At 36.9% G+C, this 72,089-nt stretch overlaps 2 protein-coding genes across 3 annotated transcripts; both read left to right on the top strand.

The window, feature by feature from the left end:
• Positions 1–12,347: 12,347 nt before the first annotated feature.
• On the top strand, positions 12,348–43,423 carry LOC126820434 (galactoside alpha-(1,2)-fucosyltransferase 2). 2 transcript variants are annotated; one of them, XM_056103142.1, is made up of 3 exons: positions 12,348–12,439; positions 24,049–25,083; positions 40,746–43,423. In XM_056103142.1, exons 2-3 carry the CDS (start codon positions 25,029–25,031, stop codon positions 42,128–42,130), a joined length of 1,440 nt encoding a protein of 479 aa, XP_055959117.1. In that variant the 5' UTR covers positions 12,348–12,439; positions 24,049–25,028; the 3' UTR covers positions 42,131–43,423. The 2 variants fall into 2 exon arrangements, with proteins under 2 accessions (XP_055959117.1, XP_050404402.2); XM_050548445.2 differs by lacking the exons at positions 12,348–12,439; positions 24,049–25,083 and adding exons at positions 31,759–31,840; positions 35,127–35,321.
• Positions 43,424–46,275: 2,852 nt separating this feature from the next.
• LOC130010328 (galactoside alpha-(1,2)-fucosyltransferase 2-like) lies at positions 46,276–55,998 on the top strand. The gene is made up of 3 exons (XM_050548460.2): positions 46,276–46,371; positions 52,432–52,606; positions 53,776–55,998. Exons 2-3 carry the CDS (start codon positions 52,549–52,551, stop codon positions 55,044–55,046), a joined length of 1,329 nt encoding a protein of 442 aa, XP_050404417.2. The 5' UTR covers positions 46,276–46,371; positions 52,432–52,548; the 3' UTR covers positions 55,047–55,998.
• The last annotated feature ends 16,091 nt before the right edge of the window (positions 55,999–72,089 follow it).

Below are 72,089 nucleotides of genomic sequence, written 5' to 3'. Positions count from 1 at the left end.
TTATTTTTATTTACCAAACGACAGTATCTAAGCGATGTCCATCTCTAAAGATATTATAGCTCTAGTCTAGTCTTGTCATGCCGTTCAGTGTATATTAGACTTCCAGAAAATGCCAATTAATGAGTGCTGGGGCAAACTAGGGTATTAAAGGACAGTGTATCCACCAATATTACATATGTGATAGAACTGGTTAAACACATTCCAGTATAATTCTAACAATGATTTGAAGAATCGGGAAGTGACGCTAAAAAGGGAAAACACTAGTTACATTTACTAGCTGAAGAAGAGGGCGAAAACAGACACACAGTCGATTTACTGTAACCTAAATTAAAGAAATCCTTTTTCTTTAAAAGCAAAATTTTAGTATCATGATTAGTAGACAATTGATAATAAATACGTGATATATAATATAACCGAATATCAATTACCAAGTTTTACAAACAAATATACAAATACTTGTATTTTACCCCTAGTAACGAATCAGCGTAATTGTACAAATTGTATTCAATATTCAATATGTTTTAGTTATAGGATAAAAGATAAACATGGGCATCTCAAATATCTTTAGAATGTTAAAGGGGTGCATTATCGTGGTAGAGTGGTTTCACCTCGAGTTCAGCTTCATGCGTAATATTCACATGGTGCAACATGGGGAGTGGTTTTGTAATTTGACCAGATAGTAAACAACCATATGATTTGTATTCACTACAAAAATTTGATATTCTGTATTATTGTGTAATTTTTTTCGCATGACTACGCGCGTATTAGTTTACAACCTATATAATCTTAAACACATAATTTCCTCGCATTTCGCACGTAGGCATATGGAAAATATAACCACCTAAATCAAAATATGATAAAATATTGGAGAATTATCAAGTATAATTAATTTTAATCGCTGGTTAGATGTGGAAAGGCACTCTACCCAAAAGCTCCACACATCCAACGTGTGACGCATACTCTCTTCTCTGCTACATATTTTAACAGCCTTGTGATCGTCTGATATTGTCTCTGGTTTTTTTTGTAATTCTTTACTCTCTAGGACTCCACTTTAAACATTGTGTATATATCTTTATCTCGGCCGTTAAAACGTTTCTCTAAATGTCACTCTGACAGTTCACGTTATGAATTTGCATCTTGCTGCGATTATTCGGTTTATGGTTACGCTCCGGAATAAAAATACCACAATTCGTTTCTACAGTTTATGCCAAGCACTGGATGCATAGGTTGCAAACATAGATTACAAATAAAGTTATTCTCTCTATCCCACTCCTTTGCAAGCTCAGCATTTCCCCTCTTAGTATCTAGTATCTGCCTGGTGGTTTAAATGATGCCCGAATGATGTCTAAAGAACCTTAATTGCGCTCGTTCTTATAAAGAGGATACGTGTTTGAGTCACGAACTGACCCCCGGGAAATGTACCAGGTACTTCCTTTATCTGATTGGTCAGCTGCACAGAAGCTAGTCTGAATTTCAACACGGTGTACTTATATGGGCACCAGGGAGGATGGGTTTCTAACGCATGGGGTTGCCATATTTGGATTTCCAGACTATGATGTCATTGTCCGATTTTAATCTACATATCCTTGTTAGCCTAAACCCCATTTTCACTGGTACTAGCTAACGACTTCAATACATTAACCAGAGCATCTTTTAGAGAACTTAAGCAACCTCTACAGTATATATGCCCTATAGTATTACAGTAGAGTAACGTGTGTTCCAACTTCCAAATATACGTTTGTTAATCTCCATGAAAAGTATTAATAGCACGTCCGAGCTTTCGATCGACCAAGTAACGAGCATGACTTCATCGCCATGCCCGCCAAATCAATGAACAACTGTCCAAAGAACAAGTATACTAAATTGACGTCGATCGTACTTGAATTGGCCGAGCCCCCAAGAAGTAGAAACACAATATGGGTAGCGTTCAAAAACCATGCAATTATTCCAACTCCCATAAAGTGTTGCGCGTTTTGCACGGAACTATGGCCGTCATGATTTTAAAATCTGCCAGTTTATCTTTTCAAGTATGGTTCACCATAACTATAATCCTTTGTGTTGAGCTGAAACTAGTCTAAAGTAGTTCAACTGATTATTGCAGTGATCGCTATCAAACGTAAATGAATATTGTGTCTTGTTAAAATTTCTATATTTTCTTGGTTAGTAACAGATCAACATCAATTACAGAAAAAAATATAAAGCAATGATGCGTTAACAATATTGGTATAAATGCTTAAAATGTAAGATTTAGATAAAGAGCTGACAGTTCTAGATAAAATAGCGCAAATAAGTTAAACAGACAGTCGACATTTTGTCACTTACTGAGACAGGTGGTCATAAATTTTGTTATTCTTTTATTGCTATTCTTAAATACTTAAAGCGACATACTACTCGGGAAATATGATATTTTAATATACCATATTAAATTAGCTGTATTCGATATCAGCAAGTGATAGGTGGCCATAAAATATATCATTTTTTTTTATTGCGAGTCTATATGCTACTCGTTCAATTGGGACGGGCGTTAAGCTGGTATGCGAATCGGCGTAAAAGGCGCCATTTGTAGTAGGGGTTTGGGTGGCCGAATGCGTAAAGCGTGCGCGTTGGTTCAGAAGGTCTGTCATTGAGCCAAGTGCCGTGGTTTCGATTCCCAGCTTGTACGTGACAAGGGGTAGAATCGCCTGTCCAAACTCATGTTTTTTTTCCAAGTCCTCCAGTTTCCTCCCACTGCTAAAGACACCTACGCGCAAGCGAATTATAGAAATAAAATTAAACCATATGTTAATCCCGAAATGACCTAGTATTGTGCTGACAAGCCATTAAACCCACTGATTTAAATAAAACCGTTTCCGTTATTTATGGTGTTGGCTAATAGCTTGGAATAACGATTAATGGAAATTGTGAAATGCTGGGCTCTTTGTTGTTATAATGAGTAAGATCATCGGAATATCCATAATCATGTTATAGGCCGCTAAATGTTGTGGATTTAACTTAGGCATCAATGGCGGGGAGGGGGGGGGGGGGTAATTACTAGTCGGAGATCATTATGATTAAAGACTGAAAAAAGGGGGCTTGAATAATTGCTGCAGTCTGTCCATAGTCCGGTCCCCTGCCAAGACTCGAAGAAAAGTGCAGTCGTCCTTTAACTGTGACATGACTTGGCTGAAGTAACATTTTTATGACTGGATGATGGACGAAAGAGACTTGGCCTAGAACATGTTCATGGTTGTAAAATCTTTTTTAAGATTTAATGCTAACTATTAATTATTACCTTGTCATGTTACGTCCATCATATTAAAGCGTGGTTTGCCAGTAACGAGTTCATCCCCAAGTCACACAAGAGACATTTCGTCAAGGTCGCGAGGTGTAAATAGAGTTAGGGCAGTGATTGTTGACGATATTATGGATTAGGGTTAGCGCTTGCCATCATTGATCTTAAAAACACAATATATCAGACACAAGGTTAAGTATAGAGTTTAATGTAATATACACAAAAAAAGGCAATTTATTACAAATTACATTAAAGTCCAAAATGTATTTACATCGGTCTTTTCTAACTTGGGTTATGGTCATTTAAAGTGTACATTGGTTTCTATTAATTTCACACAGCCATTTTTGTGTCTTAGACAAATAAAGTGATAATAATTCCGTTTTAGGGAAAACTCCTGCTCTTTGGTAAACGCTTTTGATAGTCGGACAATATCATGGCAAGGGTCTTGATATAATTTAGAGACATAGCTGAACTAATCTGATTACAATTTGGTGTAATTTACGTTTCGTTTCATGTTTTCTATACACTACATTAAAGATATGTTATGGGAGATTAGACGAAGAGCTAACAGTTCCCACTATAATAGTTAAAAACTTGATAATGTAAAGGGAATTTGCTGAAAATTTCAGTCATATTGATCCACTCTGAACCGATCATCATTACTAAAGTCGGTACGATAAAAAAAACATAGTCTCGATTATCCATTTTATGATTAAATCATGAATAAAATTGAGCAGAAAATCGGAACCGATTCCATCGAGAGTTGATTATGGTCTGGATAAGTTAATTAATGTCTAATTAATAATTTAGATAACATTTCAGGCCTAAAGAAAGACCTGCAATAGGCAGATTTAGCTTTTGCATAATGTATGTTTTTAACATCTGACATATTTTCTTTTGAAAATGATATTCAGATCACGTGGACTTATTGACCTATCAAATTTTCTGTAGAACCAATGTTGGGCCAATATTGTAGCTTGTAGGATGGCTTTCAGTTTTCTGGACTATATTACCTACGGTTATATAAATAATTGATCGGGGGTCTGGGTTTTGAAATACACCATGAATCGATCAACGTTGAATGTAATGAAATATCTCCTAATGATATATTTCTGTGTTACGTTTTCTAAACTTAAATTGTCGTAGTCAGTCTGGTCATAATATATCCCCATAATGCACTATTTACACCTCGCGACCTTGACGAAATATTCAGCTGGCCTTAATATTTAGATCTGACCCGAAACTGGTTAATGAAGATGAGAGCAGTGTTTCCGCCTACACGTCATATATTCCACCTGTATATATTTAATACTATACGACTAATGTCAATATAACTTATTTGAAAGTAATTAAATATTTGTTTAGTAATAAAATTGTCAACATTACATCCATCGAAGGCCCGGAGGCCTCTTGGCATTCAATATATACAAAGCATATAAAACTAGTGTTAAAATGAGGAGCCGTGGTGTTCCGCTTCGCTCCTGGCGTCTGCCTCGGTAGTCCGAAAAATGAAAATCACGAGTTTGTACCTTTAATGGAACACAAACTGACTGACGAAGCAACTTTCGGGGTATTTTATGTCTATATTTATATATTTACAGCTTTTATTAATGTTACAAATAAGAGTCCGGCGTACATCGACCTTTTTGGAGTTTAGTTTTATTCTTAAAAGCTTTTGTTATTTATTAATTTAACGCCAAAACATGTGTGACAAGTGTGTTTATACAGTGCTCTAATCGTTCGATCATTTCAATATTTATATAGGGATTATTTTTTGTAAGGCACACAATTATATTTACTTTTATTTATTTCAGTTCATTGAATTTGAATTTGTATATTTAATAAATGAATTTGACCCATGCATTTTAAGGTTGAACTTGACCCTTTTTAAAAAAAGTAGAATTTTAAGCGGTGAATCTTTAATATTCAATTGTTAGTTTTGTAAGGTACTTACTAATTTTTATATACTCTTCAAAAAAAGTAGGGGAAATTGAAATGCAAATACCTATGCAGGTTGTGATATGATAAATAGTCATGGACACCTGACATGCTTTGCGAGTATGTTCAGAGGTGAAGAACTTATCGCCCCAACAGAACCTCTGAGCTGTACGTACGACACGCAATAGCACCATACACGTGGGAGGGGTTCATTGTCAAATTTGACACTTCAAAGAAGGATTAATGAAAATTGCCGCGTGCTGGTTTATCATATCCATGTTTGCTTTCCTATCGGTTTTTGCATACGATTTACTGTTTAGCGTATCTTTGCTTTAGTGTGTTACGTTTAATTTGCAATGAGCCCTCTTTAACATGATGAACGTTTACGTGTTATTGTCATGTTTAGCGTATCTTTGCTTTAGTGTGTTACGTTTAATTTGCAATGAGCCCTCTTTAACATGATGAACGTTTACGTGTTATTGTCATGTTTCAGATGGGTTCTACACAGCGAGCAGTAGCCAACACGTTTAATGTGTCACAGTCTGTGATCACCAAAATGTGTATGGAAATGGATATATTTTGATACCAAACTCGAACATATACTATTCAAAAAAAGTAGGGGATATTTGATTTTTAAGTGTTATTAAAGTCACCTAATGAAACTGACGAAGAAACAAATGACAAAATGAAATGAAGTTCACATTCATCGATTTATTCCAAATGATCGTTAGACTAAGTAAGGCACAGACTGACCATTATAAGGGTAAAATGATACCCGGGGTCAAACAGCAAAGTTACCACAGCATCACAACCAAGTCAGTAACGGGTAAATCCTCCTCTGTTTGCCAAACAAGCATTGATCCGACGTGGCATACTCCTAATGAGACGTCTAAGGTCATTTTGGTCCAGATTGTCCCATTCCTGTTGCAACACAGCAGCAAGTTCTTGGACATTGGCAGGACGTTGTTGACGTTGACGTAACCTCTGTCCAAGCATGTCCCAGACATGCTCGATGGGGGAGAGGTCGGGACTCAGTGCTGGCCAAGGTAATGTGGTGATGTTCTGTTGTTGGAGGTAACCTGTAACGATCCTGGCCCTGTGACATCTTGCGTTGCCATCCTGGAAGATGAAACGGCGGCCATGACGTCGTGCGAACGGCACAACATGGACTGCCAAGATGTTGTCCCGGTAGTACTGGCCTGTAACATGCCCTGCAACAACATGTAAAGCCGTTCTTCCAGCAACAGTGATGCCTCCCCACACCATAACAGAACCACCCCCAAATCGATCATGTCTGATGACGTTAACGTCTTGGAAGCGCTCGTTTCGACGACGCCACACCCTCCTACGTCTGTCCAAAAAATCAACAGTGAACCTTGACTCATCTGAAAACATCACATTGCTCCAGCGTCGATTATCCTAGTGTTGACGATCCCTACACCAACGACGTCTTGCCTGAATGTGATGATCTCTCAAACAAGGGATCACGCGAGGACGTCGGGCGCGAAGGTGACCCCTATGCAGTCGATTCCGAATCGTCTGGTCACTCACTCTCACACCAGTGTCTGTTTGAAGACGAGCGCTGATCTGATTTGCTGTGATGACACGATTTCTCAAGGCCAAGGTACGGATAAATCGATCCTGGGCTTGAGTTGTCGCCCTTGGTCGACCTGAGCGTGGTCTGTCCTGTACAGATTGTGTATCACGGTATCTGGACCATAGCCTGCTTATGACAGACTGAGAAACATTCATCGTCCGCGCCACAACCGCCTGTGTTGTGCCGATCTGTAGCATGCCAAGGGCACGTAACCTTTCATTTTGGGTAAGCCGACGCATATCAAAATTTGTTTTCTGGTCACTAAAACAATTAAACTGATGTTTCCACCCTGGAATTCAATGCCACAATGACTGTAACATTCAAAGTCAGAGTCGTGCAAATCTTGGGTTGGACCCCCATGATGATCCCAAGCATCACCTGCATTCCATGCGGTAGCTATTGGTGCGTTTGGGCGTCACATGTAACTGGAAATGTTTCTTCTGTTAGGTTCTATAGTGACTTTTTTCGTAGTCATTTGCATATTTTAGTATTATGCCCCCAAAATCAAATATCCCCTACTTTTTTTGAATAGTATATTATGATAAGTAAATAAAAAAATGCATTTTCCGATCAAAACTGGGGGCTATTTTGGATTTTTGTTAATCTGACCCATTTAGGTACGGATTTCGAACTGGGACTTTTTTGGTGATAAAATATGTCTAGACCAACCATAAACCGTGATCGGCATTTCTATTGCAGCAACTGTCCGGAATGGTGCGAAATTAAGTTAAAATGCCTGGACTATAAAGGCTGATTTACAAACGACAAAATAATAATAAAAAGCGTGTAAAATAGATTAAAAAGGTAAACGACTGTCGTTCAATTTGAACGGTTCACGTATTTCACCGAATATAATTGATTAGAAATATTGCAATATAGTTTTTAAAGATTGAATACAAATCACTTTAACATTCATATTATATTGATATGAGCTCTAGAACTATTTTCTTCTAATTCTATCCTATCGGTTATTAATCCTGTGGAACTCGAATTCAGAAAAACAAATTGTTAACGGTACACATTACATGTGTTAATTGTATAACACATTTACAAATCTCCATAAGTTTGTGTTAATGTAATGCACAACAACACAAGCTTGTGTAGAATAGTGTTAGCATAAGTCCTTGTGTTGAGATCCAACAAAAGATCTTTTTCAGTGTGATTAAATTTACAATAGTACAAAATTATTGAGTATTTTACTTGTTTTTACTCGTGAGTCTCAACTGAGGACATACTAAACTTACACTGCCTGTTTACAATTAGATCCGCCTAAGAACAGACACAGATCTAGTTGACCGATATTTTAATTCCTAAATCGACCATTTAGCCGAAAACTCTACATGTAAGTATCCTTTGATAATTTTGAGAAATATTTATCCCGATTCAATTTAATATCAATGAAAAGGTTTTTTTTATAACCTTTTTGTGTATGGCAGATATGAAACGGAGTAAGACCACATTACTAATTTTTGTATATGTGTGCAGAATGAACTGAGGAGGGACATGTGGAGACATGTGGATGAGGGACATGTTGATCATGTTGATCAGGAACATGTGCACGGGACATGTTGATCAGAAACAGTGCATGAACTAAACGTCGATGAAAATGTTGAGCTGGAACACGTGGGTCAGTTAAAGGACAATATTGGTATAAGTCATTATCACATATGTTCCAAAAATTATTTTAACACAGAGGTCATTGCTACGATAGATGCGTAATGAACATTTCAAGAAAAGGAAGTGACGAAAACAAAAGGAAAACAAGAGTTATCCTTCTATATAACTGACTGATGTGACGAGTGATAACAGATACACGGGCGAATTTCTGCTCAATGTGAGAGGATATCGGACAATTCGCGTAATGTCGGAATGATTCCTCTTTGACAGTGGTGCAGGACGGGGGCTTGGCAAAGGATAACGCATAGTCGTTCGAATGGGACGGAAAACCGAGGCTCTATTTACAGATTGGCGTGCACCTAAAAATACCCCCTGACGGTTGGAATTCAATATAAGATTAGGCCGTAGCGCCGCTATCCGGTCAAAGTTTCCCTCACAGTACACTGTATAGCGAATGAAATGGAGTTTACCGTCCTACTGTTCTGCTCCGATTGGGCTAATAAAGACGGGCTTAAGCCTGGCGCACACTACGCGACGACATTGGCGATTTCGGTCGCCGACGATACAAATTCAAAAACTCGCCTAGTGTGCGCACTCGGTCGCTAGCGATATTTCGTCGCCGGCGATGATCGCTAATATCAGTCATGTTTGATATAGTCGCCCAAGTCGTCGCTTCGTCGGCAACAAATCGTGTAAAGTACTCACCTCGGCGACAAGTTAAGCGACAATCAAGGAAATAAATTCACCTATATAAACCAACCATGTTTGGTTATTCCTCTCATGTGACATAACCACACACGAGGTTTCTCGGAATCTTTTTCTGTTGCATGTATATATAAGCGGCTCGGGTAATCTAATTTAGGCCTAACTAACTAATTAAAATTAAGTTTTCGATTCTGGCACTTATTAAATGTGTGAGCTGTCGTATACATGGTAGGCCCAGTGAATTGTTCCGTTTGTATAGCAATATACTCAATAATATAGTCCTAGGATTCATAGATGGTAATTAGAATGGGCGGTTGTTGATTTTTTTCCAGCAACTGTAGCGAGAAAACGAAGGGTGATAGTCAATCACTCTCCCGGGCTTATTGATTGTCCCATGTTGGTTGTTTGTTTGGTAATAAGAGGATTAATCATATGTAGGATACTCTGGAATATTTCTAGGCTCATCCTCACGTAGCCTGTTTTCTATACATACCAGGGTCGCCCAATTTGAGATCGTTACTTGGAATACTATATAAGCACAACACTCGACCGGTGTTGTCCTAAGAGTTGGCCATTCTTGCTATAATAATTCAAAAATAGATGATAAAAAAAGAAAATGTTGAAAATTTCAGTCAAATTACTTTGTTCTGAACGGAATTGTCACTATTGGAAGGCTGGACTATAAATATGCATCAATTGTGTCTGCAGTGCACCGTCTATGAGAATTGGCGATCGTTTGATTGACAGACGATAACTCCACCTACATATTCTCAATTATCAAGTAACATCACCGACTAACGGTAAACGTTAGCTTGGTCCGCCATTTCTTGATTTAATTTTAAATGGACGACTGTTTAAATCCAAACTATATCCAAGCCATCCGTGGGTCTACAGAGTTGAATTTGAGCTTGTCGTGTGAATAAAAAGGTATAATTAATCATTTCTATAACATCTGAAGCCTAAATAAAGACTTGAAATAGGCAGATTTAGCTCTTGCATAATGTACGTTTAAGTTGTCGCACAGTGTGTGCCAGGCTTTACGCCATACAATGTTGTATTGTCGGGTTAAAATGTCGTGATGTCGTGCTGTCGTGGTAAGAGGTTAAAATGTCGTGATGTCGACATGATATCAATCAACCAACATACCTTTTGGGATATTATTAGATTTTAAAATCTTGCAGATTGTACATTATGCTATGAACATTTCCTGTGTACATTAAAATTTATTGAATATATATTTACTTATACAAAAATTGTTATACCGAAAACGACGAAGATAGCGCTGATGTTTGTAGTTGGTGACATTCTGGATCAAGTGGCTTTGATCCCGTGTCATTCGAACATCTAACACTATTGACAAATAATATACTAATAGGGGGTGTGGGGTGATAAGAACATTCCTCACGTTTGTCACGCGTGTCTTAAAAAGTAATTAAAGGGATATTTGCAATGTGGCAACGTGTTTGACATAGATACATTTGAGTTTGTCTCCCATTTTTGGCGGAATAACTCGAAGGGAAGATAACTTAGCTGCCCTTTTTGTCACATTTTTAAAATTTAAGCAAAAAATGGAAATGACCAAAATTGTCAACTGTCTGTCGGAAAATTTGACTAAAATTGGATTATTTTCATATTTGGAAAATCAGCATTGTTCCGGTGGTTCAGCGAATAAGGCGCCGGGCAAAATTTATCTCATAGTACACTGCATTGGACATATTCGTCTTCATTACTCCAACTGGTACATAAAAGTAGGAGGTTAACTACCATTTCATTTCATTTCGATATATATAGACGGTTGACAATGTTTTACAAGTGAATCAGCCATCAAACACATTTTTGCCAACCTCATGAACTTTGTTTCATTTTGATCACAGATTTTTTGTTCAATATATATATATATATATATAAAATAAACAAAGTCGAATTTAAAAAAATTAAAAACAGTCATTGTAGTTGCATAATAATATATAAAGCAATTTCTCCTTTTTATCTGTTAATTCTGTAACATAAATATTGTTTTAAGCCAATTTCGAATAAAAAAGTAGCATTTAATGCATATTAATTTATACTATAGTTAATTATAATAAAATTACAACAAATATACGTGTCTCTTCAAAGAGATTATAAACAGGTTTATATACACAGTTTAATGTTCAACAAGTAAATCAGCTTTGATGTGGGTAAAAATAAAGAGACGAATTGCATTGATTTAATGTGTTTGGATGAGAAATGAAGCGAATACTAAACCAACTGAGTGTTAAGATTTTATTTCTGTTGTATTTGGCGTATTTACTAATTTTTACTGCCTTTTGATTTTTTTTTAAAATAGGACACAATCAATTACCCATTAATCCATTAATATCACCTTAGGTGGAAGCAGCCGTGAACGAACCAATCGGTTCAGTGTTTACCTATAAAAATGTATTTTTAGAAAGGGTTAAAACCTGGTCATCTGTATTAAATGGCTTGAGCATGTATAGACCTCGGTGTCAAATATATAATTAAGCGTGTGGGGACATTATTTTCCCACATGTTTTATCTGTGAAAGAGGAGAGCCTGTAATAATTTAGTTTATAGTTATGATTCTTTAACCACCTACGGTAAAAGACATTAATGACCATGACTCAGCACCAGATCGAAGAGCGTAAATTTTAAAATATAGACAGGTCAGGTATCAATTTCTCAAATAAATTAAAACATAAAATTTATTTAAATAGATATCATTTTTCATACTCAAAGCGGCCAGGCCCGTTTAGATAAAACGTTGATAACACACTTATGCCAAGATATGAACAATGTAGTAAACATTCTTATCGCAATCAATGTGCTACTTTATTGTATTTCAGTATTTGTTTACTGGCGAGTCGCGATGGTTCAGTGAGTAAAGCACGGGTACTAACGGCGGGTGGCGGGGGGAGAGATTCGATCCCGGTGTTGCGAGAATTGTTCCCGGAATTGTCCAGCGTTTTTTCTGCTTGCCAGTCACTAATTGTACAATTGGGATAAGAAAACTCGAGATCCCGTGTACAAACTGGCGTGCAGGTAAAATAATCCTGGACAGTTGGGACTCGATATAATAGTAGGCTTTGGCGTCGCTGTTCGCGTAAAATTTTCCAAAAGGAGGCCTTTGCACTCACGCAGATCTCACTCGCGTCCGCCCGTGGCGTCTCTCCCCGTTAGCATTGTATAAATATTAAATAGTGGGCCATGTGTTTGGTAGTTGATTGTAGGGAAGTGTTGTAACTTGATATATCGTAATATACACCGCCATAAATAGTCTTGGTGAAACAGGTGAACGGAACAAATGACAGGTAAGTTGTGATATTTATAAATACTATGATTAAATTATTTTGAGCTAATTATCACACCGAATCTTTCGCAAAGTGGACCCTGACGCCACTTTTATCATGTCGTCACTGGGATTGGATAAAACAGTAGTTATATAGTCACAGGGCAACCAGAACTATCTTTCTAATATAAATGCAATACCACGACTCGATATAAACCCCGTGAAGCCGTACCATAAAGGACAATACATCCGTGTGTTTGATAAAAATGTAACTATGGCGATAACAGGAATCGAGTTGGTGTGGGGTTTTATTTTAGGTCAAATCTATTCTTAAGGTAAAGTAAAATACCATCTTCAGCTAAAACAATGCTATTCTTCAATTAAAATAAAATTCTGTCTTCAGCTAAAAATAATGCTATTCTTCAATTAAAATAAAATACAATCTTCAGCTAAAACAAAATTCTATTCTTCAATTAAAATAAAATAACACCTTCAGCTAAAACAAAATGCTTTTATTCTTCAACTAAAACAAATGTTATTCTTCAGCCAAAACAAATGTTATTCTTCAGCTAAAACAGATGTTATTCTTCAGCTAAAGAAAATGCTATTTTTCGAGTAAAATAAAATTACCATCTTCAGCGAAAACGAATGAAAATGTGCTTGATAATTATTCTTAAGTATGTTGATAAAAGGAACATGAAGTTGAGTTGTGGGAGTAGTTGAAGGCGGTGAGGAGGGGTGTATTTATGAAATTACATCACAGGAAAATCGACCTACACCTTTTTTTAAACACTATTCCTGTATATCTTATTTTCGTACTGTATAATTGTCCTGTATGATCGATTACAGTAAAAGTGTAATTAAGCTTTGAAAAGCATAACCTCGAACTTGAACAAGTAGGCTAGACATTAGGATCTACGTTCCCGTGGAGATTTCTATACCTGACATACTTAAGCATTATGAAGCTGATTCAACGTTTAGCATCATTCACCTAATTCCCGCGTCTGTGACGCTCACTCTGTAAGGTGAAGCTCATGTAGTTGAATAGATTCAGGATAATAAAGGTCTCAGTAAGTCTTACCAGAGTACTAGTTTGGAAGTTATTAGGTTTTTAGTGAGTTTTAACAGAAAACCATGTACTGCTATTTTGGAGATAATTGGGAAGATTTATTAAGATTATTACTGGTACAGATATTACAGGGATGGGGTTATTGTTTCACTATACCCCAGCCCACCCCGCTATGCTTTAGGTCTTTGTTTATATATACTGGAGACTATGATTAAGCGGCTTAATAAATAAACTTAATACGGTTTTAGGGAATTTAACCATATATTATCCGACTGCCACTCTTTAATATCAACTTAAGAAAGTTTATTAACACTTTCCTGCTCTTCGGCAATTCTGTATACACCAAAAAGTAAAGCTCTATTCATCATGGAGACAATAGGTATTATGGCCTCGGGGTTATAGGTTGGTCACCTTGTCAAATAATAATAATCAATCTGAAAATACTGTCACATACCTCATGATGATTGACAATGTGTCTATTGTTTATCTTCCTTTTATATTTGAGCTAATCTATCTACATGTATTTAGTTCTCGTTTTTGATAAATATATACGACCTCCACATACGATTAAAGACTAATAAAGATGGCGGCATGAAATTAGCAGAAATTAGGTGGAACTATTTTTTTTAGGAATAGACGAATTAATAACACTACTTGTTATTGTGTTTGGTCTGAAAGTCTATATCCGTAGTTAATTGGAAACAAATTAAAGGGAAAAATAATTGAATCTTATTAAAAGTTTCAGCGGAGAAGGAACGCTCACCAGTGCAGATGGTTACTGTGATAGATAAGTAAAGAAAATTCAAATTACTTTCACAATCTGCGGGATTCATTAATTTGAGCGAAACAAGAGATATTTTGGAAGAAGTTTTCATTGAATCTTAAGCCATGCATTTACATTCAGGAATTGTTAATTATTCCAAAGAACCTTGTCTTCAATTTGGTATAATCATACTGATATAAATGTATAATCCTCTTTAAAATATTTATACCACTAAGTCAATATAATACTATCTTTTAGTCTTATTGTATCTGGCGGGAAAATGTTAGGATCGCATTCACCTATCCACCTTTGATTAGGTCGACGATGGTCTTCTTCAAGTATGCAAATATTTGCCTCTTTACATAATACAAAAATAAATTTTCTTTTGTCATTTATGATACAAGTGTAATTATATAGGGGTAATTTTAGTTAGGTCATAATAAACTGTAATGTCACACAAGTATACATGTATATACATATTTTGTTAGCTCGAAGTTCAGGCGAGTCCACTATAGTCTTATTGAACTCTACCTTTGAGCGTGATACAGTATGAGGGCTGACGGAACAGTTCTAAGCCCCTCTGTAAAAGACCTGTACAAAGTCGATGGATTCCATTTATTTTTCTATGCCTTTGAGCGTGATATCGTATGAGGGCTGTATATACATATTTTGTTAGCTCGAAGTTCAGGTGAGTCCACTATAGTCTTATTGAACTCTACCTTTGAGCGTGATACAGTATGAGGGCTGACGGAACAGTTCTAAGCCCCTCTGTAAAAGACCTGTACAAAGTCGATGGATTCCATTTATTTTTCTATGCCTTTGAGCGTGATATCGTATGAGGGCTGGCTGAAAAGTGCTAAACCTATCTGTGAAAAACCTGTATAAAGTCGATGGATTTCATTTATTTTTCTACATAGTTCCCTTCGAGGTGTACATACTATTTGCCAACGCTGTTGCAAGGCCTGGATGCCGGTCAAGGATAACTTTTCTTCATTTTTGGAAACAGGTCTCACCCCTTGTTACAAATCCGGTCAAACAATAAAATCAGGATCTGCTTTAAAACGACGCAGATTGTCACGGGACGTCGGGAATATGACACGTTTCTAATCCGCAGTCAAGAACTTTGGCGCCCATCTTGCAGAAACTTTTGTCATTCCTAACTCGTTGGCGATAATGTGCTCAACCCTCTCATGAAAGATGCTCACAACACTGACAGTGACAATATGTCGATTGGTAAATCGTCGATCAGCCATCGCCATGTCAGGGACTTGGTTGCTGTTGGTAACCGTCCATGACGCGGGTCATCGCCAAGACTCTCTCTGCAACGCTTGAATTCCGCAGCCCACGTCTTTATTGTGGAAAAGGAAGGGGCACCATCTCCTAAAGCGAAGACCATGTCGACATGTATCTGTGCTGGGGTTAGTTCTTTCAGTTACAGGTACTTAATGACCGCCCTATAACCAGTTTTGTCAATTTCTGGAGATTGCAATGGGTAGGTTCACAAGATGGTCTGGTACTAAGACAATGATAGTACTTGTTATTTGCAAAATTGTATTTCAGCCTAATAGATCTATCTGTAATGTTTCGGGTTTAGAACTTTTCAGCCAGCCTTCGTAAAATGCCAGTTGTAAGATTATAACACGCCCTACTCTCTCCAACGCAATTTTGCTTGTGCTTGTAAAGTTTTAATAGAATTATTTTTTTTTATCAAAAACTATATACTAAGCTGCACATTTGTTCGGAAATACATGACTGCATGCCAATATAATGTGCTCCTAGTATGTCGATTCCATTGATTAATTTGTAAAAAGTAAAATGTAAATAAAAAGCTATATGTGTAGTAATATTAAGTCCCGTGAATGTATCGAACGACAAATGTTTACGGGCTAATGTTACCGAGTTATTATCTGGGTTTAGGTTACATGAGTAAATTCCTCTATCGCATTTCACACAATAACTGTGATATGTAAATTAACGATGTCACGTGACGAAGGGAGAGAGAGAGAGAAATGGGGTTTCTTGTCAGCATAGATCTAACGATATGACTAATTAATGATATTACAAGATCTTAAAGCAGCGAGGAAAATTCCTAGGCAATCGCAGTAGCATTTTGACCTGCAGTCGTTGCTCTCTGCGATAGGAGATAACTGATGTAAGAAGAGTTGATTCTACCTCCTGGATCGCAGAGCAAGGATGTCATAGCAGTCAATCTGCGAAATGATATGTCAATATAGGCTAGAATGTATTTATCGCGTGGAAAATTCGGGATTTATTCGCTCTGGTAAATACTCCTGGATTATTCGCTCTGGTAAATACTCCTGGATTATTCGCTCTGGTAAATAATGCGAGTAGAGAGAGAGAGAGAGAGAGAGAGAGAGAGAGAGGCGGGGGGGGGGTAACATTCATTCGACACAAACTATTTAATTTCGGAACTAACATATGGTTCAATTTTATTTCAATAATTCGCTTGCGCGTAGGGTTCTTTAGCCATGGGAGGAAACCGGAAGTACCCGAAGAAAACCCACGAAGTTGGATAGGCGACCCTACCCCTTGTCACATGCAACCGGGGAATCGAAATCACGCCAGTTGACTCAATGACAGGCCTTATGATACAACACGCACGCGCTAACCATTTGGCTATCCGCTCCCCACAATGCGAGTCAAGTAGGTGGGTACAGCTTAATTTAAGCATACATTATGCAAGAGCTAAATCTGCATATTGCAAGTCTATCTTTAGGCCTGAAATGTTATCTAAATTATTAATTAGACATTATAATTAACTTATCCAGAACATAATCAACTCTCGATGCCATCGAGCCTGTGATATTTAGCTGATTGGAAAACATTTTTTGAAAAGTAATTAAACGTAAAAATGGATAATCGAGACTTTTCGTACCGACTTTATAAATGATGATCGAGGCTAGCCTAAAATTCAAAAGCTCATATCCGAGTGGAGCATATTCTATGTACGTTATATATTTGTAACTATTATAGCAAGAACTGTCAACTGTTTATCCATTCTCCCACAATGCCCCTTTCAGAACACCGGTGCTATTATACTATATTATATTTTTAATACGAGGTATGAATGTAAATATATGATAATGTATAAAATGACTGGTCAGTTAGTATTGAAATGTTTAACCGTATAGGGTTACCGTTCTTTATGACGTAAGGTATTGTCGTCTAAATTATTGAGGTTGGATTTTCCACCCTGTACACCACAGTATGTCAGCTAAATTATTAATATTTTGTACTCGTTTCTTAATTCGTTGATTTTCGAATAATTCAGCAAACCAAACATTTCGGAAACAGTAGTATTTTCAATATAATTATTCAAACCATGGATCGCCGAGGTGGGACAAAATCCGAGGTCAACTGTATACGGCAGCATTTTAAAGACAGTTGGTGATCGAAATAAGTGTGGGCCATAGCGCCGCTGTTCTGGCAAAATTCCTCCCATAAAAGAAAAAAGGCAACAATATGGCGTACCCCTCTTTTCATCAGCCAGGTTGGTGCCGAAAATAGGACATGAAACTGACATGGCGTTTTGTTGTTGTTTGTGTGTAAATAACTCCTGGGTCTGTTTCAAATCTGTGAATGGAAGACTTTAAAATGGAAATAGCATGATATTTAGCCAGAGATGGAGAGCATTATCCGTACGTCTATGTGGTTTGGGCGAGGTGCGTGGGTAAGGGTTAACGCGTGTATTTATTTTATTATCAAGATATTTAGTTTTACCTGATCAGACTTGTCTGAATGATTACAGTATGTTGTTGATATGTTCCGGTTGGTTGAACTTCGATCATACAGGTGACTCAATCCAATTCTCTATTTGGATTAAACACAATTACGAGTGTTCGTCCGATATTGAGGGTCATCGACATGACTCGGTCCAAGTCTCGATTTGTGTGCTTGTTCGTCCAATATTGGTGGTTTAAGTCCGCTTCCACAGTTGGTAAGATATATTGATATATCGCAGAAAAACGTTTTCCAAGAAACTATAACAGGAATGTAAGGACCAAAACGACAATTCGGGGCTCCTGCTCTGGTGAAACCTTTTAATAGGCTACCATTCAGTATGATTTAAATTGGTTGATATTATTGGTCAATTGGGGCCAACCGTGCCTAATTTTTTTCCGGATGAACAGGATTTTTTGACCGGGCATGGAAATATTCAACATCTGCCGAGCAGATATCAAAGAACGTAATTACTCGATTTCAGATAAAGATGCATTATGCAATGGCTAAACCTGCCTATTGCAGCTCCTTTTTTTCTGTTTTTAAATTAAATGTTATATAAATTATTATTTAGACATGCATTTATATAAGCCCAGAATCGGATGACTGAGAAATTAAGTTGATAATTATATCAAGCTCTGTCATATTTTCGTTAAAAGTTAAAATGGATAATGGAAACTTTCCTTTATTGTAGTAGCAGTGGTATTTGACATTCGAGACTACTTACATGATCTATTTTTAAACGATTATAGCCAGATTTATCAGATCTTATATAAATCTTACACTAAATTAGACATTTATATTTTTATTGTACTGTTACCGTTAAATTTAGTATTCAATTTTAGACCCCTAGTGGTAGTGGTCTTTTGTTATGATTAATATTGTATTTTTAATGATTTATGTGTATCTATAATACATGTATGTTTCATTTTTATGAACTATTTTCCTTCTCCCATTTTTCTCCCATGTAAGTAGGTCACCTAAAATAAAGGGTTACAATGAAACATGGCTGTATTATTATAGTTTTTACATTATAAATTGCATACAGTGGTGCGGGAAGTATTATGTTCTCTTCCCGCCAGTTGGAAATTTTCAGGAATTGCTGTATACCTAGTAATTTTTTCTAGTATATCTGCGGGAATATACCTACTAGATACCTACCCCTAACGAATGAAATATACATCGCTGGAGACTACTCGCTTAGCTCTATTTTTAAGAATGCAAACTTTCAGTTGTGGGGAGATGAATGTAATGGTGTCAGGTGACCAGTGAGTGATAAATGAGATGAGTACACACATCAACAGGATCGCTTGAAAAATGTGGGTTGACAAATATCCTTTGCCGTAGAAACTGGTCGGTGTAGGCTAGCCCATGTTCCCGAATAAACGATTGCAACATCTAGACGTTGCATGCTACACTAAATGTATTGCCTTAGATTATTAGATTGTACATAATTATTTTATGGTCAAAGACAAAACTATTTATAGTCCGGTCGCCAAACCCAGTAATTCGAGCGAACCTGTAAATTGTATACAAAGTTTTGTTTTAAGATTGATTTTAGTAGCCCAGGGTGTCCTCTTTCAGAATCTGCCGGGTGAACCTCTGTCACTCTTGAGCGTTTTGAGAAATTCAAAATGGCATCTTGCTCCAAAGAATGATGCATTTGCAGAGAATGTAGAAAGAGCTCATCACCATGCAATTGTGTGGCGTTCATTGGAAGATCGTAATCCACCTGAACTTGATCCGGAACTGTATGGCTGGGTGAAGGACACTAAATTGAAAACATTACAACCGGTCACCCTTCCAGTTGATAATCAACTTGCTCCGGAGTCTGTCATGCGGCTCATCAGATGCGGGTGCAAGAGTGACAACCCATGTACGCGGGATGGCTTAAAATGTACATTATTTTGCGCTTGTGCCGCCCCATGTAGCAGCCGGAAACACGACTATAGGGTTAAACTGAATGATAATATTACCTATTTTGGGGAGTCATTTTCGTCTTTTGCGGGTAGAATTCGGTTGTTTTTTTCGTAAATGTTCAAAAAATAGCTTTTACCCCTTTTTCAGGGGAGGTCCATGCTTTCCTGGAACCACTGGTAGCCATGTATGTGGTGTCATCGTATCCGTCTTATGCACCTATGTCCTGAAATATATAGCTTCTCTCTAGATATAGTTAGGTTTGGTGACATAATCGCCCCCAATCGCCGCTAAAGGGTTAAGGGGCCATATTAGCCGCCATTTTGGATTTTACTATCATCTAATCACTCCACAACATTATGAATGCTTTCAGAGTATTCCTTGACTCCGAAAACATACGGTTAGACACAAAAAATATTATCCTAGTTTAAATACTATTGGAGTTATAGGGGATTATTTGAAATGGCAGCCATCTTGGACGCCATCTTGAATTTCTCAAAACGCTCAGGGGTGACCGAGGTTCATCCGGCAGATTCTGAAAGAGGACACCCTAGGCTACTAAAATCAGTCATAAAACACTGTGTATACAATTTCAAGGTTCAGCCATAGTTCTGCCCGACTATTAAGATAGGTAAAGTAAGTGACCAATATTGCCGGGTTTGAAAAATAATGCAAGAAGATATTGAACTTTTAGTCATTGGATGTCAACATTTGACATTTTAAACGTCTAATTCCAGAGTTATGCAATATTATTTTGTGTACAGTAAGATTAGCTATTTATAAAAGAAGACTGCTAGTTTTAAAAGACGTACATATTATAGACGTTAAGCCACCATTTAAAATATTGCTAATAGATTATGAACATAAGAGTGTAAAAGATTTCATATTCAAATTCATAGAGCCATATTTTCTGATTAAAATCGGATTAAATGATACGATAAGCATTTATTTTTAATAAGAAAAAAAAAGAAACGCTTTTATTCAATGTAAATACGCACTTTTCAACCCTCTGAACCAATTTGTGACGTTACAGTAGAATCTGCATTAAGCAGCCACCCAAGGGAATTTTCACAATTGACCGCTTAACGGGAGTGGCCTCTTAATAAAATCTCGTTGCTTTTTGTGCTGACATAAATTAAATATTACGCTTGGATGCATTGGAAGCGGTAAATTTGACAGTCGCTGAATCTTGCGCCGAACGAAAATTCTTTACTCAAATCTCGGACATATTTGTGATGATGTCATATTCGTCTGGTTGTCTCTTTAACTTTATTGTGGTATTTAAAGTTTACTGTCTCTCCTAAAATTGTGTAGCATTGTCAAAATGTCAACAAATATTTTATTATATATTATCTTGCATGTAAATCAATAATCTATTTGACAGAACCTGTCACACTGTCATTGTAAACGGATGTTGTCACATGATAGCCAGATGGTGTCATCACAATGCGGGTTAAGTATGCAGTCAAGTATTGTCAAACAATAGACAGATAATATATTTCATTTGATGTACCCGGATTATTATTGGATTGTATCAACGAAGGTCGAAATCGCTGTAACTTACGCTAGATTAATTACGTTTCGTTTAATTTTCTGATTTGTACACAATATTTTAAGGTAACCTACAAAACCGTGCTGTGCTAATGAAATAAAATGCGGTTTAGCGTACTACTGTTCTGCACTGTTCTTTTACGTGCACGCCTACGTGTACATGGTACCCGGGTTTTTCACCCCATCACTTGCGAGAACTTCCGTGCTGAAACCACGCTGAAAAATCCCAAGGTTCTTTCTCGACTAAAACTCGGATCGAACACAGAACCTCCAGGTTAGTGATTCGGCAGTTTACTCACTTAGCCACCGTGGCCCTCGTGTTCTGCCCTTGGCAGTTATATGCATATCAACCAGTCATGACATAACTTAAAAGGGACTATCCCTATTTCAACAGGGTCTCAAAAATAAAAGTCGGTGTACGTATGAAATTTAAGTCCCAAGATATAGAGGAATGGTGTATTTACCGTCTCTCAAAATTCCAGCTCTAAATATTGAGTCGTTTGGACGTGAACGTCAAAACTGCCTATCCGGACACGCAACCCTTTTAAGATTTCGGGTCAGTCTTTTCGTTGGGTGACCTGATAATCGATTCCCGTTCCTTGAGAGGGTTATATAGTGAATGACCCATGTGCTCTACTTGATAACGAAAGGTAAATTTCACCTACACATTATTTTTATAAAATAAAAGTCTGGTTTTATCAAGACACCACATAATACACCGGTCTCACAAATAGAGGATTTTAAGGGGTTTTTGCACAAAATTAAGCAGTTTTATTCTCCAAAAAATATCGGGATTAGCCCTTTAAAACTAAAGGGCATCACTCTTAAATGCAGTTTGATAATTCAAAGAATTCGCCCCGAAACAACGTCCTACATAACAATACCGTCACTTTGATTTGTCAATAAGACCACGTGATCTAAACACCATCTTGCAAGTAAATAAATTATATCCCAGATTTCAAAACGAATTGCAACTGCATTATGTTAGAGGGTCAAAATTAATGGCTTACTGGCGATAATCGGGCTATAATCTCAAAACATTGTAGCAATACACGTTGTATGGAAAGTGAAACCGACCAAAAAGCTTACCACATCCGATATAAAATTATATTCTTTGTCACAGATCTTGTTAGCCTGTGATCTAATCGTCTACTGTACATTAACTCTGGCGTATATTTTGTAATTCTATTCAGTTAGAACTTCTTTTGTTTTGTCCGTATTTTCATCAGCAGCTGAAACGGTTTTTTAACATTCAGTAACAAGAATACAACAGTTTCGTTTCGACATTTTATGTCAAGCAGTGGGTACATGATTACAAATTAAGGTTTAAACAATGGTAACTCCACTAACTCGCAGAATGACTTTACTGACGGACCCTACCTACATCATATGGCTCCCCACGAATCAACGGGGTCTACTGACTCCACATGGTGTTTCTTGAAGCTCAACGGTATCTCCCAAAGAACACATTGCGTGTCTGATCCCTAAAGAATCTACATGATGTCTGCCCCCAGAGCCTAAGTCCAATTCTTTATATATGCCAAGATCTCCGCTATTATTTATTCAATTGGCCAAATCCGTGTAATTAATTTTGTGATTAGTTATTTATGCCCCATGACGTCGTGAACCACCCTCATAAGTGTTCTGGGCCCTTATTCACGAAAACTTAAACTAAGATACAATCGAAATTTTAAGAAATACTGCAATTCGATTGGCTGACCAGTAAAATCAATTTGCATATATCCAATGAAGTTGCAGTATTTCTTAAAATTTCGGTTGTAACCTAGTTTAAGTTTTCGTGAATAAGGGCCCTGAGCATTACAAACTAGCCTTGACACTAAATCTGATATTATGTTATTCTTCTATTTCCTTTGGATTACGTGACGATATCTAACTAGTTTCTGAATTTGAAACCAATAATTGGTCAAGGACATAATATTATTACAGCCTAACAATAATATCCATAATAGCATAAATCACCCAATATTGTTACAACATTAGCTGTAGTGGTTATGATAAAATAGCATAAATCACCCAATATTATTACGACATTAGCTGAAGTGGTTATGATAAAATTAATATAGATTGCACAACATGTGATCAACTATACTTTTAAGAAATGGCAATCTTGGTATATTAATTAAAGAGAAAGAAGTTTAGAAATTCCTTTCAAAACAAAGCGATCTCTTCATGAAATAAATAGTTGTTACATATTGTTGGAGTAGAATACATTAGAATTTTGCATAGTTATATCTGCCAGTAGTGACCTACTGCGGTATTCGTTAATAATAGTGAGTCTACGGTTATTTTGAATATGCTATTATTAACAAAAATAATTAAATTCGTCTTCTTTGGGATAATGATGATGCCTATTCAGAAGGCAAACGAGTAGATTGTTTGTCGTTATTCGCCAATATCAAAAAACAAGTTCCTTGTTTTTCTTTATTCGCCAATATCGAAAAACGAAACGAAAAACGAATATCGAGCTAACATCACATTGCCTATTCAGAATAAGAATACTCGATAAACAATCCATAGAGTTTCCCTTATGTCTTTATTTTTATTCATGCTATTGTTTTTATATTGACAGGTTAAAACCACGGGTGTCATCATGAACTGACCTATTTAGATTAATATGTACTTAGTGTAATGGCGGTTGGAATGTTGCATTGTCAGCCATGGACGACTTGCCATTGGCGTCTCTTGTGGTTAAGAGAGACGATATGTCGCACCATGTGAAGAAAAAATATAAGTGCTACAACAATTTGTAAAATCCTCAAATTGGAAGTGGTATCAGTGAGTGCTAGAAACGGTAAACATGTCGTGTAAGAAATATTCAGAGTAGAACAAATGGCATCATGTGTTCTAGAACCAATAAACATATGCTGCATTGTGTGAAAAACCTGCAAACTGGAACTAATTGCGTTAACTTTGTAAATTCCTGGATTTAGAAGTGGTAACAGGTGTTTTAGAAAATGTACAATATTTCCGGCGCCATGCGAAAAATCTGCATAGTGGAATTAATTTGTGAATTCCTGGATTTGGAAGCCATGGTTCTAGAAACAGTAAGAATACCCAGTCGCGTTTCCACATCCATCACATCGGCCTAATGTTATGATATACACATCGAAGCATAACGGCCATGATACAGCACAGGATGATCATCCACCGAAACTACCTTTGTATAGCCAAGGCATGTTTTATCACGCTCTATTTAGAATAGTTTTAATAGGTACTCAGTTTCCCTAGTCACCATAACCACAGAGTTTCCAGTAGGTCAATTAACATTTTTTGAATTATTATATATTTTTTTCAAAAACGGCAAAGTACATCGCTAGAAATTTGTGCAGTTTTGTATTGTATTGTGCGTGTTCTCAATGAAGGATGGTCAGCTGAGACGATGTACATGTATTGTGTGACAGCCCTATAATTTACATATCGCTCTCTTAGTCACTGGTGAGGATTTTATTATAAACTCCTGTTTTAAGATGATAAAATGGAGACATTTCATCAACAAGATTAAGATGAAACAGACCTGAGTTTAAAGTTATAGCAGATTTTTACTACGTCATGATTTTCAAGAACACTGGCAGTTTTCAATATTGTCGACTATCAAAATATAAAGGTAATTCACTCATTCATTCCTTAGCCTTCACTCATTCGTTCAATTATTCATTCCTTCACTCACCAAGCTTGAACTGATCAGAAAAGGGGCGTAGGGTGAAATCCGTTGGCTTTCTTTGAGGAATGTCTGTTGTTTTATAATAAGCCAATTAAATGATGTGGACTTTGTTTCTAAATGGGCGTATTTGCATATAATATATGTGCAATATGTATTATAAATATTTATTATAATATAATATACAGCAAATAAATAAATTCTTTTAAACTGTAGGCTAGAGATAATTGGGTATAATCGGATTAAAGTACCTGTAAACATTTATCCTAATCCTATTGTTAGTTTTAATCGCTTATCTCCCACTTTCTCAAGAAGTGGTAAGACAATTACTGCTATTAGTTATTACCGAGCGACGTTTCGACTAGGCTTCTCTAGTCATTATCAAACAATGATCAACTATGAAAATATAACAAGACAATATATACATAGTATGTACACAATTGCTCACAATCTGATTAAAATACAGATCTATATTTCGTTTCGTTTTTGATACTTTCGATGGCTTACACTACGCGTTAGGTGTTATAAAACGGCTTTTGACCCTATGACGTCAGAAATTGATTAATCAATCAGCGTTGACGTTTCTATGGGTTACCCACAGTTCCGTGCAGAGCACGTCAAGAACTCGCCGTAACAGACCGTTTAATTGGCTAATTCCTCACATCGACTAGAACGCCTGTTATATTACAACTCTTCCAGATCCTAGTGCTGTGAAGACATGTAAAACAAAATTTTGAACTATAAAAAACGAAACGAAATAGGATCCGTTTTTAATCAGATTGCGTCGCTCAGTAATAAGCAGTAATTGTATTCCATATACATGTAATTGTTACCTATACATTCCAGTTCAATTACTAAACGCCATTGAAACAATGTATGTAGTAAAAAGTTTTTAGATTTTAGGCCGCTATGGTCACTAAAAACGAATTTATGCGAAGTAACCATATATTATACTTGTTTACCGTTTATTTTTGACCTGTTGTATGTTGTTGTTGTTTATTACAAATTTAACGTCCAATACATCAAGCATGATATTGTGGACACTTAGATTTAATTAAGTTATTTACATATTATGAATGAGTAATATATAGAAGATAGGTAGAAACACTAAAAAATAAAAAGTTCTTGTATATCTAAAAGTCACTTTAAAACACAGTTTTAAAATCGCTGTCGTGAGAAGAGAGGATAGGTCATCTTCTCACTTTGTCATAATGAAAACAAGTTAAAACAAGAGGTCCAGCTGTTTGATGACATCGCAGCGGATTGAAAAAAAAACTGTGGAAAAGCGAAGTTCTCGCAGTAAAAAAACACATAGCTGAATCCGTGGAGTATTTACAAATAAAATGTTTGTGTGGTTGTATTTAAGTATACCGCTTCAAGTAAATCTATTGTTATCGGGGGTTAGAGGCTGAGCGGTCTAATGCGTACACTTTACCCACAGGTCTGTTAAACTTTCATTCAATTATTAACCCTAAAATGTGTTTCAAGCAGTATGGAAGCTTTAGCGATAGTCGAGTGGCCAAAGCACTGACTTTTGTTTCTAATGTTTACTACAGTGTTCGCGAATTTCGTAGGATTGATTTGGTTGTCGCCTACATTTTGAAATGTGTTCACTCAATTACCAATAATATATTAGAATGAAAAATTTAAAGGTGCAATTAAATCTATTAAACCACTCCCATCCCTATAATATGATGAAGAAATTCTCAGGGCTACGAGAAGGTGAGGTGTGTATGACGTGTGTTTTGGGTTTGTCCGCCTCCACCTAGAGTTAGATCGCAGACAATACAAGAAGATGGATGTTCTAAGGTTGGACAGGCGATCATACTTACTACTCCTTGTCAGTACAGGCGGGCAATCGAGACCGTTACGGTCACTTAAAATGACTTCATGCGAAGTAACCATGCGGAAAGTATCCCCCATCGTATTGCACACGTATGCATAGAAATAAAAAAGGTACCATATATTTTTTTATTCAAAATGACTGACGTGTTGTGTTTACAATACATTCGGCACCATTCCAATTTATGATTCGGGTCGAGTTATTGTTAAGTTTTAAAGAGCTAAATCTGCCTATTGCAGGTTTCATTTGGCTTCAAATGACTGTTATATAAATTATTATTTAGACATTTATTCACGTGGCAAGCCTATAATGGACTCGTTAGCCCATCGGATGGCGGAGATGTAAACCGATTGCAATACGATCGCCATTTAATGATTTGATTTGGAAATGGAGAAGCGAGACTGGGTCTTGATTAACCAGTAACTTTGCTATGATTAATAAACAATCTATGCCACATCTTTTCAAAACTTCATTACGTGATAAAGCCGCTCAGAATAAGTTAATTTTAATGAAATTTTCAATACATTAATTTTAGATTATCCATTTTAGATTATGATATAGATAATTATACTATCCATATATCGTATATCTAAATCATATCCTAACATCCATAAAATTAGACTTTTATTAGTTATTGATAAAATATATATAATTAGAATATAGAAATACGTGTGTAAACCATACACGGAAGTAATAACCAGCCATCTAATACTAGAGTTTAACGTCTCGTCGCTATTTTCCTGGGGGGTAGTTGCGGCACCGACAATTGATTAATTGAACTATTACTTTTTCAGCCCCACAGGCATCACCACTGACACATCGTGATAACGTGACTTAACGGTAGCGAGTTTTGAATACGAACAGTATGCCCTAGTCGTCTAAGCAGGTCTGTTGCAGTAATTACACCGTAGACATTGTCGGTTTTGTTTTGCGTGTAGTGTGGTCCTCCTGCACCCTAATAGATTTATGGATTCCGTAGGATACCTCTATGGTAATTCAGGCAGGTAAATTCGTCAAGCATAAAATGCTGCTGTTGGTAAAATATATTATAAACAAGGTCTTGTGGACGCCAGAAGATTTTGCAAAAATTGACGGGAGCATTAAAGAGGATAGTCTGATGTTGCTGGCTTATGTACAAAGTTAGCGCGTGTAAATCTTACCAATTCAACCAGATTAAACCGGGTCCTCAACCTATGTGACAACATCAACTTCTTTAGTGGCCCCACGGACAACATCGCCTAATCGCTCTATATATACTATTCAAAAAAAGTAGGGGATATTTGATTTTTAAGTGTTATTAAAGTCACCTAATGAAACTGACGAAGAAACAAATGACAAAATGAAATGAAGTTCACATTCATCGATTTATTCCAAATGATCGTTAGACTAAGTAAGGCACAGACTGACCATTATAAGGGTAAAATGATACCCGGGGTCAAACAGCAAAATTACCACAGCATCACAACGGGTAAATCCTCCTCTGTTTGCCAAACAAGCATTGATCCGACGTGGCATACTCCTAATGAGACGTCTAAGGTCATTTTGGTCCAGATTGTCCCATTCCTGTTGCAACGCAGCAGCAAGTTCTTGGACATTGGCAGGACGTTGTTGACGTTGACGTAACCTCTGTCCAAGCATGTTCCAGACATGCTCGATGGGGGAGAGGTCGGGACTCAGTGCTGGCCAAGGTAATGTGGTGATGTTCTGTTGTTGGAGGTAACCTGTAACGATCCTGGCCCTGTGACATCTTGCGTTGTCATCCTGGAAGATGAAACGGCGGCCATGACGTCGTGCGAACGGCACAACATGGACTGCCAAGATGTTGTCCTGGTAGTACTGGCCTGTAACACGCCCTGCAACAACATGTAAAGCCGTTCTTCCAGCAACAGTGATGCCTCCCCACACCATAACAGAACCACCCCCAAATCGATCATGTCTGATGACGTTAACGTCTTGGAAGCGCTCGTTTCGACGACGCCACACCCTCCTACGTCTGTCCAAAAAAATCAACAGTGAACCTTGACTCATCTGAAAACATCACATTGCTCCAGCGTCGATTATCCCAGTGTTGACGATCCCAACACCAACGACGTCTTGCCTGAATGTGATGATCTCTCAAACAAGGGATCACGCGAGGACGTCGGGCGCGAAGGTGACCCCTATGCAGTCGATTCCGAATCGTCTGGCCACTCACTCTCACACCAGTGTCTGTTTGAAGACGAGCGCTGATCTGATTTGCTGTGATGACACGATTTCTCAAGGCCAAGGTACGGATAAATCGATCCTGGGCTTGAGTTGTCGCCCTTGGTCGACCTGAGCGTGGTCTGTCCTGTACAGATTGTGTATCACGGTATCTGGACCATAGCCTGCTTATGACAGACTGAGAAACATTCATCGTCCGCGCCACAACCGCCTGTGTTGTGCCGATCTGTAGCATGCCAAGGACACGTAACCTTTCATTTTGGGTAAGCCGACGCATATCAAAATTTGTTTTCTGGTCACTAAAACAATTAAACTGATGTTTCCACCCTGGAATTCAATGCCACAATGACTGTAACATTCAAAGTCAGAGTCGTGCAAATCTTGGGTTGGACCCCCATGATGATCCCAAGCATCACCTGCATTCCATGCGGTAGCTATTGGTGCGTTTGGGCGTCACATGTAACTGGAAATGTTTCTTCTGTTAGGTTCTATAGTGACTTTTTTCGTAGTCATTTGCATATTTTAGTATTATGCCCCCAAAATCAAATATCCCCTACTTTTTTTGAATAGTATATCAAAGCCCATTTTACCATTCATGATGTGCTGGATTTGAGATTTCACTTAGACACTGACGAGTATGTCGTCCCATATTTACCAAGGCACCGGAAATGAAATGAAATGGGGTTTAACCTCCTACTGTTCTATTCCGACTTGGCTAATGAAGACGGGACCAAGCGACCTCATTACAAATTGCGCTCGAGTACACGCCGGTGTGTACTGGTTTTAAAACTGCTAGATTATTGTAAGTCGTGGGCCCATATTTTTACTGCAAGAGAACATAACTATTGATAGGAATGGACCAATGATTCGTGTCTGTAATGTCAAAGACTGCGGATAATATTAAGTTAGAGCTTTACGGTATTAAGTAGTGATTTCTGAAGTACCCGGGATTACATATCTATTAATTTAACTCTAGACGTTTAATTCTTGTGTATTTATTAAATTCAATATTTCTGTTTTCAATGCCAGATTGTTCAAATATCTCAAACCAGATGGTTCACATATATCTCAAAGTTCAATAACGTTGACTGTCTTTATTATGTACTCAAACATTATTATATACAACAAATAATGGATTGTGATATTGCGTAAGTAAAGGACAAAACGGTTCATCCGTAATACTGATCTGAAGAATCCCGAGGTGACGCAAATATAGAAACGCAGAACCGTTACCGACTGCCACGAGATCAGAAAAAAGCGAGAAGAAAACCCTTTAGTTTGGATTAATTCTCTTCTTAGATTTTAACCATCGATATAATTTATTCCAATAAAAAATGAATCCGGAATATAAGACAGCATACACCATGCAGTGGAAATTAACTCCTCACTGAGCTCCAAGGGTCTCTCTGTATAAAGGCGCCATCGCCTTAAACTGTTGATTTCGCTATGGGTTACTTAAAGTGTCACTTTAAAGGGTTGTTAAAGCCCTTAAAATCCCTTAACTTCGGACCGAGCAACTAACTCAATATACGTTTTCAAACAACTTAAACTCGCCAACGTGTAGGTGAAATTTACCTTTCGTTATCAAGTACAGCACGTGGGTCATGTACTGTATATACTTTGGTATTATGTCGCGATGTTGTGGTGTCGCCCTTCTTAAGGCGACAACCTGACATTACGACATTTTAACCCGATAATACGACATTTTTACGCGACATTACGACATTTTTAATGCCGTGGTGTCTGGTGAAATGTCGTATTGTCGGGTTAAAATGTAGTGATGTCGGGTTGTCGTAGTGTCGGGTTAAAATGTCGTGATGTCGGGTTGTCGGGTTATCGCCTTATGAAGGGCGACACCACGACATGATACCAATCAGCCACTATAGGAACCATTGAATGTAAATTATCTTATGCGTTACGACCCATTTGTGTCTATTTCTAGGTGCCAAAGAGCAGAGATTTAGCTCCTTTAATGCTCAGTTTATTTCGCGACATGATATGAAATGGGAATTGTTGTTTTACTATTCGGTACCAACCGAGCTAACGAAGAAGGGTTTCAAAATGCACTTATTGGATTTGCGTATACAGTAGTATTCATTTGTAATCCCTAACAAAGCTTGAAAGTAATGGGTCAGGTATGTCGTGTTAATTCACACATTGATTCGTTAATTGATTAAGTTATATGGACGTGTATCGACATTGTCTGTCATAAATCGGATTTAAATACATTATCTTGTTGAGCAAGTCAAGCGTTTAATTGATATCATTAATGATTGTTTATATAACGATCTTATATGATCCTCTTTCGGACTTTTTAACAGTGGACAATTTACACTGAAGACAGCTCGGCATCATAAAGGATTACTTATCAATGTACACTTAATTAGTGGAATTGTGTAGTATTATAATTCACGGTTAATTATTTTCGTATTTCAATGTTATTAACGCATGTAGAGACACAGATTTTTCAGTATCCATGAATATGGATTTCTTCAATATCGCCAGTATATAGATTAAAGGCGTTAATTTGCGTTGGTTTCCATATCGATTTTTAAGTGAACTGTAAAAAACAACTAACTGTGAAAGTAATTTATAATGTAGAGACTATTGTAAAATGATGCAGTGTGTGTTGATGTTCTGGAGATTTGATTTATAAAGGTAATTTGTTTCTCTATTTTGTCTTTTGTGATGAATATGGCCAACTTGTCTTCATAATTTAGAAGTCAGCTTAATCGTCTACAAATACCTTTTCTGAAATTATAATTTTCACTTATCAAGGAATACATGTATATGGTATATGGATGCAATATGAAGTTTAATTTATATAATATTATGTCAACTCGTGTGCACAATTTTAGATGTCAACCAGTCTATCAATATTTTTTTAAGTGATGATTTTCACTTAGAAAGGCATAATATATGAAGTTTAATGGTCGACTCGCCCTTTTCAATTTCACTATATCTAATCCATTTTTTTAAAAAAAAAATTTTTTTTGTTTTCATGTAGTCCATAAAGAATATCGACACTATGAACTTTATTGAACGTAATTATGATAATGTGGGAAAATGTGTGAAAGAATTTCCTTGTTATTTATCATTTAAATTGATATAGAAAATGTGTGAAAGAATTTCCTTGTTATTTATCATTTAAATTGATATAATAAAACTCGACTAGACGTAAAAAGACATTATCAGGCTCACCAAGAAAATAAATGTAATTAATTTTGAGTAAGATATTCAGTAGAATAAAACATAATACCATCGGCCTTAATTATGGAAGCGTATTTGGGTCACTACTTATTGAAATAATATCGCAACACATCGAACTAAAATATGTCAACTTCATGAGTTATATTACAAAAAATCGACTTAATAAAGTCGACTTGACGCATTAAATTCACCTCTTGCCGACAAAAACTATGTCGATATGTTTACATCATGCCAATAGTCGATTTGACTAAATCAACAATAAGTCATATTTTAATGTAATATATAGACTTAATAATGTTGCCGTTTTCAGTTATGTACCACGTGCTTAATTTCATTCCCCGAGATTGCTTATTCATGAAAGTGCAGCCAATGATTGGGTTCAACGTCCACTCGACACAAACTAGGTCATTTCGGGACTAAGATATGGTTTAATTTTAGGGGAATTTAGCAGTGGGAGGAAACCGGAGGACCCGGAGAAAACCCACTAGGTTGGACAGGAAACCCTACTCCTTGTCAATGATAGGCCTTATGATACAGTGCGCACGTGCTAACCATTAGCGAGCATGTTTGCTCCTGATGCATCAACACGTACAATTTTACTTGATATCAGTACTAACAAACATTGTGGTTTTATTAGGTGGTCATTCCCGTTAAGCGGTCAGTCATGCAAACCCCCTTGAGTCTACTGTACTCCGGAGAAATTTGATTGGACGATTACAATAGACACACTTCGTCAAAACCCCAAGATTTTGCTATCAGTACATTGCTTCAGGAATATAGTAAAAGTCACAACATTGTTAACTCTATTGTTCGTCCAAATAGTATTTAGTCTTGACAGTTCACAAGGTTCAGACTAGTAGTATTGACAAGGACAAAGCCGATACTAAAAATAGCACAAACATGTTCATATTGAACTGCAATGTTCTATCCAAAAACATGATAATCCAAAATTTCTCCCAAAAATCTCCCCGCGTTTTCACACAGTAATCACGTAGTTCTTAGTTACACTATACACAAGTTTCAAATATCATATTTGAAGAAATCAGAGCAAAATAACCCAGTTGTAGCCACACATGGCAAAAAAAAACTCTTTTGGTGCTTGGAACAGTAATAAGTGCTGATAGTAGTAAGTCTTTTAGGATTATATACAAATTACCACCCTCAAAGAAAAAAAATAACAAACAATGTTTTTCACCGATGAATTTTCAGCTATGGTAGATATAATTGACAAGAAAGGGGAGAATTCTACAATTATTGTCGGAGATTTTAATATCCATTATGGGGGTGGTGGTGGGGGTGGTGGCCGAATGGTTAACACGTGCGCACTGTATCACAGGGCCTGTCATTGAGTCAACTGGCGTGGTTTCGACTCCCCGGTTGTACGTGGCAAGGAGTAGGTTTGCCTGTCCAACCTAGTGGGTTTTCTCCGGGTCCTCCGGTTTCCTCCCACTGCTAAAGACCCCTAAAATTAAACCATATTTTAGTCCCGAAATGACCTAGTTTGTGTCGAGTGGACGTTAAACCCCATCATTGACTGCACTTTCATGAATAAGCAATCTCGGGCAATGAAATTAAGCACGTGGTTCATAACTGAAAACGGCGACATTATTAAGTCTATATTAGTATATATTGCATTAAAATATGACTTGTTGATTTAGAGTCAAATCGACTATTGGCATGATGTAAACATATCGACATAGTTTTTGTCGTTTAGAGGTGAATTTAATGCGTCGAGTCGACTTATTAAGTCGATTTTTTGTAATATAACTCATGAAGTTGACATATTTTAGTTCGATGTGTTGCGATATTATCTCAATAAGTAGTGACCCAAATACGCTTCCATACTTAATACTAGGTTTCCACTGTCGTGCAATGCGTTACGTAGGATTGCCCCTATTGAGCCCACGATCTGGTACGTGCAGATAAGTTCGGATACGTTTCGATACGATCAACACGATTGCCACGATTAATCTCAATATATGATAAGACCAGATAGGATCCCCACAATTACTCCACGATTAAAACCACGATTTCAATCGTAGCGCAAATCGCGATAGTGGGAACCCAGCATAAAGGGTTACCACACTCAAAGTAAATTCATAACAGAACAAAATAGTAGGCCTACAATAGTAAGTGGGCAATAAATTTACCTAATTATAGATAATCGAAAGATCGACATAATTATAGTAAAGGATTTTCCACTAACGTTCCATAATTACTTGAAAATCGACATAATAAAAGGGAACGGTTTGTAAAATAATAGATAGTTAAAAGAAATCTTGCATAATGGTATTATCAATCAGGGCAACTCAAAACATGTGTTTTGTTAGTTTGTCACTTTATGGGCATGCCTATAATCAATTTCGTTTTATTTATATAGTTCAAATGTGATTTATTAGTCCTAATCACAGCAAGCTCTAAAAATATTAAAGCGTTGTTCTTATTGATATAAGATTTCAGGCCTCCCCATTGAAATAGTTAAATCCCGGCAAATGGAAACTTATTTTATACAATGACCAAAACCCTCAAAGATGTCGACAACTTAAATAAATAAGTGTATTTTGTATAAATTTTATAAATTTTGAGTGGTGCGTTTTTGGCACATCAATCCCGCCCAGTGGTGACCTAAATAATAATAACATACTAGGCCTACACTAGCTGTTTAGAATCCATTTCAGAAAATTAGAGTTTATATTATTAAATTATAAGCAAACATATTTATTTTTTTCCCTAGGTGCACAATTACGAAAACCAGCCATCGACAACAGTCAAACTGTAAAAAAACTGCTTGATAAAGAAGCCTAAAGAAATTAAGCCAACCAGAGTTATCGCTTTTTATAGGAGAAATCTTTGATAGTTATCTCCCTTCGAAAAATGGCCTTAACCAGAACGATCATTGAAATTTTTAAGCCATTATTGTCGAAGTTCAGTAAGTATTAGGGTTGTGTCAATATGTAAAAGATCATGAGGTTGTCTGTAGGGCGTGAGTTAAACAGGTGTGTTATTTTAACGGTTTAGGTCTACTGAAAACACAGTAGAGACTAGAGTAGCCAACAAGTACAACGGCGCCTGTTCGACGTCGTCCCATGTCAATGACTTAGTTAGTTAGTCATTAGTGGCCGCACCACTAAACTTGCTGTTCTCGTGTCAATAACTTGTTGTAGGCCTATTGATGAATGCTCAGATAGTAACAGCGAACTCCACCACATGGTTCATTTCTAGTTGAAAAAAAAATAACCACTTACTGACGCGAAGTAAAAAAAGGGTCATGATGAATTAATAATAGACGTGCGAAACGAGTTCCATTAGGATTAGGTAAATAAATAGTGTATTGGTAATGTACACACAGAGTTTATAGTATTCACAATAAATAATTGACATTATGATATTAGCACGAATTACTGCAGGTAAATAAATAATGTACGTGTAATGAACACATAGAGTGGTTATATAATATATATAATATATATAATTATTCATAATAAAAATAGACATTAAAATACAAGCTGTGTCAACCACAGGTAAAGATAAGAAGCAATATTATAAATTCTGAAATACAAGTTTCATAATCTTGTTGTTTTTGAAGAACATACTGTTGATATATTTATAGGCCTACAATATAAACTTTAACTCTAGGCCTATATTTAAATTTTATATATATGCTGGCTGGCATGTTCGAGCTTCAACTTAATTTTAAATGTATCCATCTGATTCATCTAAATATACCTCTCGAAAGCTTTATTCCCGCTGATATTAAAAGTTCCAATAGCGCTTTGGATTGATAAAATAAATATTTACTGATTTGAGTTGATTTGACTATTAAATTAGGCCGCATTCTCGGGGTGAAAATCTTGTCACCTTCGCTCCCGCTAAACCGGTCTACAAATCGGACTATCAATATTCGTGCAATCAATATGTCAACAAAGTTCTCCAATATAATTTGCCAATTTAATAGTTCAAGCTCGAAATAGGCTAGAAATCGATGACTTATTTCTTTATAGTGCGGAGCCATATTTGCGTAGATGTGAGATGGATCCTGCGCAGCTATTTAAAATTTGGCCAATCAGCGGTCGCGCTTGCGGGGTTGCGGTCAAAAATTCTGGGGTCAAGTGCCAGGTCATAGCATTTGTAAACAAAACCATGTGCACGATTTACCTTGCAAATTGCTCGCGGTCGGGAAGAACAGAGATGAAATTAACCCAAAAAACGTCCCATCGGTGTAGAGAAGTGGTGTATTAGAGCAACAAAAGGTATTTTGATCACGCACTGACATAAAATGTGGCAGTAAGTCAGTTTTTTTCGACACTGATTAAGGATATTGGACCGGTCGATTTCACCAGAAAAATGCCTTAATATCAAGGAGATTACAGAGAATACAAGGTCGCTGCTTCTAAAAGTGTAATTCTAATAAAATCATTCATTTTACGTAACAACATACATCTACTTAAAACCTGTCTAGCCTGCTGTCTTAATAATTATCATGGATAGGCTAGTGTATAGCTAATGTATAAGCTTACAATAGATATATGAATTCAAATAACACTTGACTGTAATTAAAAGTTGTCAAATTTCATTCTCATATAGAAAAATGGGTTTTGTCTGCAATTGCGAATAAACCAGATGCCCCCCCCCCTCATCAATATTGGGCTCACCTACGACATAGTGTACATGTAATCATCGATAAAAGTGCCAAACACATTTTCAATGTCCGAATCTTGCTTCTGATTAATAAAAATTCTGATTTCTTTAAACAATTATAACAGATACTGTACATGTAGTCGGTCAAATCCAAAACTAATTACCTTTGATTTGAAAAATATTTTTGATCACCTAAGATAAATAAAATACAATTTAATAGAGGATTTCCACTAAGAGTAAGACACTAACTCATTTAGTAGTTAGAATAAGGCTACCGGTATTTGTTTCACTGGACTTATCAAAGCAGCAAAAGTGCTATTGGTGCTTTAAATAAAATAATAAAAATGCTGTTTTTATTTCGCACTGGACTAAATTGTCCCTCTTTTGTGTGGCCCCCGCTCGAACATACTTGGATTTTTTCTTGAAAATTATACAGATCTCTAATAAAACTGACTTCTTTAACTCTGATGAAGTAGTAACAAGTACTACACTATGATGTGATTCCTTTGGTTAGATTAATTAAGGAGTAGGGGTGAATGAGACACACTTTTAGTTTTTAAAGTTGTTAAATACTAGGCCTAGTAGTAGGGGTTATGGACATAAAGGCCCTAAACCAAAATGGCTCAAGTATTTGGTCATAACGGTCAAACATTTTGGTCATAACTACATAACGGCCAAAACATTAGGGTCATAATGGCCAAAAAAAAACCATTTGAATTTTGATATTTATGTATCAAATGATATTTATTAATATAAATATTGCATAATATAAATACCAATATTTCTTTATAGATAATATATTCATATACGTTATTTAATACATAAATTTAAATACACTGTAGACATTTATACTTAATTCACTGTATAACTATAACATACATAATTTACAAAGACATCTATTTAATATGGAGGGTGGGTGGCGAATGGTTTAACATGTACACATGAAATCATAAGGTCTGTCATTGCGTCAAGTCACGTAGTTTCAATTCTCCGCTTGTACGTAACAAGGACTAGGGTCACTTGTTCAACCTTGTGGGTTTTCTCCGAGTCCCCCAGTTTCCTCCCTCTGATACAGACCCTTACACGCAAGCGAATTATTTAAATAAAAAGGAACCGTATGTTCGACCCCAAAATGACCTACTTTGTGTCGACTGGACATTAATGTTCAGCTCATGTTACTTTATCAGTGGGGTGTGAAGGACTTAATTAGGGATTATCAAAAACTTTGATTAATTAGTATTCCCGTCTTTCCTTTGAATCACAGCATGCAATGTTCTGGGTTGACTTGGATGGTTATATTCAATTCTTTCATTCACAAATTTTTCTGGACTTATGGTCTGTAGCCTATGATGCACCTTTATTACATTTATTTATTGCTTCTACTAGTTGGAATAGAAGTGGTCATATCTTGTTGAAGGTTCAGTGAAACCGTTTTTAAAATAGGCCTATGATGTTATGAGTGAATTGTTATTTTTGTCGAATGATTAATATACTAATAGTCAGTTGTTATAATGTTTTGTTCTTAAAACATCTATAAAACGTTGGGTGAAATCCAAAATCACTGCCGACTGTATCTTCAGTATAATATCCTTCGTAATAAATCCATTTGTATAGAAAAATGCTGCAATGGATTGGTCATTTCCATCCAATTGAAACCAGTCTATAGCTACCTCACGATATTTGTCTCACCTTATTTTGTGTTTGTAAAGGGTTCTGCACCTCCCTTATTAACACTGTCTAAGTGAACAATACAAGTTACTTGAGCCTTTGTCTCCATTTCGTGTAGCTTCTACATGTACAACTGCAATGTGCTCCTCGTGAAGCACGCCATTTTGTGTTTACCAACAACAGACGCGAATGTAGACAATAACGTGATTGGTCGATTGTGGAAAAAACGATCACGTGACGCGGCGAACAACGCTGAATTCTGCCAAGTGACCTCGCACACTATGAATTTTACTATCAATAAATAGTCCGGATTTCAAAGAAGAATATCACCGAAGAACTATGAAATTTTTTAGAGAAAATTACAAAAAACGAATATCTCTATGTGAACTATACACTGACAAAATTTCTTCTAGACCGGATTTGCAGGAACGAAAATATTTTTGCAACGACAATTTGTGCCCATGGAATGCGGCCTATATCTGCAGTTACTTCGGCCATGTTTAATGTGGGATTTGACTTTAGACAAATATATCATATTATAGGCCTAAACTCTATTCATGGAAATTAAAAGGCGCCATTGAAAAATACCTTACAACTCTAAGTTTGTCAGCGTTTAATCACTATATCATTAACAATTTTATTGAGAATTATATTTTTGATCCAAATCAAAGGGTTGTTGTCAATTGTTGTGACAATTGGTTATTTCAGTGATAAAAGGCAAATAAAATGGGGTTTAACGTCTTACTTTTCTGCATTAACAGGGCACGCTATGCAGGGTGCTATAGAACAAATTTTACCCGGGCAGCGTTTCCGCCGACTCTTCAACGAATTCCAACTGTCGGGTCCATCAGCATACTCACTCAGCCCCAATTTCTGTCTGAATAGGGGATAAAACAGTTACATAAACGTGAAAAATAGAGATCTGCCGATCTGGACCTTTCTAAATCGTCAGGTTGCTTAAACCTGGTAGTTAATTTCCACTGATTGTATTCCATCATGTATAATGATGTTGGAATATTTGAAGTCATCGACAGCAGGCACATTTTCATTGCTGCTATTATTTGATTTTCTTAAAACTTAATTTTAATCCCCGAACTAAGGCATATCATCATCATCATCATCATTAAATTTTTAACTTAATTTTAACACCCAATCCCCTGATCTAGTACTTGGAAATGGTTTAGTAATCGACAATGTTTGACCCCCCCCCCCAACACACACACACACACACACACCCCAATCCCATCACTGGAGTAGGTATAGCGGTTTGATTGAAAGAAGCCCGGTAAATGTCATTGGAAATAAAGCGCGCCCTTTGCCTCCATGCACTCGTATGAAACTTATTTCATCCAACCATGTGTTATACTAAATATTGTCCCCTGTCGTTCATAGAAAGCAGGCGGCTATTAAAATGGGCCAGTCCGTCCGTCTAACTGTCACGTCCATTGAAACACCGTGCTTCTAATTGAGGTGTGCAAACTTGATGTAGATGGTCATTGGTCTTGACTGAGTTTTGAGATGAACAATTTTTGCTGAGACTAGGCAGCTAGATAGAGCCAAATTGATTTCTTGATACACTGGACCACGGTAACTGGGATTCTAGTTTAGTAAGTGAAATGGAATGAAAATAATGGGGTTTCTGTGTCGACCGGGTTAATGGCGACGCACATACACCATACAGTGTGCTGTGAGGGACATTTTTCCCGGAGAGCGGCACTGGAGCCTACTCTTATTTCGAATTCAAATGTGCACGCCAATAATGTTGACACGGGAAGTCCGTTTTTCGCCCAATCCGAACGACTATACGTTGTCCCTTCCAAGGCCCTACGTCCTACACCACTGACAAGGGAGAACCACGCCGGATAATCCCAATGAACTAACTGAGTAAGAGTGTCGAAACTTGCCGTAGAGTATTATTACACCAATACGTTGCCTTTTTATAACTAAAACCATCTATATATTTTTATATTTACTTATTTTGTCGTTACTGAAACTTTTGTCATGTATTCTAAAATTGTGTAATCAAGTTTAATTTTATATTTTTCAGCATTTGTGCTGATTGTGGTGGTTGTTATGACCGGGTTGCTGGTATTTCAAAGTCGCATCGACTTAACGCAGATGTATCCAAGTCGATTTACTGTCATCATGCAACAGCGTTTTAACCATTCCATAAAAGATGACCCAAAGTTAACAACAACGAAGGGAAATAACTCTCATGAAACTGGAAACTCTGAAAAATCTAAAACTACGATCTCTCCTCGTCGTGCGAGTACAATTACTATCGTTAAGGGTGGCCTTACAAAAGTAGTGATAGCAAACTCTACGATAAATAAGCTTACATCTAAGATTACAATGACTACAACAACGACTAAAGTGACGCCTATTGTTACACCAAACGTTACAATTATCGTTACGTCAAGCACCAAACCAATTGTTCCAACTACTATGGCAAAAACAATGACGTCCAGCATTACAACTACTTATAAAGTGACACCTAACCTTACGTCCAACGTTAAACCTACAAATGGGACGATCGTAACATCAACAGTGCCGAACGTAGCGTCCAGTGTTAGAACGAGTACACCTGCTAAAGTAAAAAAGAAAACGTATGTTTGTAAGCAAATTGGTGCTCGTCTCGGAAACCAAATGTACATGTTCGCTACTTCTTATGGAACCGCAAGACGGAATAACATGACGTTAGTGATGAAAAACGATGCAACGTTGAGGGCAACTTTTAACATAGAGGGAGCCTATAATACAAATTGGACCTTGTGCAAGGACGCTACAACCATTAGCGAACCTTCATGTTGTCGTGCGTGGCCAAATATTTATAATGTTTCAAACGAAAAGACAGTTATATTGGGTGGATATCTTCAAAGTTATAAATATTTTGATGACCACAGGGACGAAGTCCGTAAATACTTGACATTTAGAAATAACGTCCTAAACGAAGCAAATAATAAATTAACCGATCTATTTAAAAAGCGATATCCCGGTCAAAATAAAGAGAAGCGGACTTTAATAGGTGTACATATTCGACGTGGGGACTATTTATCATCCAATAGTATAAAGTTTGGTTACGTCACGGCACCAAAGGAATACATTTTCCGTGCGCAGAAATACATGGAGACTAAATATTCTAATATAACTTACTTTGTTTGCTCAAATGACCTCGCGTGGACAAATGATGTGTTCAAAGGTCAAACAGACGCTATTATAGTTCCTATAGGACCAGCTCACGTGGATCTTGCTCTTCTCTCGCTCATGGATCACATGATCATGACTGTTGGAACATATGGATTCTGGGCGTCGTGGTTTGTGAATGGTACGACTATTTACTTAAAAGATTTTACTAAACCTGGTTCGAATTTTGGTAATCAATTTGATAAAGACCATTTGGATACCATACCTCCATCTTGGATTGGCTTATAAAACTTGTTGTGACTTCTTGCCATTTTAGTGTGTGCCTTACGGTGATTACAGGTATTTGCAAATACTAAAATAACAAACTGAATAGCGGAGTTGGCCGAAATACCCCGACCGATATCTTAAATCATTCCGTTTCAATGAAATTTCATGGAAATCTACTGTAAATCCAGGCTACATTACAAATTTAAAATGAATGAAGCGCAGTTGGTTCTGAGACTAACATATGGTTATATTTTACTTTAGATACGTGTTAAATGCGTGAAAGGTTCGTGTAGACTGGGTGTTTCGCTTACCCTTTGTGAAACTCACAAAACCCGTATTTGAAGCTAGGATGTTCAAAATTTCAGTAGCACGGCCAATGTTTGCCAGGGTCAATTAATTATTGAAAATCCAAGCATTTATGTATCACAAGGTTTCACAAACTCCTGGAAAATCTCTTAGAAATAAAGTGAAAGTAAACAAAATGTAAAATATCTTAGCCAAGGCGTGACTGTTTTTTTATCCGATTTTGCATACAAAATCACGTTAGTGAAAATTTTATTGTGTATGGGTTTGAGAGACTTGTTTATATTGCCCTTAAATATTCCAGTGTTATTACAATATAATTGTATTATAGTGAGTGAACATTTTATTGTGTGTATGAGTATAATTAATGATTTATCTAATTTATCTTGCCTTCAAACATTCCTTCAATATAAATGCAACCTGTGAAAATGTTGATTGTATGTGTGTAAGGGACTTGATGATACTATCTAATTTATCTTGACTTGAACGTTCCAATGATGTTATCGTAGATCTACATGTAGATCCGAAGTATCACGTTATGATTTGAAGCCTTACATAATAGTCTCAACCACCACATTCCAGATTGTATCCGCATCAACAATAACAGATAATTAAAATACAGAACTGACGTCATCTTTTGATGTTGGCGTACCATTATTTCACATAATGGTACGGGCAATGTGCCAAGCGTACATTATTTATACTAGTTGAAATATTGAAATGCACGTGCTGGATAATGGCTTTATTTTAAGTTGTTTAATGGTCTCGTGTAAGACATTGCGTAACAATAGATATAGCCCTCGTGCTAAGCGCACACGTGCAATATCAATCTTAATGTCTCGCACTCGATCATTACACTACGCATATTTTAGTCAAAGACATACAGTTTGACTGCAACAATTAAGATGTATTGCAGACTGGAAAATAGGGACACTGTCGCATTTTTGATTTGAAAGTTGTTGGTTCAAGTGTTGATCTATAAATTCGCAATATAAAAATAAAAAATTTAAAACAAACCTATGTAAACCTTTCGTACGTTTTTACTTTGTGTGTATCATATTGTGAAGCGCTTCTGCACACTGTTGTGGAAATGGCGCTATAGAAATGTATGTATAATAAACAATGTAAAATAATAATAACAGCGTAAACGATCCCTTGCCAGTTAGAATTCGATATTAGACTAGACCGTAGCACCGGTGTCCGGGCAAAAATTCCCTCACAGGAAAATGTAAGGAGCATGCCCGTCATCATTAGGCGATTCGGAGTAGAAGGACGTTAAACCTCATTTCATTTCATCTCATTTTAGTTTACATTAGCCTACATGTAATATTCCCGTGTTTACTAATATTTGTGTGCGTATTGGTTTGAAGTGGGACAATAATCTACTAAAATCAAAGTCTTTAGTTAATTTCTTTCAGGCATATATTCAGGAATGAGGAGTCTACGAGTTAGCATTGTATGTAAAGTTCCCTGATCATAGAATTTAAGATATTCCCCAAGCAAAGTCCCTCCACTCCGTGATTTAAAATCAAGCTTTTAACACTAGCAGGAAACGAACTAGCAGAACTTGTTTATACAGGAAAAGATGGTACGATGTAGGCCTACACTAGGTTTATTACCAATATGAAATGAGAAGGGTTTTAACTTCTTACTTGTCTGCATCTACCAGAACTAATGAAGACCGTCATACGCCATAAAGTGTACTTTGTTGGAGAACTTTTGGGTTGTGTCCTATATCGAATTCCAACTGTACGGTCGCAGCAGCGCAGTAAGGACGCAACCCGGTCTGACGGGGGCATTATGAACGAGAAAACGCTCTAGATTTAGACACCGAGGAGTGGCACCGGTGTAAAAAGTCTACTTAAACCAGGTCATGGAAGTTACTGGTGACAGAATAAATGCCAATAAAACGAAGTAAGATTAATTGATTCTGAATATTATGGAAATATTAATTTGGCCGTGAAATCTTTTCTGGAAGCCATCCGTGGAAATTAAGGCCGGATTGACCTTGCGTGGGGCTTTTCCATCAACAGTGAAATGCGGACATATTTTGGTCATTTTCCGCCACATACACAAATGCATTTGTATGTCAGTATGGGTGAGGGATCGATTTGTTTGGCACATTCAGGGACGGACTTGGCATCGACCAGCCAGAAGTGTATGGGGGCACCAGAAGGGTCCGGGATCCAGTTCGTCCGAGGGCCTCAATGGCATCAATCTTCGTTTCCACTGAAATTTATAATGGCCTCAAAGCGAGGAAAAAATGATCCATGAGTGCGGTGCAGAACTAGTGAATCAAACTAGTTTCATTTTTTCATCATGCCACGCATTCTTCACGGCGATGGGCCCCAACGAAACCAGTTGGTCCTAGGATCCAGAGCTACCCAGTCCGCCCCTGACAATTTAAATACAGGGCTAAATGCGGAATTGTGATTATAATTTTGTTTAAACTGCAAAGTTTTTCAAATCGAACCCCCAAATCAGAGAACATTATAGATACTAGCTATAATCAGTCAATCATTGTTAACTGGTTTCCTGTGACAATGAGGCGGATTGATAGATGGTACATGTAGTATCTCTAGAAATAGTTGGAACAAGGGAAGGGCAGCAGGAAAATAGGGCACAATATTTTCATTAGGGAAATGGGAAAATGATGACATTGACCTGGGCATTTTCTTGAGCATATGAGGTAACTCTTTCGATGGCACTTTTCAGAGGAAAGGGAAAATAGCCCCCCCCCCCCCATACCCTGGTAGGTAATTTTATCAGATTTTAGCATTACGGACCATTTCCAGTTTCTTTACGAGAGCAGCCTACCCTGCCCAAAACCAGCACGCCTCTGGTTTTAGCACCCACTAGATTCATCATGTTTAATAACCGAAATGCTTATATATTAATCCCAATATCGGAAAATTAAAATCGAAAGTGCAATTTTGTGGGATCTGATTCCAGTCAGCGAAATTCTTTCCTGTTTTTCTTGTTTTTCCACCTTCGCTAATTCATTATTTTTTTTATAAACAATTATTTTATTTCATTTTAATTTGGATCGAGGAACAGACCAGGCCTACGTTGATCCATCGTTAATCGATTGATTTATTTATTAGCGTATATCGACATTGGTTGCCATAAATAGGGTTTAGATGCATAATTGTCTTATTGTGATTTTAGACTAAGTCAAGCGTTTAAACATACATTATGCAAGAGCTAAATTTGCCGCAGGTCCTTCTTTAGGCCTGAAATGTTATCTAAATTATCAATTAGACATTAATTAACTACCAGACAATAATCAACTCTCGATGTCATCGCTAGCCTGCTATATTTACTGGATTATAATCCGATCTGCCGCTCAACGCTCATTCATGATTAAATCAAAAAATGTTTTTTATCGTACCAACTTTAGTAATGATGATCGATCAAAGCTAGGCCCAAAATACAATCGTTAAATTCTCGGTTCAGAGTGGATCAATTTGACTGAAATTGTCAGCAAATTCCCTTTATATTATTTAGTTTTTGACAATTATCTGATCTCCCAAAACGTATCTTTAATAGATGCCATAAAGCATTTTTTAATTCTGTTTAGTGATCTTACATGAGCCTCTTTTGGACATTTTTAACAGTGGATGTTTATACTGAAGACACCTGGATATCTTAAAGGATTGATTATCTATATGGAAGGTGCAAAGGTCGAATAGTATGGTACATTCCCGATTAATTATTTTTTTAATTTCGATTTTATTAAAGCATATTTATGGGCACATATCATTTTAATATGCATGAATATTGATTTTTGTCATTATCACCAGTATATAGATTAACAGCGTTCATTGCGCTGGTTTTCTCATCGATTTTGAAAATAATGAACTGTAAAAAACAACTAACTGTGAAAATAGTTTATAATGTAGAGACTATTGTAAAATGATGAAGTGTGTGTTGATGTTCTGAAGATTTGATTCATAAAGGTAAATTTTGTTCTTTTTTTCTTTTTATCGTTTTTACGAAGTGGTCAACTCGCCCATATGTCAACTGCTCTATCCAATTTAGAAGTCAAGTTCTCTATAATTATTTTTGAAATGATAATTTTCATCTATAAAGATGTATGAAGTTTAATACAAAGCGAAGAATTATACGGATCCTGATGGAAATCTTCAGAGACACATACTTGAAGTAGCATATTAATAAACATGCAACGGTCCGCCGTACATTTCAACATAACCAACTTCTTAAATCTGTTATCGTTCCATCTCAAAACCTGGCGGACAATACAACTTAAAAGCTGTTAATGCGATTCTATACCAAAACGTCAACGAGAGAGAAAGACTAGTAATTATAAAAACTTTTGCACTACATTCGTAGGAATTAATTGTGTCCTATATCTTATATACAACAACATTTAGGGTTTTTAGGACAAAGTAAAACATGACTCTTTTTAAAAATCGCCTTTGTGACGTTCCCTGCCAGGTGTATAGAGATTTAACGCAGATCATAGTAGTTCCTGGACAGAAAATTAAGAATTAAAGCAAAAAAAAAAAATAATAAATAAATAAAAAAAAAACCAAAAAAAAAATCAAACAAAAAGACCGAAATCCTTTTAGGTAATTATAGTCTGTACCTGGAGGCAAACTTTGGATTGTAAAATATTTTTAAAAAATATACCATTTTTATTCGCTATTAAATAAAAACTATTTGATGATAACCCCCCCCCCCCCACACACACACACACACACACACACACACCCACACACTCACATCCGAGGACGTTACAAGTGTATATCAATAATATAAATTGAGTGGGATCAATACTCTATATCCGAGAACAGATCCCCTTTGACCGCATGATCAGCCCACTGAAAGAATATATTTTTTTATTGATTCAGCCACATAAAACTTTTAATTTTCTAAACCAGTCTGACTGAGGTCGTACAGACTGTATGTGAACAATCGAGGACTTGTGTTCTTGACACTTATTGTGGTCTTTAACCCGTAAATAACTACGTTTTTGTTCTCCCTTTGATCACACATGGGAAAAAAGACAACATAACCGTTATAATTGATTTGCGGTGCAATATCGCGATAGAAGAGGTTTTTTTTTATTAAAGATACATTATGGGAGATAAGATAAAGAGATGGCAGTTCTCGCTATAATAGTTAAAAACTAGATAGTGTAAAGGTAATTTGCTGGAAATTTCAGTCAAATTGATCCACTATGAGCCGAGAAAGAAGCGGGTGAAATTTTTGCATAGTCTCGGTCATCATTACTAAAATCATTAATATAAACAGCATAGTCTCGATTATCCACTTTTTGTGATTTAATTATCAATAGCCGTTAGCGGCATATATGAATCTAATCCAGCCAACATCGAAGGCTGGCCTTGACATCGAGAGTTTATTATGGTCTGGATAAGTTAATTAATGTCTAATTGATAATTTAGATAACATTTCAGGCCTAAAGAAAGACTTGTAATAAGCAGATTTTGCTCTTACATAATGCATGTTTAACGTACATTATCTTTTAATACGGACAAATGGGGACTTTGTGTATGGTGAACACCAACAACCGAGTACACACACACTCACATCCGAGGATGTATATCAAAAATATAAATTGAGTGGGCTCAACACTCTATATTCGAGGACAGGCCCCCTTTGTCCACAGGAGTAGCTCATTGAAAGAATTTTTTTTTAATTGATTCAACCACTGAAACTTCTAATTTCCGGAACCAATATAAGTGAGGTCTTACAGTCTGTATTTGAACAATCGATGACTCGCACACAATCGAATACATGGGAATCTGGATCTCTAATATGTAATTCCAAAATTTACATTGCGGCAGTAACATAATTCATCATCAGCATCACCATTAACATTATCATCGTCATTATCAGTTTGTAATGGTCTGAAAATGATTGGAGTAGTAAAAGAAAGGCTGGGGGCGTTGGGTGAGGGTACACGAGACAATTATAAACTCTAGTTAACTCTATATTATTAATTAAGGAATTATTTGGTAAATGAGACCAGAAGGACAGTGAACTGAAACGGAGGGGAAACGGAGGGAAGACGGGAGAGCGCAGCGATGGTAAATGGGGAAATTTAAAGTCAATATCTTAAAATAAAACCGTTTAAGATATTAACTTGAGCTTTTAAAGTACTAACATTTTCAAATTTCAACTTGAACTTAATCTTGTAAGATATTAACGTAAACCTTTAAGATATGAAAGATACATTCCCACGAAAGTATTTATAGGGTAGTTATTTCCAATAGAAGTATATCAAATTTGGTATATGAACGTAGAGACGCCCAGTCTTACTAGAAAAATATTGGATGGGGCAGGCACTGGACAAGAATGTCAGGGTATTACTTACTGTTAGTCCGACGGTTTATTGTCTGCCAGATTAACTTAGGAAGTTGTTATTATTTCTTAATCAAACAGTTAACTGGTATTTGGAACATTGAGTGGCTTAAACCATCATGATGAGATGGCAACGTTATATGTTTTATATTGATGTTCAAACGAACACGTCATGTGATCAGTTATTTGTGTATAAAACAAATGATAACCTCCATTGTTCAATAGTCTAATTGTGGGAAGTATCCTTGCGTTAAAAAGAAATAATTATTGGGGGGTTCTCGCTGTAAATAGTATGCATCAATTGTGTTTGGAAATAAAATCAGTAACTTTTATGTGGTCGTTAATTTTAGATCTAAAGGTTTTAGCTATCAACTTCTTGTCGACATGTTGCTTTCATTTTTGTCCCGGAAATAATATTTTATATTGGTGCTTTAGTGTTTAAATCCTTGCTCGTGATTGGTTATTCAAGATAAACGTGGCTTATGGGTCGATTATGTTCATGTATGAGGAAAAGTCTAACAACATCAATGCAGAAACCGATATAAATATGTCTTCACATTTAGAAACAAAATTCATTATCGGCTTAAATCGATATTTGCATCCTCAACGGGGACACGGTGGCTAAGTGGGTAAGACGCTGGCTCGCTTGCCTGGAGGTCGTCGGGTGTTCGATCCCTGCATTGGTCGAGAAAATTCAGCCAGATTTTCCGGCTTTATTCCCCTTGTCCGTGATGCAGGACGGAGGGCCTGACAAGGACAGCTGTCTTGTCGTTCGGAGGTCCCGTGTACACATTGGCGTGCACGTGAAAGATCCCTTGTGACAGTTGGAATTCGATATAAGATCAGGAAGTAGTGCCCCTGCCCACGCAAAATTTCCCTCATAGCACACTGTATGGCGTATGCCTGTCTTCATTAGCACAGTTCGGAGCAGAGTAGGACGTTAAACCCTATTTCATTTCACCTAAATCCGGAATAAGACTTTATTCTGAGTTCAATTCAGATTAAACCCCCAGTGTGAACGCGCCTTTATACTCCACAACGTGGCAAAATTGTGGCAAAAATTATAACACATTTTTGCCACGTTTGAACAAAATTGCCGAACGAGGCATTCTGAGGTTTACAGTGTTAATTTAAACTTTTAAGAACTTAACTTTTTAAGAGATTAAATTTTCTCCCGATGGGTCCCGATGTTTTTGCCCAAAGAAACGAAGTAGTCCCGTCAGAAATAGAACTTATTAAGCATCGGGAGTGGTCTGGTGAATGTGCACTGATGCTTAGGCTATGGTCACAATCTTCCGGGAATGCCCCGCCCCGAGCAATTGCCATGAATCATCGAGGATGGCTCCCAATAACCGGGAAAGCTCCGGGGTACCTTTGCCGATAATCAAAATCATCGGGTGAATATTCATGTCGGGAGATCTCAATCGGCGACACATATGCCAAGGTCCTACTGGGCATTTTTTGCATCGGCGATATACTACCGACTGAAATTGATGATCCCCCGAGGCGCCCGGTGTGAAGGGAAAGTTTCGGGGTCATCATGAGCAATGTTGAACCATTAGGAGGACTCAGGAGAACTGCAAAAAATTTCAAAGCTGGCATTGGAATTTCTTCCGATGTGTTCCCGACGTTTTGTCTGGAAAACAGGCCGGGAGGGCATGCCGGCAGCTTTCCATATCGACGGGGAAGCTCCGGAGATGCTTCTCTGGAGCAGTGAAGCTTCAGCGAAATATTTTGCTTCAAATATACTCAAAGGTCGCCTGATAAGTCAGCAAGACATCGCCGATGCTTCGGAGTAGTCGCGGGCCATATGAAACCATCGGGAAGCCTGGGGATAACTGCGATAAATTTCAAAGCTAGTATTGAAAATTTGCCCGATGTTTACCCGACGGGGAGGCTCCGAGATTCTTCCTTGAAGAATACTTTTTCCCCGAGGCATCCCCGATTCAAATATCCTCAAAGGTCCTCTGATACATCAGCAAGACATCGGTCATGCCCCGGAGCATATTTCGCGGAAGCTCCAGGGAAGCATCCCCGGAATGTCCTTGTGAATCTGGAAAGCTCTGGGGATGCCTCCCGATCTATTTTCCTGACAATGAAAACATTGAAACTTTTCGCAGTTCTTCCGTGACCTCTGTAGCACCATGGACCTTCTGTCAGACGTGGAGAGCGGGAGATCCTAATCGATCGCCACATCCTACGTACGACCCATGCATCTTTTCTTACTACATATCTTAGTAGCCTTGTTATCGTCCAGAATTTGCCTCTAGCTGTCTTTACTTCTGCTTCACGTTGTGTATTTACTTCTTACTGTTTTCTTAAGACGTTTGTCTTCTCAGTAGTTATAACAATGCAACTGTTCGTTTTTACATTTTATATATCAAGCTGGATACATATAAGCATTAGTATAGATTACAATACTAAAGTCAATCTCAAACCCTAGCCAGCCAGACTCGATATGGGCGAGTCTGCTGAATAGAAACTTCTACATCTTTTCACTTCTAGAACCAAGCTGCTGTCTAACGAATTCTCACAAATATGATAGTTTTGTAGCTTTTGGCTTTGGATCTTCAATTATCTAATTGGTCAAATATGATGTAAATAATTACAGAGATTGGTCAAATAAGCCAAATGATGCAATCGTAAATTTCCGTCACATGTTTTTCGACACAATCTATCCTTGAACTTAAAACCCCTTTCCTGTTATTCTCACGCTATTTCACAAACAATTAATTTGCGTTTTAAATAAACTCATACCATAGCTACTATACTGACAATAGAGAATAAATTGTAAAGATAAAATATGTTGTTTAACCGATCTTATTTCTCTATTCCTTGTCTATAAATTTAAAAACAATGTCGCAACGATGATAGTGCTACACCTCCCGATGGGTCCACGTGGCTCGCGATGCCCCAGGAGCTCCCCTAGGACACCTGAAAACCTGTTCCCGACGCTTTATATCTTTAGTACATCGGCAAGGCAAAAATTGCCCATTGGTACCTACGCATTATATAACACGACTTGAAATTGCGCGACTTATTAATATTTCAACTGTTGATTACTCATTATTTTATCTTTATGATTTCGGCAATAATCTTATATGTTACGCCAGGTAAAAATAAGTAATATAAGTTACGCCAGAAGTAATATAATGACTAGATGGCTAGATTTTTAATATCGTGCGGGTTTAAAACGGTTAAGTTTAGATATGGTATAAATAATAACTTATTTCTCCCACGTGACCATATATGATGTGTATGGTAGACATCGGTTAACTGAGAACTTGATACACTCCGTGTCCAATAAAAACTCACTGCGGACTTGATACACATAATCATATTTTTCCCTTTTCAGATCACACACACGAAAGATACACCCCAACTGTAGAATACCGCTTAACGCGGATCACCTCAGATCGACCTTAAAATCAAATGGGATATTAAATCCGGGCGTCTGAACATCGTTACAGTCCTAGATTTAGTTCAAAAAGTCCTGGGTTGAACCGAGGACGTCCTCGGTTGACACAGGTCCGTGATTAGAAGGTGTGTATTCAGATGTGTGTCCTCGATATACACCATATACACCCACACCGACGCACACACAAATCCAACACAACCTACCAAACCAAACAAAGTACGTTTTAACATGTATATGCATTATTTTTTTCTAGGCGCAATTTCAAGGAAACAATTCATCGACAGCTGATAAACTGTAAAACTACTTCATAAAGTAGAAGTTAAACAAGACGGTGTTGTCGCTTCATAGAAAGAAATTTGATAGTTGTAAAATGACCTTGTTGACAAAGAAGATCTTTCGCAACATTAGACCAGTATTGTCGAAGTTCAGTAAGTATTTAAGGGGGTTTAACGTCCACTCGCCACAAACTAGGCTTAATTTTATTTTAATAATTACCTTGAGCATCTTTAGCAGTGGGAGAAAACCGGAGGACCCAGAGAAAACCCACGAGGTTGGACAAGCGACCCTACCCCTTGTCACGTACACCACGCCAGTTGACTCAATGACAAACCGTATGATACAGCGGGCACGTGCTAGCCATTCGGCCATCCACCCCTTTCCATCCCGGAGTTAACTCCCTCCCCTTTTGCCGAAAACCTTTGGAACATAGAGGCTACAGATTTTAATATAATATTATGGCTGCTCTGTGGACGTATTTCCAGGTTTAAGAATATGGATAGACCATATTCTGTGGTTTGTTGTCCCTTTGAAATATTTATATTAATTAGAAAATTAATTATTATGTTATTGATTTCTATTAAAATGTAAACACATTTCTGTTGACGTGCCACAGGTGCAAAATACAAAACAGTGAGATTTTACACATGAAGCCTGATTTTAATTTAAATAGTGTAGGGATAGCTTAAGATCATCGTCTTCGTCATATTATTATTATTATTACTAGTAGTAGTAGTAGTAATAGTAAATGAAATGAAATGGGGTTTAACGTCCCACTGTTCTGCTCCTAACCTGGGCTAATGAAGACGGGCATACGCCATATAGTGTGCTATGAGGGAAATTTTGCCCAGGCAGCGGCGCTACGGCCTACTCTTATATCGAATTCCAACTGCCAAGGGATCTTTTACGTGCACGCCAATGTGTACACGGGACCTCGGTTTTTCGTCCCATCCGAATGACTAGACAGCTGTCCTTGTCAGGCCCTCCGTCCTGCATCACTGACAAGGGGGAACCACGCCGGAAAATCTGGATGAACTTTCTCGGCCAATGCGGGGATCGAACACCCGACCTTCAGGCTAGCGAGCCAGCGCCTTAACCACTTAGCCAAGTAGTAATAGTAGTAATATAGTAGCAGTATCTCCTGGTCTAGGTCTAGAGAACAGGATATCAGTAATAAAAACGTTTGACTTGAGCCGGTGGTTCGCCTTGGTCCAGTACCTGGTTACGCTCGGTTTCGGGTGCATGACACAAGAATTAAACCCAGCCGTTATGTATCTATTTCGTTCTCTGTTTTCACATGGAATCTATTTTATATTTTCAGCATCTGTACTGATTTTGGCGGCTGTTGTGGTCGGGTTGGTTGTATTTCAAAGCCGCACTAACTTCCAAGGCCATATATTGTCGCAGATACATTCAAGTGGATTTTCCGCCGTCGGGAAACAGCGGTTTAATAAATTCACTAACAATGAACCAAAGTTAACAAAATGGAAAGAAAATAACTCCCAAGCAACTGGGAAAGCTGTCCAATCCCCAAGTCCGACATCTATTCGTCGTGTGGTTGGTATTACAAACATAGTAATAAATAAGCTTGCGTCCAAGAATAAAAAGACTACAACTACGACCAAAGTAACACCTATTGGCACATCTGTTACGTCGAACACTAAAAACACTAAACCTAGTGTTACACCTACTAGGATTGTTAAACACACGGCGACAATTGCACACAGCGTTAGAACGAGTTCACATGCTAACGTTAAAAAGAAAACGTATGTTTGTAAGCAAAATAGTGCTGGTCTTGGAAACAAAATATATATGTTTGCCGCTTCCTACGGAACCGCAAGACGGAAAAATATGGCGTTAGTGATGAAAAACGATGCAACGTTGAGGGCAACTTTTAACATAGAGGGAGCCTATAATACAAATTGGACCTTGTGCAAGAACGCTACAACCATTAGTGAACCTTCATGTTGTCGTGCGTGGCCAAATATTTATAACGTTTCAAACGAAAAGACAGTTATATTGGGTGGATACCTTCAAAGTTATAAATATTTTGATGACCACAGGGACGAAGTCCGTAGATATTTGATATTTAGAAATAACGTCCTAAACGAAGCAAATAATAAATTAAACGATCTATTTAAAAAGCGATATCCCGGTCAAAATAAAGAGAAGCGGACTTTAATAGGTGTACATATTCGACGTGGGGACTATTTATCATCCAATAGTATAAAGTTTGGTTACGTCACGGCACCAAAGGAATACATTTTCCGTGCGCAGAAATACATGGAGACTCAATATTCTAATATAACTTACTTTGTTTGCTCAAATGACCTCGCGTGGACAAATGATGTGTTCAAAGGTCAAACAGACGCTATTATAGTTCCTATAGGACCAGCTCACGTGGATCTTGCTCTTCTCTCGCTCATGGATCACATGATCATGACTGTTGGAACATATGGATTCTGGGCGTCGTGGTTTGTGAATGGTACGACTATTTACCTTAGAGAGTTTGCTAAACCTGGTTCGGTATACAGTAAACTATTTGATAAAGACCATTTCGATACCATCCCTGCATCTTGGATTGGTTTATAATTATACAGTCGCTCGTGGTTGCTTTGAGGGTTGAGTATAACTATAGTTTTCCTGGGGGTTGTTTTCCGGAATCTTCCCCCTGATGTGTGTATGTCATTCTATTTAGTAGTGATATTCCACGGAGACCTAAGACGTTACGGGGGGGGGGGGGGCGAATGGTTAGCACGTGCGCGCTGTATCATACGGTCTGCCATTGAGTCAACTGGCGTGGTTTCGATTCCCCGGTTGTACGTGACAAGGAGTAGCGTCTCCTGTTCAACCTCCGGTTTCCTCCCACTGCTAAAGACCCCTACGCGCAAGCGAATTATTGAAATAAAATTGAACCATTCGTTAGTCCCGAAATGACCTAGTTTGTGTCGAGTGGACGTTAACCCCCTCTCTCTCTCTATCTCTCTCTCTCTCTCTCTTTCGCTCTCTCTCTCTCTCTCCCATAAGACGTTACCAAATGTTACAGCGATTCTATATACTCTTAAGGTCAAGGACGTGCATAGAACTAATGTGAATGAACTGCAGACTAACATAAATCATTCTGAGACTAACATATAATTGTTATATTTTACTCTCGTTACCTGTCAAACGGGATGTTTTTGCTTACCCCTTTTCATACTCACAAACCTCTTAGATGTGAAGCTCACCATATTACCCACTCCCGGATAGAAATTAGAAAAAAATATTCTTCATTTCCATGTACAAAATCCAACAACGATATAAGGATCCGGTATTTCCCTTGGTCTCATTTTACAAAGGGCGTGTAAGTCTTCTTGTATCTGTACCTACCCTTATGAAGCAGGTCCCATATCAGGAATATAAGGGTTATCTTCCCCTGCGATCTTTCACGAATACATTTGGTTAGTCTAAAAATGAAATGTAAAATGTAAAACATGTCGACGGCTGAATCATGATATTAATGCGGGTCCAAATGGGCTGATTGTAATTGATCAATAAAATGAATACAAACTCCGTTCATTTGTATTTTTTTTACATTTATTATTATACATCATAAGTTCATGTACAACTGCCAGATTCGGTAAAAACGGAAAAAATGGAAGTCAATAACTTTCATTCGTAATTTCTTCTTTACCTCATTCAGAAAGCCAAAGCCGAAATAAACAGACCACGATATTAGATCTTGTTTTGTCGTGACTTCTACATTTCGAGTTACACGTTTGCTTGACGTAGCACGATGTTATATTTTTGTATTTTATTCAAGTTAGTAAGAAGTCAACACGCACATCAAGCAAAAATACATTTTGAACAGTAGAAATTGGGAAAGTAACACATCGCGATATTAGCGATCTCTACTTTTTGACTTTCGCGTTTTGAATGACCGAAAAGTAAAAATTACGAATGGTAGGCCTATCTATATGCTTCCATGGAAAAGTTTTGCCACCCCGCCTAAGCTACACTGCAGAGTACATAACGTATCAAAACAGAAGATAAAAATCTATTTTATTCATCAATCAAATGCTTTATTCGAGGGGTTTGAAGCTTTGAAGAGGTATTATATAACATTATCAGATATTAAATAAATGAAATTAATTTCAATCTGTTCTAGTGTTCAACTACCAATATTATGGAATAAACTATCTTTAGTATAAGAACACCCATTGGACTAATAACAGCTGAATATTGTAGTCGAAGACAATACAGTTTTGACTAGAGTGATCAGAACTGCTGAAGTGATGTTTCTGGTGGTTGTAGCTTATTCAAACACCAACGACGAAAACTCAGATAAAAAGTTAAAATTGTACTTTTAATAAACGATTGTCCAAAACTGGCTAACGGTCACAATAACTAGATAGGTATCGCTAGGGCGAGCCGGTCACCAGACTAAAGTTACAGTAGAATATAGAACATATATATGTTACAGTCAATGTCTACAATCGGGCAATGTGTACAATGCCTGAAATAACCAGTCAATGTGTACATTGTCTAATGATGCCAGTCATTGTGTACATTGCCTAAAATTTCCAGGCATTGTGTACATTGCCTGATTTATTAGCCCAATTATTGTACACTTTGACTGATTGTTGAAGAGCGATTATTGAGAAGACTAGATTACCACAGGTTTTGTTCTGTGATCACATAGGCTCCATTTCATATAAAAGATACTTTAATAGGTTTGTCACTAGAGTTGTTGTTTTTAACTAAATAAATGACAAATATCATACACACTTTGAAGGATGAATTGACTTTATTTCACACAGTATGAAAATACATGAATTTCTGATTTCCCGATAGAATACATGTGAAATACTCAAATACTCAGACAAATGGTAACATGTACATGTCCACTTGATTACAACCATGATATAAGTGGCATTGAAATATGTCAACAATTTTTGTTTTGACAATTGATGCTGTTGTGGCATCTGCTGTTACATAACAAACCCAACTTGTAACATTTTCACTTATTTGTGGCACACTGTTTCCCACTTTTAGAACAGTTACACCTCGTATAACCTTGGCCTCCGCATTTTGATTCTGTTTGAACTGCTTGTCTAAGTCCAATATTATATAGTAATATTTGATCAGAGATGTTAAATTGTAAATAGGAAACAGATGTTTAAATACAGAAGAAGATATGGGCATAGCAAGAAGCGTGTTAACTATAAATACGTAATATATATCGTTATATTAAGTATAAACCCAAACAGTTAAAAGACTTGAAAGATTAGTCAGATATCAATTCAGACATTGGTCAATTGCTATTTTGACTAAAATTAAATAGTAATAAAATATATAGAAAGACACACTATAACAACACCCGTCTTCCCGAAAAGCGCTTTTCTCCGTAAAAGCAAACAATAAATCACACACAGTAGGGTGTTTAAATTGATTATAGACTAATTCAATTAATATGATAAAACTTACAAAATATGGTAGACTAAACATAACACTAAGGAATGAACAATTTAAATTTTGAAGACAACAAATTACCCATTCTATTTTATAAAATGGTGAACTTAATAAGTACATATAAATAAAATATTAATGCAACACTTCATGAAATCCCAATGGGCAGGACATAATGACAGAGATATAACAGGGCTAAATTCACATAATGAACCTGTAGTTCATTCTAACATCAATACAGTATGAAATGAGGGGAATAAATCATGTTGAATAAACTTAACAGAACGATCCATTTCAAAAAGATAAAAGTGACACTGAATGGTCTTCCTGTGGATGAAAAAATAAATAATGTGATGTGATAAGTCTGGGTTGAAGAACAAGTGTAGCTATCACTGGAACTTTCTAGCACTTATACACATTGCTGTGTAGATGAGAGACCAATCATATCTCATTAACAATTTCATTCATCGTATTTCCCTAATAGATCGAAGTTAACTTTTAGTGAAATATTTCTTCTTTTTGTGTCGTCTCAAGCCATTTGGTTTGTAATTATTATTGAAATTCCTACGGTGGATTTCGTCAATATTTTCTTCTGGTTCCCAAGTTTTAGATGTATCATTCCATATTATTTGGTACTGAACTTTATCCCTATATTTTCGTTTTCTTAGAATTCTAATAAAGTTATATGCCCTGTCTGTATCAAAATTTATGCTCTTAGTCCATCGATTTACATCTTTATTTCGGTCTTTGAATATATTGTATCGTATTTTTGAGCTACTTCTTATAGTACCGCACGCCAAATGATAAACAACCGTAGTGATACAAATGCTTAAACTAATACATGTATATGAAGGTCTATTAGCTTTAATTTTGTCCAACAGGTCTATAAGCCAATCCACGATTCCGGAAAGGTATCTTCAAAGCCTTTACCAAAACTTTTACTAAATTCTGATCCTGGTCTAGTGAAACCTTTATAATAGGTCACAGTCCCGTTTACCATCCATGATGCCCAGAACCCGTATGTTCCAACGGTCATGATCATGTGATCCATGAGCGAGAGTAGCGCGAGATCAACGTGCGCGGGACCCATGGGAACCGTAATGACATCACGTTGGTTTTTGAATACTTTATTTGTCCAAGCGAGGTCATTTGAGCAAACGACATAGGTTATATTAGAATATTTTTTCTGCATGTACTCCTGTGCCGCGTAAAGATATTCCTTTGAGGCCACTTTGTACCCGTATTTTATTTTAGGGGCGTTTAAGTAATCACCGCGGCGAATATGAACACCTATGAACGTTCTGTTTTCGACGACATGTCCTTGATACGGCTGTGATAAAAGTTTTCGAAGTTTATCCTTTGCCTCGTCTAAAACACTGTCCTTGAATTTCAAATATTTACGGACTTCTGCTGTGTGTTGATAAAAGTATTTATAACTCTGCATATACCCTTTAACTAAAACAGTCTCACCCGTTGAAACATTGTAAATATTTTTCGACACGCGGCAACACGCTTCTTCATGAATGACTGGGGCCTTTGTACACTTTTCCCAATCGGTTTCATAAGCTCCATCTATATTGAACGCTTTCTTTAAATGAGCGTCATTATTCATAATAAGTTTTACACCGTGTCGTCTCGCTGTTCCGTACATAGACGCGAAGATATACATTTCGTTTCCCAGGCCCCCTTCCGGGGTACCACAGATATATTTTTGGGAAGGGTTTAAATTAGAAAAAGATTTTTGTAGTTGTGATTTTGTTTGAACATCATTTACGGTTGTTTTTTCATCCTTTACGCGAGTTTGAACATCATTTACGCTGGCTTTAACATCATTTACGTGAGTTTGAACATCATTTACGATGGTTTTAACATCATCTACGATGGTTTTAACATCATTTACCTTACTTTTAAGGTTTATTATATTGGTTGCACTCCTTATTTTCACACCTTTCGCGACACTTTCTTTCTTCAACACTTGATTCTGTAATACTCCTTGATCTTTTCCAATTTCACGACTAAATTCGTGGATATTATTTAGGTTTATTGACGCCCCGTTCCAAAACATTATGTGGTACAATAATACCAGAACTAAGAGTACCAGCATAGAAACTGAAAAAAATAGAATGATATATAAAAAAGACGTTTTAAACATTATGGTAAAACATTATGACAGAAGTTTTAAAAATTAATGTAAATCTAAGTCGCCGGCACAGGCGGAGATGCATAAAGAGGCAAAGAACCAATCTGTTTAAAACACAGACCCTATTTCATTTCGTTTTTTTTTATAGTTCAAAATTTCGTTTTACATGTCCTCGCAACACTAGAATCTGGAAAAGTTGTTATATAGCTGGCCTTTCAGTTGATGTGAGGAATTAGCCAATGAAACGGTCTGTTACGGCGAGTTCTTGGCGTGCTCTGCACGGAACTGTGAGTAAACCCCTAGAAACGTCATAGGGTGAAAAACCACTCGTATGACCCCTGACGCGATCTCCCAGTACAACTGATCAGATCTTCAAATAGTGAAGGCCATCAAAAGTATTCAAAAAACGAAACGATATATAGATCTGTATTTTAATCAGATTGGAAAAGAACCACAGAATTATGCGAAACTACCCACTAAATTGTGTTTTGTCTTCCCGCATGCACCGACGTGAAGCGCCCTCTTATAAAAAAAGAGTTAAATCCATTCTGTCATTCACAGTAAAGACTATTTACCCCGTTGGGATAGATATTTCTTTGGCTTTATTTTTATAAAATTGCTTTCCGTGCTGCGGTGGCAATACTGCTTTCGCAATGGAGTGGCATATATTTGTTCCCGGTTTCCTTTCTGATAACAATTGAACATATTTTCGTTGTTTTATTATTTGACTATCCTAACATTATATTTGAAAAATTGGAAAAGCTTAGATCATTTCGTTTAAACTAAAAGAAAAATAAGCAACCGAGATGTATACCGATTCGTTTCAGTTGAAATCAAAATAACAATGAGTGGTGTGTTTGAGGAAGTTTATATCAGTATGTTGTTTCAAAACATCTTACCACTCAGTTTGAAATGTCTACTTTCTATTGCTTTGTTTTGTCAAGTCTATCATGGTCTTTACGATTCCCTGAGGCTGGTAACGCAAGACTGTATTTCTTACATCTAAATATCAAAATCATTTTAAAATTTTCTTTCGAAACTATCGTTTGATTAGATATGTCGTGCACAGAGCAGGGTATGTTCGTATTTCCAACTTTTATCACTAATCCAAGATGGTTTAGTGGGTTAAACGATAGTTCGCTTATTTGGAGAAAGTTCATCGCTATCCCTGCATTGGCCGAGAAAGGTCAACGAGATTTTCCGGCGTGATTCCCCTTGTCAGTGGTGCAGGACAGAGGACCTGCAAGGGACAACGTATAGTCGTTCGGACTGAACGAATACCGAGGTCCCGTGTACACATTGGCATGCACGTAAAATACCCCTTGACAGTTGAAATTCGATACTATAAGACTATACGTAGTGCCGCTGTCCAGGCAAACTTTCTCACATAGCACACTGTATGGTGTATGCACGTTTTAATTAGCCCAGTCGGTGCAGAATAGTAGGAAGTTAAACCCCATATCACACAATTTCTTTTTCATATTTAAAAGAGTTTTGTATTATTGTTGAATACTTACATTTAATATGTTTATATAAATGTCGCCGGACCATGGTTCTTCTTCTTGAAATAGCAGCCTTTTAAATGGTAAAAAGAATAGTTTGTTTAAAATAGCTAGACCACTTTGATTTGCGAGAAAAACAAAAGAGAGAGTATAGCATCCAATCAACACATACTACGTCATTTCGGTATTAAATTGTTTTGTCAATAACTTGCTTCGTTCAGGGTTTAACAGAGAAATAAAACCCACGATGTTGGACAGTCGAAACGGGGATAACGGGGAATCAAAACCACGTCAATCAATGGCGGACCTTGTCATCTAAACATTAAACTATTCGCCCCCCACCACCACCACCACACAGACTCACGCCACAGACTAGATCAACCCAATTCAATATTTCATTTTGATCTAAATCAAAGATATCTAGCCCATTTAATGTTAGTAACTAGTCTTGTATAAGGTAAACATCTATTACCATGGTAATAGGTGCATGAAATATGGAATAATTTGTTGTTTAATCAAACTACTTTTTAAATATGCTATTCCAACCGCTTATGCTCCGGTACATGCAATATTATGAAAATATATGTACATGTAAACAAACGTTATTTTGGTTGACAAACAATTTAACAATTCCAGTTTTCAGATTTTGTATTGGTGGAGGTTTGTAAGATGTAATAAGATGGAAGAAAGTCATATTAAATTCCACGTTTTAATTCCATCAAAGACTGGACGCGGTTGGCTGTTATAAATTTATAACAATTTTCTTACTTTAACGATCACTCCCAAAAGTGTGTAATGGAACGAACATATAGGAGTATCAAGGAAAAAGGTGCCAACAATACTTTAAATCAAACCTGAAAATTCTTCACATCCACTTATATTTCTGAAACTTATTTCTCCATTCAAAAATTCATTCCAAACGGCAAAGTACAAACTGCTGGGCAAATTAGGGAAACGACATCATACGGTATAACTCATCTGTCATTCAAAAGTGTTATGGATTCTAGGAGCTTATTCTTAAAAACTAACCTAGTTTATGGGTTCGGTCATTTGATTAGTTCACAGTGGAAACTGCTTTATAAATGCTTATTATTACACGCTTTGATTAATCTGTCCGGTAGGGTATTATGAATTGATCGGAATCAAATGTTTAATCTGCCTTTGGGGGAAACATAATATTTTAGCAAATCATTACAATTAGCTTAAGGGAACAAAAACCCTTTGTTGATTTGATGTGGTATTTGGATAGTGATGGACATGAACCGACTGGGCAAATGAAGAGGGAGCATGGGGGAAATTTTACCCGGACAGTGGAGCTACTGCCTACTTCGATTTCGAATTCCAACAGTCAAGAGTTCTTTTATGTGCACGCCAATGTGTAAATTTGACCTCGGATTTTGGTCCCAGCCGATTGACTAGACAGTATACTTACCAGGCCGTCCGTCCATCGCCCTGAACCTCTGATAAGGGGGAGCCACGCTGGGGAATTCCAAGAAATTTTCTCGGAGAAATATGGGAGCAAAACCGAGACTTCCTGATTAGCGTCTTACTCACTCCACCACCGCGGCCCTTGACAGCGATAGGGAAGCTCAACGTGATTAAAGATTAGGATAAAATCGGGTAATAATTTTAGTTAAATGTTTGTCTTACCGTGTTGACAGTGGAAAACAAAATCGGTTCCTTTATTATAATACTATGTATATTATCTAGGGAGAGGGTTTTTACATAGGCTAAGCCTGTTCCCCAATCCCATTCAGACATCCTGAATAAAAATTTTGTTTATAAAAAAAAAGAAATCGGTTATGTATAGATATACATATATATATATAACTGGTTGTCTGGTTGTTCTCGTATACAATTCATACAATGCCTATGGACCATTAAATCGAGTTTATCACACACACGCGATAAAACAAGCTGCGAAAAAAGTCGCATATTGATTTAAAGATGCACTATTCAAGAGCTATTGCAGGTCCTTCTTCAGACCTTAAATGTTATAATATAAATTATTAAAATATATATTTATTAACATGCCAAAACCATAATCAACTATATATATGCCATCGGATGGTCTTCATTTTCGACGGATTTAAAAACGATTGTCAGTTGATGATAATCGAGAATTTGTTTACTATCGTAACAACGGTAGCAATGACATTCGAGACTCCGCTAATCTCCAAACAGCCCTAACTCTGCTTAGAATGAAGTAATTTGACTAAAATGTTCAACATATTCCCTGGTTTAACTATTATAGCGAGAATTGTCAACTAAATGTTACATAATGCATCTCTAACAATGATTATCCTTATATAATAAACCGCTTTGATGATTATAAAACACGGGAATATAGTTAAACGGTTATCAAAATACCGCAGCTAGCTAAACGTGGAAAATCAACCTCGGTACGTTCCGTAATCTTCATAATTAGCCAGGAGCTATTTATACTGTGGGCCTGAAGTATTTTCTATGATAATCGTTATCATTACCTTTTGGTATACTTCAGCCTAATTAGGCGTATATAATAATAATGATGTAAATAAAATCTTGATTTGGGTTAAGACTTGGGCCTGGGGTTTCTGTACAAATCTGCAAAGGGTAGCTCGTCTATAAAAACCTTAAGCTGTAAGACAAATATGGATTATCGAATTTGCACTATCCCGAGGCGTAGAACCTGGCAATAAACACAATCCAAGAAGAAAAATTTACAGTAACGTCGGTGATCTCTCGACAGAAAAAAATTAATTTCTAGCTCTCTGATAACAGGGGCCTGTTTCACGAAATTTTAACTAAGATAAAATCCAAATTTTAGTAATTTGATTGGATAATATTAGATTGATTTTAGTGTTTAGTCAATCAAAATTAAAGTATCTACTAAAATTTGGATTTTATCTTTAGTTAAGATTTTGAGAAACAGGGCCCAGATTTAGAATATTCTAAGTCTATGAGGAGTTGGGATCATGTGGTATATACCGTTATTACGATTTACTGCTTGAAAATAGCACTCGAGTAGCCTATTCTAAAATCATTTTCAAATTTACAAGTATAGAAAATGAAATGTGATTGAACCCTTGTGACACTATGGTGACACTTATCCTGTTTCACAGCTCCAAAAAGACAGACATGACACTTTCACGTTGTGTAGCTTTTTACTCAATTATCAGTTAACTCTAGGAAAACTGCAGAATGTCCCTACTCCGGCCTCGAGGCTGTGGTACGCCCTTTTGATGTCTAAAGGAACCTTAATCTCGCTTGTCTATTTATATACCGAGTTTAATTAGATACGTCAGGACGGATCATTCGGTACCTAGGTATGTCAACTTTATTTTATAAAATTGGATTAATCTGTACTGCACCAGATGGCTGGCTGCCAATTAACGCAATAGTACGTCATTTTAACGAAACCTGACAATAATAACCCACTTACAGAAATAGATGGTGGCATGAACTATGTGTGAGTCAGTCTAAGAAGGTAGAATCTTGCAAGGTACCTGATTAACCCAAATCTAGCTGACACCCATTTGTAGGTAACAACTTCAGTACATTAAGCCGAGAACTTAAATAACTGCTCTAGACATGTAGTACTACACTCTGGACTTTTCTGCATCAACTGGTCTTGAGGGCAATTATCCAATGACGACAGCACCACGGCACTCTTATTCCGATTTCCAACTGTTAGTGAATCATTGGTGTGCTGCCAGCATTGCAAATGACATCTTGACATGACCCGAAATAAATAACGAAACTTCACCAAGGAGATATATTATGTACTTTTAATGACCCTAAAGAGAAAAGTAGATAATTTAGATGATTTATTCTTTAAAATGAAAGATTTATCCTTCGACGTTATCACAATTCAACAGTTGCTAAATGGTATAAGCTAGGATACCCAGGGGAATCAAGAAAACATATTTGAATACTTATCCTATCAAATGATAAACGTATCATTTCACCGCGGGCTATATAAAACTATGGAAACCGCAAACCATTACATTTTCTAGACCTCGATGTTTAAGTACATTAATGAGATTTCTTTCCGTAGCAGACAGAAAAATATAACGCTACGGAACCAATAGCCATAAATGAAGACTTTAGATCATCATCATAACACGCGCCTAAGCCTGGAATGATTTGATTAATGTTTAATTATGTTTTTTTTACCCGGACTGTTTTGTTAATAAAGTGTATGGTCTGAAAAGGGTTTGGTCTGAATTTGCCCTTCAGAATAGCGTGACTTTAATGGAGTCCTATATTGATTACAAATCAAAACAATATTCATTTCTTAGTATATCACAAAGGCATCATTAATCTCAAATTCGAAGAGAGACGTAGTCCCAAGAGAGTTGTCTTCCAATATAAAGACTGTAAAAAAAATGGGAGTATCACGGATGACGTTTCGCTGTTTACCTTTGTTGAACAATCCAAGAAGTAAGTATCCGATTAACAACAAGTAATGATTGAAATCGTGTGTGAGATGGGATATGCTGTGAGATGGGATATGATTATGCTGTTTAGGTATAAAGCTGTCCTAGTTATTATGTTTATCGTGGTTTGTTTTTGTCAGAACACCTTTCATCAATTCGCATGAGCGAAAGACCTCGGACTGTAGAGGGAAGCAAAATTATATTTGGAATCTATTTAATGGACTGACTGATTAATGGACCCATAGCTCTTAATTCGACTATGGGGGAGGTGGGTGAATGGTACGGAGTTTTTAAATGCCATACATATGATTTGTCACTGTACTACCCGTCACAATGCCACCACCAATCACAATACGACCGCCTGCCACAATACCACAAGCTTTCACTCTACCATGTCACTATGCCACGTCACTATATTAACAGTCTCCAATCTCTCTTACACTGCTTCCAGGCTGTTGGGGTAGAGTGATCTAGCAGTCTAAGGCTTGTAAAATAGATCATTAGATCTGTCATTGAGTCAAGTGGCCTGGATTCGATCCTAAACATATACGTGATAAGGAATAGAGTAGCATGTCCAACCTCGTGGATTTTTTACGGGTCCTCCGGTTTCAACTCACTGCTACAGACCTCTAAGCAAAAGCGAACTGTACCATATGTTAGACCTGGAATGACCTTGTCTGTGAACTGAGCTAGCTTCAAAAATGTATTTCTGATCAATTCTCTTTTTTCAGTTTTTTCGGCAGAACTATTACTTTTATTTATAGTAGTTTACGTCTTAAAGGGTAGCTTCAACACCCAGTCTCAAAACACCAATACCCACAGTTTAAATATCAAGAACAACCAACAAACTTTGTGTTGTCCAGGCACAAGGATATTTACATACACCAAGTCATACACAATACGACAACGGAAGCAAAACGAGTTTCAGTTCCGAAAACCCAGAAAGTGATTTGTATTAATATTATCTCTGGTTTGGTAACCAAATGTTTGCTTCACTGTACACTACAGCTAAGGGAATGAATCTAGTATTTAGCCATCATCAGGCCGCTTTCAAAATCGACGAAGCCATCGAAACAATTGGGATGTGTGCAAAAGCGCAACTGTAATACAAGAACGCCCACCATGTTGTGGCGTGGCGAATAATATCTACAATATTTCAAATCAAAAAACAGTTTTAGTGAAGGGTTATCTACAAAGTTATAAATATTTTGACAGTTATAAAGATGATATACGAAAATATCTTACTTTCAGAAGCAGTGTTCTAAAAAAAGGCAGAAACGAAATTACAAAATTACTTATCGAAACGTTACGCTGGTGTGCACGTTTCAAAGCTTACACAATTGGCGAGCATATTCGACGTGGAAACTTTCTTCTAAAAAGCTTCATAAACAAAGGCTATTTAATAGCCACGAAAGAATATTTGTACAAAGCTCAAGAAATAATGCAAAATAAATATAGCGACATTACATACATCGTTTACTCCAATGACTCGAATGGGCTAGAGACGTATTCAAACATCAGCCTGAGGCCATTGTTGTTTCTTCGGGACCACAAAACGTAGATCTCGCTCTACTCTCGCTCATGGATCACACGATTATGACTGTGGGAACGTACGGATTCTGGGCGTCGTGGTTCGTGAATGGAACGACAATCTACTCTAAAGATATGGGGAAACCGGGTTCAGTTTTCGCTAGTTATTACGATTAGTAAACGTTTCCGGCATCATGGATTGGTTTAAATTAAATGTAACTGGCATATGTCGCGTTAGGTGTTCCATATTAGAACCGATTAACGCATATGAGATCTAACAATACATTCAAATAACATCGACAGTCACCCGATCATTGTGGCAATATTAACGGCTTAGATCGCCCATACGATCCGATGCAACTGGGAGTGGCAAAACTAGGCGACATAAGCGATCTTGCGATGCGATTCTGTTTGTTGTTCAAATTTCATGCAATCGGTTGCAGCTAGTAGCAACTTATAATAATAAGTTGTTTTGCATCTGGACGCAACTTGTTTTCCTCGGTTCTCAAATACGTCATTTGTGTATAATGGCAGACGAAGGTATGGAAGAGCGTTTGGACAAAAAGGGTCATTTTTATTCAATGAAAGGATAATACCAGGCTAATGCAGATCAAGCCGGTAAGAAAAGTATTGCTAACCTTGAATGATTGCGTCGTCATTATGTACTGATTTAATACGATTCCTTAGATCTTAGTTCGGTTAAGTTTTTTTTATCTCATCCATATTGTTTTTATCCACACGCGTGTTTTCATTTATTTTCTTTCGCATAATATTCGGCATATTTATACAAATTTATAAGAGAGAGGGAGGTGCGCGCGTGTGTGTGTGTGTGTGTGTGTGGGGGGGGGGGGTGACGTCCAGTAAAACCAACTGGGTCATTTGCCTACTAACATGGTTTATTGATACTTCAATTACTCGCTTCTACACAGAGCTCTGTAACCGGATGATGCGGTGAATACACACGAAGATGCCGTTTGTCAGAAATATCAAAAAAATATGAAATAGAACATACAACTGATAAAGAAGTAGTATAGACTAACATAAGTTTCGTATTGAAAGGAAAATATTTGTTATTAGATAGAGACTATATTTCCCGATCCTATTACCAGGGCCCTGTTTCACGAAATTTTAACTAAAGATAAAATCCAAATTTTAGTAGATACTTCAATTTTGATTGGCTAAGCACTAAAATCAATCTAATATTATCCAATCAAATTACTAAAATTTGGATTTTTATCTTAGTTAAAATTTCGTGAAACAGGCCCCAGGAAGTTAAGACAATTATCTGTAAAAACACCAAACAAATAACTGTATATTGATTTGTACACTTTTGTCTGTGAAACTAAAATTAAAAGTTTAGTACAGCGTATCGTATTTCAAGGGACATGTCAAACCATGAACATTGAAATGATTTAATTAATGTTTAAAGTTATGTTGACACAATATGACATGACATTTTCCTGGTTGTTTGTCACAGGAGGTAAACAACACGCTATAATCTATCAATGCGGAAGTAATTAGTAATGGATGATTCATAAACAACAAAATAATAGAAACACGTGTAGAATGGACTAAGCAGGCCTAAATGACTATAATAAGGGACAATAACACTCTTGTTGGCTTGACAGCTCCAGTAAATAAATATTAGCTTTATTCTAAGTATTAGATGTTTAAGTGTCCTACCTGTTGTGTAAATTATCCATTACATCCTATTTTACTTGTCCAGAGGGTTCGAAAATATTTTTAAATCCAAGTTTGAAAAGGTTTACGTTAGGCTTTTTAAATCATTTAGTTGCATTTTTCCAATTTTTTAAATTAGGTGTGTTAAGATGAAATTTGTATCATCAATTAATTGGAATACTGTAAAATAATACAATTTGTTGACCAGAATAAAGATTGGGACATATTATTCTGTTACAACAAGAGTGGTATTGAGCCTTTAATGTGTACTGTTAGGCGCATTTTCGTCCATTTAAAGGTTGCAAACAATCGTTCGTTCCTAGAATTTTACGTCTACTTCCACTTCGTAGAGAATTGCAAAGAATACAGCCATACGCCCTTTAACTAAATAATGTAAGTTGTGGTTAAGTTAAAGGGCAATAACTCCACATAACAATAGTTATGCAACTGAATTTATGAGAGAGAGAGAGAGAGAGAGAAAGACATGGGTTTAACGTCCACTCGACACAAACTAGGTCATTTCGGGACTAACATGGTTAAATTTTATTTCAATAATTTGCTTAGGCGTAGGGGTCTTTAGCAGTGGGAGGAAACCGGAGGACCCGGAGAAAACCCACGAGGCTGGACTAAATTTATGAACAATCCCAGCAATTTGAAACAAGCAGATATATCCACTTGAAAGAAATGGTAGTAGTCAAACTCTTAAATTAAAAATTATAAAGTTTAAGTAGGTCTATTCTAAAACGTTCCCAACTTATTTTTGACGTATATACGATCGTAGGAAAAATCAAGAAAAATCAGTCTGCGATAGCTTCACGAAATCAGATAAGGCCACAATCATTCCGCAAATTGACGAATATTGTTATAACGCAAAATACATAGCTCCATTAGCATCGAAAGAACGTTGTAGATTGGTTCACAAGCATGTGTGGCCGGGTGGACCGAAAAAGAAATGAAATGATGTTTAACGTCTTACTTTTCTGTATCGACTGGAGAGGGGGAGAAATGGGGTTTAACGTCCACTCGACACAAACTAGTCTGAGCCACCAGACACCCATAAGATTAAAGATACATAATTGCAGATTAGATAAAGAGCTGGCAGTTATAGCAATAAAATAAAAATAATGTAAAGGGAATATGCTGAAAATTAGTCAAATTGCTTCACCCTAAGCCTTATTTTAAAATCACTATAGCCTCGGTTGTGACTGTTACCACTGTTGCGATAATTAACAAAGTCTCGATCTGCTTAACCTAAGAAAATACTCATCTTCTAACTCCATCAAGGCATTCACCTAAGAACACCTACACCAAATGTAAACATTGTTGCTCAATTAGAAGGAGAGTTACTGTGTTCCAAAGTTTCGACAGATCAAATTGCTTATCGCTCTGCTTACCCTCAGCAGAAAATGTTCATTATTGAACTTAGTCAAGGTATTGATGTAATGAAACTATACACCAAGTTTCACCATTCTCACTTAATCAGAACTAAAGTTATTGTGTCCCAAAGCGTCAACCAATCAAATTGCTTACCTCTGCCCCTCACGCAAATGAAGTCACCCATATGAAGTGTGGATGACACTAAACCGAGAAGTGCTCGAAGTGAAAGATTTGATATCTGAAGTGTTCATTTTTACCACACGTCCATAACAACAACACTTCAAATTTTCAATAAAATAAAGAAGGCAGAAATGATATTGAAGTGAGGAAGAAGCCATGCCAAATATGCAAATTAGGTTTCCATGAAGTGTACTCTTCATTAAGTGTTTTCCTCACTTCAAGCGAGTTCCTATCGAGTGTTTTGTTCACTTCCACCCAGTGCTTATCGGGTGTTTTCCTCACTTCCACCCAGGGCTTATCGGGTGTTTTCCTCGCTTCAACCCAGTGCTTATCTGGTGTTTTCCTCACTTCAACCCAGTGCTTATCTGGTGTTTTTCTCACTTCAACCCAGTGTTTATTTTCTCTCACCTCAACCCATTGCTTATCGAGTGTTTTCCCACTTCAACCCAGGGCTTATCGGGTGTTTTTCTCACTTCAACCCAGTGTTTATCGAGTGTTTTCTCACTTCAACCCAGTGCTCATTGCGTGTTTTTCTCACTTCTACCTAGTGTTTAACGAGTATTTTGCCCATTTCATCTAGTGCTTATCGGGTGTTATTAAAAAAATGCTTGCTTATAGGGTGTTTTCACTATTTGTACACATCAAATATAGTGTGTCTTCCACACGTCTACCTGCGTGGGACATCAAACCCCATTTCATTTCTGCTCTGTACATAAGCATCTTTACATGAAACAAAATACGCCTATATGATTTATTTACTACTACTTTCATACAATTACAACAAAATAAATATTCAACTAATTTAGATCCTAGATTAAAATCATTTAAATCAAGGTATAGCGTTTCATTACACATTTCCATCTTGTCTGCGGCATACAAGGACCTTGCCTCACGAATTTACAATGTTGTTTTTAACATACCAGATTTTATCCACATGGCTTCAATAGCCACATAATATTCACAATGTTATTCTAGGTTTTAAAACATTGTGAAAGTTATTCTTGTTTTTATCACACCCCCAATGTTATTCTACTTGTTAACAAATTTCCAATTTTATTCCAGTATATAAACACACTCCCAAAGATATTCGAGTTTTAAAGACACTGTCAATGTTATTCTAGTATTTAACACACCCCAGTGTTTCTTTAACAGTTTTGAATACACTCCCGGTGTTTCTTAAAACAGTTTTGAATACACTGCCGGTGTTTTTTTAAACAGTTTTTAATATAGTTAACACACCCCCAAAGCTTTTTTTTTAAAAAAAATATTTTTTGGTGTTTTTATATCAGGGTAAGCAGAGCGATAAGCAATTTGATTTGTCGAGAGTTTGGAACACAATAACTCTCATTCTAATCGA

The sequence above is a fragment of the Patella vulgata genome, chromosome 1 (genome assembly GCF_932274485.2).
Source record: "Patella vulgata chromosome 1, xgPatVulg1.2, whole genome shotgun sequence".
Taxonomy (NCBI): Eukaryota; Metazoa; Mollusca; class Gastropoda; family Patellidae; genus Patella; species Patella vulgata.
The sequence above is the reverse complement of the archived record's forward strand: the minus strand, read 5'-3'. Positions and strand labels throughout refer to the sequence as shown.

Coding starts and splice junctions, on each gene's coding strand:
- LOC126820434 (XM_056103142.1), top strand. CDS start 25,029: ATGATTTTCAAGAACACTGGCAGTTTTCAATATTGTCGACTATCAAAA. Junction 25,084..40,745: donor TCGACTATCAAAATATAAAG/GTAATTCACTCA, acceptor TATATTTTTCAG/CATTTGTGCTGATTGTGGTG.
- LOC130010328 (XM_050548460.2), top strand. CDS start 52,549: ATGACCTTGTTGACAAAGAAGATCTTTCGCAACATTAGACCAGTATTG. Junction 52,607..53,775: donor ACCAGTATTGTCGAAGTTCA/GTAAGTATTTAA, acceptor TTATATTTTCAG/CATCTGTACTGATTTTGGCG.